Consider the following 72,089-nt stretch of genomic DNA (forward strand, 5'->3'; position numbering starts at 1 on the left):
GTAGATTAAAGATCAATTCATTATGATTTAGGGATTGAGAGTTTTGAAAGTGTAGGAGTTAGAGTTGTATATAAAAGTTTGTGATTAAGATTTAAATTTGAAGTTTGTTAAATTTTAAAAATTTATATTGGAAGTTTATATTTAGTGGTATGTGTTTATGTTTGAAGTTAGGATTTAGGGTATAGAATTTGATGGAGATTTAAGGTTTGCATTTAAGATTTTGAATGGAGTTTTTAAAAAATTAGATTTAAATTTTGGATTTAAAATCTGAAAAAATTAATTTAGAGATTTTATTTAGTATTTAGAATATCATTTAAGTTTGAATTTTAAGGTTTATGGTATTAGATTTAGGGTACTAGATGGGTCCGGTTTGAATTAGTATATTTATATCGAATTGTATTTTTATATAAAGTTTAAAAGTTTAAAATTTAGATTTTAGGATTATATTTAGGATTTAGGGGTTAAAATATATTTAGGGATTAGGGGTTAAAAAAAAATTTAGATTCCAAAATGATTCAAACACACAAAATCAAATACATAAAACACATGAACTCATTGCAAAATATAACAGATGAACTAGGTGATGAAATCTGGTATTGTTATCCTTGTTGCCTGCCATAGTAAAGTCAGCCCATGACCAAGAAGCTCTTTTTCAGGACAGTCTTCAAGGTCCAGCCCTTCCATCTATATACATTAACACCATTGCTATGTTACACACAACAACACAATCACAAGCTTGTTATTTGAGGTTGCAGAATAAAACTCCTTACCAGCCGAAACTCATCCATTGAAATGGGATTGTTATGCAGAGAAAGATTTTGCAGACTCTTGCAATCTTGCAGCAATCCATTTGGAATCTGAAAAAAAAAGTATATGTTAAGAGATTGACAATGGTAAGCGGCATCACACCTCTTGCAGAACACAAACTTGTTAGGATCTCCTGTTCTACAGCAGACCTAAGGAATATGACGACTCTGTGTAAGCTAGTCAAACATTCCTAGACATTGGCAGTGCATAGAAAAATTCAAATGCAACAGAAGGAAACGAACTCAACTGACCTCACAAACACGGCACGAGGGACAACTCCATGAACTCCAATGAAACAAATCTGCAATTTACAGCACTTATAGACTTCAAAAGCCTTACCAAGCCAGAGAAAGTAGGACACAGCAACGAATCAAATGAACGCACCTATATGTTGAGCCCAAGACTTTACACAATTCTTATTGTACTTCTTGCCACAGATTTTACAAGAAAGCATCCTCCTTTCTCTCTCACTTTCTTGGCTTTCTCCCAAGAAGCACATTTTGCACATTACATTCACGCCGGACTGAGCCAACTCCTCACTGTGGGAACCGAAATTAGCACTATCGATTTACGTTTAAATTAGGAAACTAGGAAAACCCTAATTTCCCGGAGGTCTCGGATCTCTGCGAGAGCCAACGGCAAGTGACCAAATATATGCGGAAATCATAAAAAGATAACAAACGAGTTTAGAAAACACAGTAGATCATATTTCGAGTCCGCGTGTGAGCGTTGCGATCATTACAAGAGATCATAAAAGCTTTGGCCGCAAAGGCTGTCAGCGAGTTACCTAGTTCTAGCGGCCTAAAAGCTCAAGCCTAGTTGACTCGCAGCTTGACAACTAAAGACGAAGAAAATACAGAAAAGGTTTTTGATTGATTTCGGACTGAACCTTATGAAAGGCTGCATACGTACCCCTTTCGAGGATCAAGTCGAACGTAGTTCAAAAGTGAACCAAGAGATCGAACTGCTTGTGCACGTTCGTCTGGTAATCGGGTGACAGTCATGGAAACCGAGTATGTCGAGAATAATGCCTCAGAGTTTCTAAGTGCCAAGAGTTCTGAGTCTAAAAAGTTGTTCCTCATGCCTCTCGCCTAGGACTCCTTATATACTCGCTCCTAGGTCGGTTTACGCTTTTACCCTTCTGCCCTTAAGCCGTCATAGCCTAAAAATGGAGATATTCCATTTTTCCCGATCTTCATAATTATCTTCATAATTTCGTATTTATCTGCGAAAACTTGACATTTATCTTTCCTTGCGAACCAAGCGTAAACCGTCCCACGGTTTAGGGGCTGCTGGTTAAGAAATCGTAAGGTGGGCGTCGAGTCATGCCTTAGGTCCCTTTGGGCCATCTTTCGACTTGAAGCATTTATCAAGACTTCTTTCGATAAAAATGAACTTTCCGCGGTTTTTATCGTAAAGTTTGATTGATGACTTCGAATGGCGGAAAACATGAAATGGGTTCGCTACGGTCTTCGGGAGACAGCATCAAAGGGTAGACGAGAATGCATGGATTCGTGTCGTATCGACGTTTCGGAAGAGCTAGGTCGCTACGTAGCGACCGAATGGAACGCACGCTCGTTCGCTACGTAGCGACCGAGCGGGAGTGGGACGGACGCTCGGTCGCTACGTAGCGACCGGGCGGGACAGACGCTCGGTCGTTACGTAGCGACCGAGCTTGGCTCGAGCTCGGCCACTACGTAGCGACCGTGCGACCTTTTTCGGGCTTTTCTTCGATATCTCGTGTTTCTTCCGCAGGGCTCTTCGTAAGAATAAATCTTTTCAGAAGATTTATTTTTCGTAAAAACGTTCATGCCGATTTTTACGGACTTTCAGACATTGATTCTGTCGTGACCGATTTTGACCCCAACAGTTAGCCCCCCAGCTTGTTAGAACCATGAGCTTCTAGCGTGAGGTTCTAGCGAGTGACTTGGCAAGTTAGGCAAGTTAGGTGAGTTAGGTGGAATTTATGGTCGAAAAGGTCCGTGGTAAGTGGTCTTCTGGCTCTTCTAAAAGTAGAACGCGATAAGATTGGGGCTGCGCCTTATGACGGCTGCCTACGTACCCTTGTTGAAGGGATCAAGCCTTTCGAAGTTCGTCTTGGAGTTAAGGTTTGTATGACTAGTTTTCCAGCGAGACCTTTACGGTCTGGTTTTTATGTAGAGGTTATCAGGCGTGTTGCTGCCGATGGCATTTTATATGGGTGTAGACGGAAGACTACGAGTTGTCATCTCGTAATCTAACTCTGTGTGAACTGCTATATCTGTGATCTGTTTCGAGAGTTTTCCGCAGTGTGTAAACTTGCGGGATTTCTGAAGACGCTCGGATATTGGCAAAGAGACAAATTTTGGGATCTCGTATCAAGGTTTTTGATACTATGCCTAGAGATGTTAGAGACCAGTGCGCTGGGTTTAGGGCAAGACCTAGGTTTACTCCTGGTTTTAGAGGGTGCGATGACTAATTCGACTTACGTATCCCGTTTCAGTTTCATCCTTATTCCATACCGATTTAAAGTCCGCGAAAGGTTCTCGGCTTATACGACTTGTATGGTTGGAACCGAGCATCTCTCCAAGGACAATTTTAAAGCCTCCTGGAAGTGCTGACCAAAAATTTTGGGTTTCTTTTATAGCGCTATTATCCTTGTGTCGGATGTACGAGAGTCATCTCTACGAGATGGCTAAGTCTGTTTAGGACGTTAAGAGTTTGTTGTGATCAGCAACAAACTTAATGGTTAAAAATACCGTTTCGAGTCTTCGCGAAGGATATGTTTTGAGAAGATGTTAGTGCGTATGACTGTCTGGTCTTCCAAGAAAGTGTTTATATCGAGGAAGGAAATTTCGTCGAAGAACGAATCTTCAGGCGTCTGCGACGTCTCGCGATGCTGAAGATTTGTTATTCTTTCGTATGCCGCATTTCGTGCTTGAAATGTTCGCGGGCTTGAAGATGTTTCGCGATGTTGCAAGGGATTAGTCTTAGCCCTGCGTTTGGGAAACATTCTGGTTTGACTACGGATGTTCGCAACCAGAATTGTTGTTCCTGTTTGGATTTGATTTGCGATCGAGGAGTTAGGACCAAGGGGTCGCGTAAATTTGTCCCCGGAAAGAGGCATCCTCCTATACCGTGCTTTGTGTGGTGTTGGCCTTCCGAGATTTCTTTCGTGTCTATTTGAGGATGTTCCGTATAGCTATAGGAGCTCTGTTACGAGTTTTCCTTACATGCCGCATTTTACGAGTAAAACACAGCGGGCTTAAAGTGAATCGTAGTATATGGAACTTGGTCGATTTTTGACAAGTGGAACCTTTCCGTTAACTGTTTGGTTGTTAGGACTGAGTTTTGTTATGACGAATTTACCGTATGATTCCCGTTTTTGGGTGGTACGATAATTGTTTGTGTAATCGTTACTTGGCGTTTCAAGACAAATTCCGGATTACCGTTTAGCCGTCAAGTTATTGGAGCGGTGGTCGCTCAATTGTTTTGGCTTTGCATGAAGGCTGTGCTCAGCTTTATAGCCAAGGACGTTGTTGCCAAAGGATTAGACCATGACACTTTCGTGCTGTCAATAAGGTCAAGTCGGTTAGAATCGTCCTTAAAGGGGATGCTGTAACCTAGTTCGGCTTCGAAGGAAAGGCGTAATTGGGCGAGTGACGAATGGCGTTTATCGAGATTGATAGGCCGAGTATGCCCATGGTGGTAGAAAACGTTTTTCCACTTTAGGGTTAATTTATACGATGAAAGTTTCGTATAATGTTTCCTTTATTCGTATGGAAGTTGTTTCCTTTGTTTCCGAGGGAGATAAAGCCTAAGAAGCTCGATACAGAGCCCGTGCGGAGTCAGTTGCGGGGTGATTTCCTGCTCGGACGTGACCAAGCGGAATGAGAGCGGATGCCAGTGAGTCGCGGGGCTAAAGAATGAGACCTTTCAGATCGTGGTGCGAGGAAGTAAAGTTTATATTGGTCGTCCAATGTCGGATCATACAGCTTGGTTTTTTGCTATAAGGAAAGTACTTTTTCGTAAAACCTATTACGTTTATTTTTGAAAGTTACTTCGTATGACATGATCTGATTATACGAAGGATTTTTTGCGTAAGTAACGAGCGACCGGTTTTTACGAATTTATTAAATTGACGCGACATATGGAGATGTCAAAATAACGATGTTTCCGCAGATTTTTGAGAAACATTTTCGCTTTTGTTTTTATTCTTCGGTGAAAGTTTCTCTGAGTCACTCATGGAGTTTTACCAAAGGTTATTTCACCGAGATCTAGTCGCGAAACGTTTTTGCAGGTTACTTGAATGAATCAGTTAAACAGTGATAGATTTAGTCGACGAGCGGGGAGGACGTGTTCTCTTTGTCGTATTTTTTGTTACTTTTGTTCTTGATTTTGCTTTATCGCAAATTTTTTGATGTTTTTCCGTGAATCGGTTGGTTCAACGGAAAATGAGAGTGATGCTTTGATGCCTGAAGATTTCTCGTATAATGATTCTTATACGAAACTCGTTTTATCAAATCGGAAAAGATCTTTATGACTTCAGCAAATCATCGACTTTCATTCTGAAGTTTGACAGAGGTTTTCTAAACGAACGATTGCGATGATAGATGCTGTATAGTCTTTGAGAATTTTTCCAACATGGTTTGGATCAGTTCCTAGCGTTTAGACGAATCTCAGATTGTCCTTTGCTTTTAGGATGATCTTGACGAGACATCGCATTGTATGAATATTTTTCCGCATATTTCTACGAGAGTTTGCTTTGTCGAAAGTATTTTCTTGTCGAAAACGTTTTCTTGATCTTGACGAGACATCGCATTGTTTGAATATGTTTTTAAAGTATGGGAGTATACGAGTATAGTATACGCACCTACTCCGTCCCTTTTTTCTCGAGGAATAGAATGATCGACAGTCCGAGTCGGTTTGAAGACGACGCTTTGACTGTGATTTGGTTGTTTCCAGGTTAAAGACTTGGAATATGTCGGTTCCGAGAAAATTGCCAGAAACGAATCGGTTTTAAGACGACGTTCATGTCTCTAGTTTTTTCTCTCCTTAGGAAGCGAGCTTGATATGCGTGGCGATCGTTTCTCGATTTTCGGAGAGTTTAGATCGGTTTGCAAGATCTGGACGAACAATTATGGGACAATATATCGAGACAGGAAAAATCACCTAAGACTTAGTTCGCTAGACTATCCACCTAGGTTTTACGTTCCCTAAAGTTCTATGGCAGTCTCAAACGCTTTTTTATTTCTTAGTAATTTCCTACGAAAACTCCAAGTCTGATTTCAAAAATTTCAAGTCTCAAATACCTTAGTTCTCTCGAAGATGCAGTTTTGTCTCTTCTCAGTTTTGCTTGCTCATTTCCCCTTCCTCTTCTTGTGTATGTTCGCCTTTTTCGATATTGGTGTTTATCCTTTAAAACTTGACATTTATCTTCCGAACTTGACTGATACGAAGTCAATAAAAAGGTTCAACGTAATCGTATAGTTGAGGAGGCTAAGTTGTTAAGTTAACCGTTGCCGTATTATACGATTAATCTGAATCCACGCGAGAAAACTAGTCTATGCGGGCTTTTTTTATCGTAAAGTTTCAATGGTAACTCCAATCGAGACGAAACAAGAGACGTTTCGATCGAGATTTGAATGAGAACACAAAGATGGAGGTAAGGGCTAGTAGGAGCAAGCAAAGTAGTTTAGATGAGTCTTACTTGTTCTCGTCGTAAAATCTCAACGGAAACTCCGATTGAGACGAAACGAAAAGCGTATCGATCGGGATTCAAAAGAGAACACAAAGGAGGAGCTTTTTGAGGCCTGAAAGGTCGCTATGTAGCGAGCTGGAGGTCTGACAGGTCGCTGTGTAGCGGGTAGAAGTAAGCCAAGAAGAGTCCTACTTGCTTTCGACGTAAAATCTCAACGGAAACTCCGATTGAGACGAAACGAAAAGCGTTTCGATGAGGATTCAAAAGAGAACGCAAAGGAGGACTTTTCTGAGGCCTGACAGGTCGCAATGTAGCGACTGGAGGTCTGACAGGTCGCTACGTAGCGAGTGGAAGCAAGCCAAGAAGAGTCCTACTTGTTTTCGTCGTAAAATCTCAACGGAAACTCCGATTGAGACGAAACGAAAAGCGTTACGATGAGGATTCAAAAGAGAACGTAAAGGAGGACCCTTTTTAGGCCTGACAGGTCGCTATGTAGCGAGTGGAGGTCTGACAGGTCGCTACGTAGCGAGTGGAAGCAAGACAAGAAGAGTCCTACTTGTTTTCGTCGTAAAATCTCAACGGAAACTCCGATTGAGACAAAACGAAAAGCGTTACGATGAGGATTCAAAAGAGAACACAAAGGAGGACCCTTTTTAGGCCTGACAGACCGCTACGTAGTGACTGGAGAGTTGGATTGAGCTCGGTCGCTACGTAGCGACCGAGCTATGTGCGTGCTTAGCGACCGAGTTGTGTGCGTGCTCGGTCACTACGTAGCGACCGAGCTGTGTGCATGCTCGGTCGCTACGTAGTGACCGAGCTTTGCTGCAGCTCGGTCTCTACGTCGCGACCGAGCTGTGTGCGTGCTCGGTCGCTACGTAGCGACCGAGCTTGGCTTGAGCTTGGTCGCTACGTAGCAACCGAGCCGTGTGCTTCCTCGGTCGCTACGTAGCGACCGAGCTGTGTAATCGATTTGTTGCGCTTCCTCTTTCCGCGATTAACCTAGGGGTTTTCTGCGGTTTTTGGGAGAACAAGTTTTACCCTTCTTTTGTTCGGTAATGAGCCAAACTTACGGGGTTTGATAAGATTTATCGTTTCCCTTTATGTTTAAAAAGAGAAATCGCGAGCTCGTTTCATTGCACTTCCTGTGGCAAAAAGTCGCAGCAAGGTTTTCGATTTTCTCAAGAACTGTGGCGTTTGCATAGGCGTTGGCCATAGGCGCAGTGGCGGCTGGAGTTTTCTTACCAGCGTTGTTGTGAACTGCGATTTTCTCTTTCGTATTTCCAGACATTGTTTTGATCAAGCGTTTTGCGGCTATAAGTTAGAGTAATCCGTACCTCCCCTCCTTCTAGCGCCAAATTGTGGGGAACCGAAATTCGCACTGTCGATTTTTGTTTAAATTAGGAAACAAGGAAAACCCTAATTTCCCAGACGTCCCGGATCTCTGCGAGAGCCAACGGCAAGTGACCAAATATATTCGGAAATCATGAAAAGATAACAAATGAGTTTTTAGAGAAAATAGTAGATCTTATTTCGAGCCCGCGTGAGAGCGTTGCGATCATTACAAGAGATCATAAAAGCTTTGGCCGCAAAGGCTGTCAGCAAGTTACCTAGTTCTAGCGGCCTAAAAGCTCAAACCTAGTTGACTCGCAGCTCGATAACTAAAGACGAAGAAAATATAGAAAAGGTTTTTGATTGATTTCGGACTGAAACTTATGAAAGGCTGCCTACGTACCCCTTTCGAGGATCAAGCCGAACGTAGTTCAAGAGTGAACCAAGAGATCGAACTGCTTGTGCACGTTAGTCTGGTAATCGGGTGCCAGTCATGGAAACAGAGCATGTCGAGAATAATGCCTCAAAGTTTCTAAGTGCCGAGAGTTCCGAGTCTAAAAAGTTGTTCCTCATGCCTCTCGCCTAGGAGTCCTTATATACTCGCTCCTAGGTCGGTTTACGCTTTTCCCCTTCTGTCCTTAAGCCGTCATAGCCTAAAAATTGAGATATTCCATTTTTCCCGTTCTTCGTAATTATCTTCAAAATTTCGTATTTATCTGCGGAAACTTGACATTTATCTTTCCTTGCGAACCAAGCGTAGACCGTCCCACGGTTTACGGGTTGTTGGTTAAGAAATCGTAAGGTGGGCTTCGAGTCATGCCTTAGGTCCCTTTGGGCCGTCTTTCGACTTGAAGCGTTTATTACGACTTCTTTCGATAAAAATGAACTTTCCGCGGTTTTATCGTAAAGTTTGATTGATGACTTCGAATGGCGAAAAACATGAAATGGGTTCGCTACGATGTTCGGGAGACAGCATCGAAGGGTAGACGAGAATGCATGGATTTGTGTCGTATCGACGTTTCGGAAGAGCTAGGTCGCTACGTAACGACCGAACGGAACTCACGCTCGTTCGCTACGTAGCGACCGAGCGGGACGGATGCTCGGTTGCTACGTAGTGAACGAGCGTGAGTTCCGTTCGGTCGCTACGTAGCGACCTAGCTCTTCCGAAACGTCGATACGTCACAAATCCATGCATTCTCGTCTACCCTTCGATGATGTCTCCCGAAGACCGTAGCGAACCCATTTCATGTTTTTCGCCATTCGAAGTCATCAATCAAACTTTACGATAAAAACCGCGAAAAGTTCGTTTTTATCGAAAGAAGTCGTAATAAACGCTTCAAGTCGAAAGACGGCCCAAAGGGACCTAAGGCATGACTCGAAGCCCACCTTACGATTTCTTAACCAGCAGCCCGTAAACCGTGGGACGGTTTACGCTTGGTTCGCAAGGAAAGATAAATGTCAAGTTTCCGCAGATAAATACGAAATTTTGAAGATAATTACGAAGATCGAAAAAAATAGAATATCTCCATTTTTAGGCTATGACGGCTTAAGGGCAGAAGGGGAAAAGCGTAAACCGACCTAGGAGCGATTATATAAGGAGTCCTAGGCGAGAGGCATGAGGAACAACTTTTTAGACTCAGAACTCTCGGCACTTAGAAACTCTGAGGCATTATTCTCGACATGCTCTGTTTCCATGACTGGCACCCGATTACCAGACTAACGTGCACAAGCAGTTCGATCTCTTGGTTCACTCTTGAACTACGTAGCGACCTAGCTTGGCTCGAGCTCGGTCGCTACTTAGCGACTGAGCGGGAAGTGTGCTCGGTCGCTACGTAGCGACCGTGCGACCTTTTTCGGGCTTTTCTCCGATGTCTCGTGTTTCTTCTGTAGGGCTTTTCGTAAGAATAAATATTTTTTGAAGATTTATTTTTCGTAAAAACGTTCATACCGATTTTTACGGACTTTCAGACATTGATTCCGTCGTGACCGATTTTGACACCAACAGTCACTAACTTGATCGTTAGAGAGGAAAGCTGTACAAAGAAACAAACAAAACCGATTCTTTATATAATCAACAACGAACACTAGTCAACGCAATTGGTAAAGAAAGCTAACCTCATTGATACCAGATTCAAACCTCCGAGCGTAATCCTCAGCAGCCTCAATCGTAACGGCGGCTTGTATCTGAAGAGAAACACTTTTCTTCTGCGCTGAAGCCTCCTCCGCCGCTTCATCAATGCCGCCATCTCTAACCCAGAAACCGTACGAGGAGCAGGAGCGACCTTGGGAACCCTAATCTGAACCCTAATCAGAGAGAGATGGCGATGGTGGTGACGAGCTAGTGGTCGTGGTGGTGGTAATGAGCGACGGTGTCAAAAGGAGTGTGGTGGTGAAGCTTCAATCAACGGTGGCAAGAGATCAAATCTGAGAATTTGAGGAAGCCAAGCTGATTGAATCTGAGATTTTTTTGGTTTCTTCCTATGGAGAAGAAAGAAAAAAAGAAACAAATAAAAAGAAACAAATAAAAACTAAACTATTGTGTGTAAACTTAAAATATTTTTATTAAAATTAAAGATATTTACATTTACGATAGCATTTAATTTTTGATCAGCAATGTTATCGCGTCTACACTTAACAAATTAACGCGACTAAAAAACTTTATTTTCCCGTGATAACAAATATAGCATTTTAAATTGATAAACGCTATTAAAAAAACAAGTGTTGGTATACAATAGCAGAACTGTCATAAACGCTATAATATAATGCTATTAATATCCATATTTCCTGTAGTGTTCAGAATATTGGAATGAAAAAGGAAGAAACAATAGCTTAGTTGTTGGAATGAAGAAAACATTGCCAAAGGAAAAGAGTCATTGCATGATCCAAGCAAAACCATCCATGCCAACTTATCTACAGCGAGCCTTCTCCAAGGCAACCCATCCAGGGTAACATATCCACATGTACGTTGGAGACAAGGGAATTTGAATTTGAATCTTGGAGCCTAAATCTGTCACATCAAGCCACCTCTAGTTTAGTCATTGTTTGATCTTTCTTCCTTGTGTATTTAAATCACTTGTAAACCACAAATGAATCTAAGGAGAAAGACCTTCTCGCTTCATTTTACGCTTTTACTATCTCTCTCACAACAACAACATTCTCAATTATCTCTCTCTCTCTCTCTTTACTTTCTCGATCAAACTCTCTCTTTCTCTCATTGTTCTTGAGTGTTCTTCAGTTATTCATCATCTTTTCTTATATGGTATTTGAGCTTTAAGCTCATGAGCCTCATAAAAGCTTCTGCAAACTCATTCTCAGTTTATCTTCATCTGAGTCTGGTACAACCTTTTGTCCAGCGGTCCAAAGGTTTATTACAACCAGCTCTCAAAACAAGGTGTATACAAGTCTCTTAACCTCAAGAATCCTTCAGGAAGCTCAGCCAGTTAAGTCTACCATCATTTTCTTTGAAGATTCTTGATAAGACTCTTTTATCCAGTGGTCCATAGTTCTTCAAAATTGTCCAAACTCTTTTCTCTTGTCAAATATGGTGAAGAAACCACTTGAAAGCAAAGGTTTGTGGAGTAGTTTGCCTAGCAAAGCTCCAAAACTACTTTGTCCAAGTGGTTCTCTTTCTCTATCCAAGAAAAGAGCTTCCCAGAAGGTAGCACCTCTCAAACACGAAGAAAGGAGGAGTCTTTGGTATGATGGATACAAGAAGGAGGTCATGTACTTAAAGAGAAGGAGTTGGAGTTCAACTCAACATCTCAGATCCAACAAACTGTCATGATCCATGTGTATTGGAGGTTCAATGAACCAGCTCAGGTTCCTTGGTTGTAAGTTAAACTATGAGCTTGGGATAATGGTTCTGGTTGTGTTGAAGTGTGTATTAAAGTGTCCTAAGAGCTGATTGCTAGAGTTGTTGAACCTAGTGTCCATCTTAGGATGCTTAAGAGTCTTGTGTTATGAATTGAAGATATTTGTCATGCTGGAATGTGTATTAGGGTGATAGATGAGTTATCTACTCCTGTAATTGCATTCATGAGTTGCTTAAGGTGATTAGATGAGTTGTCTAGTCTCTGGTTTTGTCATTTGAGCATGTCATTGTTTAAATGATCATAAAAATAGCCTACATGTCTTGTAATTGAAGAGTTATCATACCTGAACATTTAGTGAATTTGTGTGCATGGATTTGAACTGAATGAGTTGTTAGATTATGTGGTGTAGCCATGAGTAGAGACATTGGAGAGCTGAGTGAGTCTGACGAGGGAGAGCCAGACTTGAGCAGAGAAGAGCCAGACCTGAGAAGAGAAGAGCCAGACTTGAGAAGAGAAGAACCAAATGAGCTAGCCAGCTTGTGGAGTGGACCAGTAACTAGATCAAGGCTGAGAGCACAAGAGGAGAGGCTCCAGGAGATAGCCAAAATCGTGGGTCTTGGATCAAGACAAGGAGATCAAGATAAACCAGTCTGTTGGTTTAATTTAATTACTTTGCAAGAGCTTTGGTTATTAGGCTTTCATTTAATTTAAACCAAAGACAATTAGGATTTTAAAATAAACCAATTTCAATTGGATTAGGATTAGAATTAGAATTAAACCATCTTGGTTTACTTCTAGGGTTTTCTTTCGATTTCTTTAAGACATGGGGGAGGCAGCTTTGCTTTCTCAACTTTCAATCTAAGAATTATTCAGTCAACTTTGTTGTCTTGTCTCTAGCTTTCTCTGTACAGCTCAAGAACATTGATCTCACTTAAAGGAAGGAATTCCTGTGAATCCCATCTTAGACAATCCAAGGTGATCTTGTGTCTTTGAGTAGCAAACCATCCTTGGCGCCAACCCACAGGCTCAGGGAGACGTTCATAGTTCAAAGGAGAGCTAGTAGCCTCTTAGAACACTCTCTATCCATCCACCTTCAAGTGATCCAGAGTTTAAGCCATACCCAGGCTGCTAGTGGTATCAGAGCCACTTGAAGGTTAGGGTTTGCGATTTGACTACTCAGATCATTCATTCCATCAAACACTTCTCTTATCTTTCTATCTGTTGTAAGCCAGCTGAGCCAACCCTGCAAATCAAAAAAAAAAAAAAAGAGATCTCTGATCCAAATCAAAAAAAAAAAAAAAAAGATGAAGAGTAATCCAGCTAGCTGAAGAGAAATCCAGCTCAGGGTGGTAAAGTCAGCTGGTGCCTAAATCTCTTAATACTTTCTTTCTGATTCATTGGGGTTTAGTTCTAGATCTTAAGTGTAGAACTTTGTTTTTCAACTGAACTTGTGGGAAGAGCTGAGACTTGGCGATTTGAAAACTTGAGTGAGAGAGAGATACTTTTGTTCTTGGCTTTGTGTTTTTCTCTAACTATTTCAGGAACAATGAGTGAAGAGAGACGAGATGGAAAGCAACCAGAGGGTTCAGAAGAACCGGCTGTCCAGTAAATCAACCTCAACCAAGTTCAATTTGAGGCTATGATGGCTGAGATAACCAGAAGAATGCAAAATACTTACAACCTTGCTAACCAAGCTAATGAAAACTTACCTGGTGTTAATGCAGGGCAAGAGAGGGACGCGGTTGCTGCTGGAGCTCAGAGAGCACGCATTGGACCTATAAGAGGGCCACGAGTTGAGATTGGGGGTCGTGGGGGTTTATGGAGAACATTATCAAGAAGATTCAGCTGATGAAAGTGATGATGGATCTCAGGCTAGTCAGCATGGTAGAAACTACAACCGCAGGCGACCAGCTACTGATAACCTAGGCAATCTCAAGCTTAGAATCCCTCCATTCCATGGGAAGAATGATCCTGATGCTTACTTAGAGTGGGAGAAGAAGATTGAACTGGTTTTCAATTGCCAGCAGCTCATTGAGGAGAGAAAAGTGAGACTAGCAGCTACTGAATTCTGTGGATATCCTATTAGCTGGTGGGATCAGATTGCTACTACCAGGAGACACAATGGAGAGCCTCAAGTAGCTTCCTGGTTTGAGATGAAAACTGTGATGAAGAAGAGATTTGTGCCTAATCACTATTGGAGAGATCTACACCAGAAGTTGAGAAGGCTTTCTCAAGGGTCTAAGAGTGTAGAGGACTATCACCAGGAGATGGAAACACTCATGTTAAAAGCTGACTTAGAAGAAGGTGTAGAAGCTATTATGGCTAAATTCCAAGGAGGTCTTAACAGAGATATACAAGATAGGTTGGAGCTACAAGAGTATGAGGACATGGATGAACTGCTACATAAGGCTATTTTGATTGAGTAGCAGAACAAGAGGAAGAGCTCTACCCGGTCTTCATACACTCCTGCTTCAAAACCAGCCTACTCCAAGGAAGATAAGCCAGGGGATAAGTCCAAAGACGGTTCTTCTTCAGTAGAGACCAAGAGAGATGACAAGGGTAACGGAGTAGCCACATCTACTAAGACCAGGAACATTAAGTGTTTCAAGTGTCATGGCTTTGGTCACTATGCTAATGAGTGCACCAACAAGAAGGTGATGACTAATCTTAACCAACGGGGAGGTGATATCTGAAGAGGAGGACGCAGGCCAAGAGTCAGATGAGGAAGGCGTGGAGTACCCTGTCCGTGGAGAGCTACTAGTCACCAGGAGACTTCTCAATGCTCAACCTAAAGCCAAAGAAGATGAGCAAAGGGAAAACTTGTTCCACACCAGATGCTTAGTTCAAGAAAAGGTTTGTAGCTTGATCATTGATGGAGGAAGCTGTACTAATGTAGCAAGTGCTGAGTTGGTGGAGAAGTTGGGTCTTCAAGTGTTCAAGCATCCTAAACCATAACTCTTGCAATGAATCAATGATGAGGGTGGATTAAAGATCACCATGAAAGTGAAGGTCTTGCTATCAGTGGGAAAGTACCAGGATGAGATCACTTGTGATGTAGCACCCCTTGAAGCTAGCCACATCCTTCTTGGACGTCCGTGGCAGTATGATAAGAGATCAGTACATGATGGCTTTACCAACAGATACACTTTTATCCATAAGGAGAAACAAGTTACCCTGGCGCCAATGACCCCTCAGGAGATACACCAGGATCAGATGCATCTCAAACTGAAGAGAGGAGAGTCCAAGGCCGCCAGCAAGTCCTTGCTTCTTGAAGAGACCAAACAGGTAAGTAAACTCAACCTCTTTGTTACTGCTAAAGATATCAAAACTGCTGTGATTGAACAATCAAATTTGATACTTGTGGTTTATAAGGAATTGTTGAGCTCTACTACTAACCCTGCTCCTGAGATTCCAGAGGAGATTGAGTGCCTTTTGCAGGAGTATAGAGATGTGTTCCCAGAGGAAAATCCAATAGGTCTGCCGCCTATTAGGGGAATAGAGCACCAGATTGAATTTGTACCAGGAGCTACTTTACCAAACCGTCCAGCATACAGGACCAACCCTGTGGAGACCAAGGAGCTTCAGAAACAAGTCAATGAGCTAATGGAGAAGGGACATATCAGGGAGAGTATGAGTCCTTGTGCTGTACCTGTCCTCTTGGTACCAAAAAAAGATGGAAGCTGGAGGATGTGTGTGGACTGCAGAGCCATCAACAACATAACAGTTAAGTACAGGCATCCTATTCCTCGCTTAGATGATATGTTAGATGAGTTACATGGTTCATGTGTCTTTTCTAAAATTGATTTAAAGAGTGGTTACCACCAGATTAGAATGAAAGAAGGAGATGAGTGGAAAACTACTTTTAAAACTAAGCTAGGATTGTATGAATGGCTTGTGATGCCTTTTGGGCTTACTAATGCACCTAGTACTTTCATGAGATTAATGAATCATGTCTTGAGAGCTTTGATAGGACGATTTGTAGTTGTTTACTTTGATGATATCCTGATTTACAGCAAGACTATGAAAAAACATGTTAACCACTTGAAACAAGTTCAAGATGTGCTTAGAAAAGAAAGTTTGTATGCTAATTATAAGAAGTGTTCTTTTGGCACAGATAACCTTGTCTTTTTAGGTTTTGTTGTGACTTCACAGGGCATACAGGTTGATGAGGAAAAAGTGAAAGCTATCAGGGAGTGGCCGACTCCTAAATCTATTGGAGAGGTCAGAAGTTTTCATGGACTTGCTGGCTTCTACAGGAGGTTTGTGAGAGATTTCAGTACGGTTGCAGCACCACTGACTGAAGTAATCAAAAAGAGTGTAGGTTTCACTTGGGGACCAACCCAAGAAGAGGCATTTCAAATGCTAAAAGAGAAGTTAACAAGTGCTCCTTTACTTGCACTTCCTGACTTTTCTAAAACTTTTGAAATTAAATGTGATGCATCTGGTATTGGAATTGGAGCTGTGTTGATGCAGGATAAGAAACCCATAGCTTACTTCAGTGAGAAACTAGGAGGCGCCACCTTGAACTATCCTACCTACGACAAGGAGCTGTATGCCTTGGTGAGAGCTCTACAAGTGTGGCAACATTACTTGTGGCCTAAGGAGTTTGTGATCCATACAGATCATGAATCCCTTAAACATCTCAAAGGGCAACAGAAGCTGAACAAGAGACATGCCAGGTGGGTGGAGTTTATCGAGACCTTTCCTTATGTCATCCACTACAAGAAAGGTAAGGAGAATGTAGTGGCTGATGCACTCTCCAGAAGGTATACTCTTTTATCTTCAATGGAAACTAAACTCTTAGGCTTTGAACATATCAAATCTTGCTATGCTAATGATCCTGAGTTTAAAGATGTGTTTAGAGAATCTGAGAAACATGCTAGTGGAAAATTCTACCAAGTAAAAGGATTTCTTTTCTATGATAACCGCCTGTGTGTTCCTAGTGGTTCTTTGAGAGAATTGTATGTTAGGGAAGCTCACGCAGGAGGGCTGATGGGACACTTTGGAGTCGCCAAAACACTCTCCACCTTGCAGGAGCACTTCTACTGGTCGGGTATGAAGAAAGAAGTGGAGCGTGTGTGCTCAAGGTGTGTCGTGTGCAAGCAAGCCAAGTCTAAGGTCCAACCAACAAGTTTGTATACACCTCTCCCTATTCCTACTGCACCATGGATTGATATCTCTATGGACTTTGTCTTAGGATTGCCTAGGACTGGGAAAGGAAGAGATAGTATCTTTGTGGTTGTTGATAGATTTTCTAAGATGGCTCACTTCCTACCTTGTCATAAAACTGATGATGCATCTTTGGTAGCTGATCTATTCTTTCGAGAAGTTGTTAGATTACATGGTATGCCTAGGACTATAGTTTCTGATAGAGATACTAAGCTCCTTAGCTATTTCTGGAAAACTCTGTGGGGAAAGTTGGGAACTAAGCTATTGTTTTCAACTACTTGTCATCCCCAAACGGATGGTCAAACTGAATCAGTCAATAGGACATTGTCTACTCTTTTGCGTGCCATCATTAAGAGTAACATTAGGACATGGGAGGATTGTTTACCACATGTAGAGTTTGCATATAACAGAGCAGTGCATTCAGCTACTAAACTCTCACCTTTTCAAGTTGTTTATGGTTTTAACCCATTGTCTCCTCTTGATTTATTTGCTTTACCTTTAAAAGAACAAACTAAACTTGATGGCAAACAAAAGGCCGAGTTTGTTTTGTCTTTGCATGAGCAGGTCAGGAAGAACATTGAGGAGAGAACCAAGATGTATGAGAGGCAGAAGAACAAGGGGCGCAAGGAGCTAGTACTTGAACCGGGTGATCTTGTGTGAATTCACATGAGAAAAGAGAGGTTTCCTATTGAGAGGAAATCAAAGTTGCTACCAAGGAAAGATGGACCTTTCAGAGTGCTGAAGAGAATCACCAACAATGCCTACCAGATCGATCTTGAAGGGAAATACACAATCGGTTCTACTTTCAATGTTTCTGACTTGGATCCTTTTATTGCAGATGATTTGGATTTGAGGTCATGAGTAGAGACATTGGAGAGCTGAGTGAGTCTGACGAGGGAGAGCCAGACTTGAGCAGAGAAGAGCCAGACCTGAGAAGAGAAGAGCCAGACTTGAGAAGAGAAGAACCAGACTTGAGAAGAGAAGAGCCAGACTTGAGAAGAGAAGAACCAGACTTGAGCAGAGAAGGACCAAATGAGCTAGCCAGCTTGTGGAGTCGACCAGTAACTAGATCGAGGCTGAGAGCACAAGAGGAGAGGCTCCAGGAGATAGCCAAAATCGTGGGTCTTGGATCAAGACAAGGAGATCAAGATAAACCAGCCTGTTGGTTTAATTTAATTACTTTGTAAGGGCTTTGGTTATTAAGCTTTCATTTAATTTAAACCAAAGACAATTAGGATTTTAAAATAAACCAATTTCAATTGGATTAGGATTAGAATTTGAATTAAACCATCTTGGTTTACTTCTAGGGTTTTCTGTCGATTTCTTTAAGACATGGGGGAGGCAGCTTTGCTTTCTCAACTTTCAATCTAAGAATTATTCATTCAACTTTGTTGTCTTGTCTCTATCTTTCTCTGTTCAGCTCAAGAACATTGATCTCACTTAAAGGAAGGAATTCCTGTGAATCCCATCTTAGACAATACAAGGTGATCTTGTGTCTTTGAGTAGCAAACCATCCTTGGCGCCAACCCACAGGCTCAGGGAGACGTTCATAGTTCAAAGGAGAGCTAGTAGCCTCTTAGAACACCTTCTATCCATCCACCTTCAAGTGATCCAGAATTTAAGCCATACCCAGGCTGCACCATTATGTCCATTGCTTTAGCAAAGTTATAAAATATACTAAAATTTTGTTAGAATATTTTTTAAATAATAAAGTAACTATTAATTCTGTACTATTTAATTTGTATAGAATTAAATAGCACTTTAATCGAACTATTCATATTTATTTATATATTTTAATTTCGTAAATTTTTGTACTTCTACCACAGTTTTAAAATTGTAACTAATTTTATTTATTTTGTTTAAAAAAATAATTATTAATTGTGTATTGTCATATAATATATATAAAGTTGGTTCATTTATTTATATTCGGTCAAGACAAGCAATAAAATTCTTTTAATAAATTTTAAAAAATATTTTCTAAGGTAAATAAATTTAACTTTCTGGGGTAAAATTATGTAATATTTATTATTTTTATAGTAAGTAGAAATTTATTATTAGTATTTAGTAAATTTTAAACAAATATAATAAATCAATATAGTTTAAATCAAAAATTAAAAACTAAAAATATTGCTATCCAAATTTTTTTTGAAAACCTAAAACTACACTTAAAAAAAATTAAAATAAATAATCATAGAAATTATTTTTTCTCTTTAGTTTTAGAAAAAAAATATAAAATTTACAGATAATAAATAGCCATAGAAATATATGAATAAAAATTTATTTTGAATTTAACCAAAGTTTAATTTTGTATTTACACTTTTGTTTTATAATAATTTTATTTAAAAAAATTTATGTGTGTTTTGATAACAGTATTTTATATTTTATTATTTTCAGAATAAATATTTTACTATGAACAATATTTTCATTCTATTGGTTTTAAAAGCAAAACCATAAAAACTAAAAATCAGAATCTAAAATAACCATTCATGTTTTTTTTTAACCAAAATCTACTTTAAAAACAAAAATCAAAAACTAAAATCTAAAACCAGAAACTAAACATGAGGCTGCTTATGTTGCTGATAAAAAAAAACCAAAAACTAAAATCCAAAAACAAGAATCTAAAATCGAAAAAACTAGGAAAACAATCATCAGCTAAATAAAAGTTATTTTGTGGATTTTGATGTTAAATATTCGTTTTGTGAGTTTTAAGCGGACCATACTTAAGTGATGACTGTTTTAGTAGTTTGTAGTTTTAGTTTTTAATTTTTGGCTTTTAGTTTTTATATTTTAGATTTTGGTTTTTTGATTTTCAGATTTTTTTTTTTTTGATTTTCAGCTTTTGGTTTTTGTTTTTAGATTTTGGTTTTTGGTTTTGATGTATCTTTTAACACTACAAGAAAACGTGCCAATAACAACGAAGATTTACGACGAAAATATTTCGTCGTAAATTTACATGGTGTTTACAACGCAGTTACGAGGAGACCAACTTTCGTCGTAAACGCCATGTAAATTTACGACGAAATATGTTCGTCGTAAAATCCATGTAAGTTTACGACGAAAGTACGTGGAATGAGAAATACGTCGTAATCATTACATCGACATTACAACGAAACATGTTACCGTTATATTTAGGTGAAAACGTGTATTCAATGTACTTTAACTTATCTAATTTCGTCGTAAAGTCGTTGTAAATATTATGTTAAAACCATGTAAAATATTCCTTGTAAAATCGTTGTTATATTTTAACTACCCAACTCGAAAATTTCTCTATATATATGTCATTTCCCACAACTCTCTTCCTCACAACACACAAACGGAAAAAAAAAATCCAAAATAAAAAAATCAGAAAAAAAAGATTTCAAAAAGAAATCTAAGAAAAAAATGGCCGGTGGCGGTAGTATTCACGAGTTACGGAGTTGGATGTATTTGCACAAAGATTCCGACGGGAAGGTGACGAACGCATTTCTGAGCAGGCTAGAGACATTCATGCACCAGGCGGGCTGTACACCGATCACGCAGGAAAGCGGTAAGATGTTCTGCCCCTGTCGGAAATGCAAGAATTCAAAATTTGCACGTAGTGAAACTGTATGGAAGCATTTAGTAAACAGAAGATTTACACCACAGTACTACATTTGGTATCAACATGGAGAGGGTTGAGGATGCTCATCATAGTGAAGAACCGAATCATTTGCATAATGAATATAATTATCATCAAGATCAGGAGCAGATGGTAGATCATGATAGGGTTCAAAATATGATTAGTGATGCATTTTTAAAAACAACTACAATAATAGCTGATGGAACTGGAAATGTAGAAGAACCTAATTTGGATGCAAAAAGGTTTTATGAAATGCTAGATGCTGCAAATCAACCAATCTACACTGGTTGTAGAGAAAGTCTCTCTAAATTGTCTCTAGCAACTAGGATGATGAATATTAAAACGGATCATAATTTACATGAGAATTGCATGGATGCATGGACGGAGTTGTTTAAAGAGTATTTGCCTGAAGACAACGTGTCTGCTGAATCTAATTATGAGATTCAGAAATTGGTTTATAGTCTTGAGTTGCCTTCGGAGATGATTGATGTTTGCATCGACAACTGCATGATCTACTGGAAAAAAGATGACAAGTTAGAAGAGTGTCGATTCTGCAAAAAACCACGATTCAAACCGCAAGGCCGTGGGAGGAATAGGGTACCGTACCAAAGGATGTGGTACCTACCAATTACAAACAGATTGAAAAGATTATATCAATCTGAGAGGACTGCTGCGTCGATGAGGTGGCATGCGGAACATGTCCAGAGAGATGGTGAGGTTGCACATCCATCAGACGCAAGAGCGTGGAAACATTTCAACAAGATACACGCAGATTTTGCTACAAATATTCGGAATGTCTATCTTGGGTTATGCACCGATGGATTTAGTCCATTGGGAATGTCTGGTAGACAATATTCTTTGTGGCCAGTCATTCTTACGCCGTACAATTTACCGCCGGATATGTGCATGGAACAAGAACTTCTATTTTTGACCATATTAATCCCTGGGCCGAAGCATCCAAAACGGTTTCTTGATGTTTTTCTTCAACCGTTGATAGAAGAGCTAAAGCAATTGTGGTCAGAAGGGGTGAGGACGTACGATTGTTCCTTGTAAAACAATTTTACGATGCGAGCAGTTCTGCTGTGGACGATAAGTGATTTCCCTGCTTATGGGATGTTGTCTGGCTGGACAACACATAGAAGATTATCTTGTCCATATTGTCTTGGATCGACGGATGCTTTTCAACTGAAGAATGGTAGGAAGAATTAATTGTTGGTTTGATTGTCATCGTCGCTTTCTTCCACTTGCCCATCCGTACAGAAGAAATAAGACATTGTTTCGGCACAAAAAAATTGTCAGAGACGGTCTTCGTCCATATCTCACCGGCCAGCAGATCGAAGCACACATTGATTATTACGGAGCTCAGGAAACAGTTAAGGTTGGAGGAAATTGGCATGTTCTTGGAAATATGCCTGATGGGTATGGTGTCTCTCACAATTGGCATAAGAAGAGTACATTTTGGGAGCTACCCTATTGGAAAGATCTTCTCTTACGCCACAATCTGGATGTCATGCATATTGAGAAGAACTTTTTTTAGAACATCATGAATACATTACTTAACGTCCCTGGGAAGACAAAAGATAACAAAAAGTCAAGGATGGACTTACCTGATATTTGCTCAAGAAGTGAGTTACATATCAAGAGCAATGGAAACGTTCCTGTTCCCATCTTCCGGTTGTCATCAGAAGCCAAAACAACCTTGTTTGACTGGGTTGCATCAGAAGTTAAGTTTTCTGATGGTTATGTTTCAAATCTGTCAAGATGTGTTGAACGAGGTCAAAAGTTCTCCGGAATGAAGAATCATGATTGTCATGTGTTTATGCAACGACTACTTCCATTTACTTTTGCCGAGCTCCTTCCAGCAAATGTCCATGAAGCACTTGCAGGTAATTACAATTTTTTAATATATATACATATGTTATGAAATGTTATTAATTTGATTACTTTTGCAATATACAGCCATCGGCGCATTTTTCAAAGATCTTAGCACACGTACGTTCAAGGAAGATGTCATCGAACAACTTCATCATAACATTCCGATCATATTGTGCAATCTGGAGAAAATATTTCCTCCTTCATTTTTTGACGTCATGGAGCATTTAGTTGTCCACCTACCGTATGAAGCATTGCTTCGTGGACCTGTTCACAACGGATGGATGTATCTGAGCGACAGATGAAACATTTGAAGGGGAAAGCAAGAAATCTTGCAAAGGTGGAAGGTTCAATAGTTGCGAGGAGTTTGACAGCCGAAACATCTAACTTCACATCATACTACTTTTCTCCAACTGTTCGTACGAGAAAAGGAGTTCCTAGAAGATATGATGATGGTGGAGTACCAACATTTTCTGCGAAATTGATGGTGTTCCTGACATTTTCTGCGAAATTGCACGGTTTGGTGGTAAAACGAAAGAAGTATGGTGGTCATGTGAAGAGGATAAACATAGTGCCCACACTTATATTCTGCTCAACTGCGAGGATGCAGTGACCCATTACTTTGAAAGGTAAATATTTTTGTGAATGTTAATTATATGAATTGAAGTTAATTATGTATGACTTGATTATTTGTTTAATTTGCAGCATGTTTGTATCTCAAGTTTTAAGAAGCAATACCAGGAATATCTACAACTGATGTGGACACACGTAAAGATAAGCACTTTGTCAAGTGGTTAAAATCACATGTACGTAATATATCTCATACATTGATTAATTAAGTAAGTGTTTTGATACTTCAATATTAATTAAGAATATCTACTTTTTGCAGGTTGATTATGACGATCCTTATTATCCCGTATGGTTTCACGAATTGGTTCAAGGTCCAGTTGCAAAGGTCACCACATCACCTATGTATTTCACACGAGGATTTACCTTTCACACATATGAGTATGAGAGACATCGGGCAACGAGTAACTACGGAATATTTTGTGAAAGGTGAAACAGACTTTTACGGGATCTTGCAGGAGATTATTGAAGTGGAATTTCCGGGGTTATTGAAGCTAAAATGCGTCCTCTTCAAATGTGAATGGTTCGATCCTGTTGTGAACCGAGGGATTCGGTATAAAAAATTTGGTGTTGTGGATGTCAATTTTGGGAGAAGATACAACAAATTTGAACCTTTCATTTTAGCTTCACAAGCCGAGCAAGTTAGCTTCCTTCCTTATCCTCGGCTTCGAACTTCCGGGATAAACTGGTTAGCTCCTATCAAAATTACACCTCGTGGACGCATTGTCGCTGGAAAAGAACCGCCCTTGCAAGAAGAAGACGCTATCAATGAAGTTGAGGTACCAGAACAACCAACTGATGAAATCCTTTTGATAGACCCGCAAAACTTTCTATATGAAGATATTTCCGAAGATGCGATAGATGAAGCACGTGAAGACGAGTTCGAGAGAAGCGACGATGATGATTGTAATGATAGTGATGAGAACGAAAAATATTTAGAGTGATGTAATATTGATGAGAACGAAAACGATTTAGAGTGATGTAATATATGTAACAAATGTTGTATTTCTCTATTGCAACGTATGTTTAAAGAAATATTGTTTTTTTACCATCTTAATGTATGTGTAACAAATTTTGTTTTATATAATATGTATTTCTTTAGTTTTTAAAAAATTATTTGGAGTTTTAGGGTTTTAGAATTTAAGTTGGAGAAAGAGCAAGAAGTAGTAGAGAAGAAGATATGATGTTAGATGATATGTGATTTTGAGGTTTAGGGATTTCATTCTCGGTGTTTAGGGTTAAGCGTTGTTAAATCGTCGTAAATGGTTAATTCTATTCCACGTAATTTCGTCGTAAATGGAAAAACGCGGGCCTGGTAACTTCGTCGTAAATGGACGTTTCGACGTAATTTCGTCGTAAACCGAAAAACGCGTACCTGGTAACTTCGTCGTAAACGGAAAAACGCGGGCCTGGTAACTTCGTCGTAATATTACGTCGCGTTTACGACGAAACATTTTCTATATATTGAGACGCCGAGAACGAGGCTGCCTCGTTCATTCCTCCCAAACTCCTCTCCTCTCCCTCTAAGGTACACTCTCTTTCCTTTTTTTTTTTTAAGTTAGTTTAGGTGATTAATTAGTTAGGTAATTAGTTTAGGTGATTAGTTAGGTAATTAGTTTAGGTGATTAGTTAGATGACGGAATACTATAGTTTAGGTGATTAGTTAGGTAACGGAATAATTTTTTTTATTATGTCGTCATAATTGATTAAATTTATTTAAATTTTTTTTTAGATGGCTCCTAGAAAGAAACCAGCAGCACCTACGTATACCCAGTTGTTTGGCGATGGTTCCGGTACATCTTCTTCCGGTCCATCGTCTTCCGATGCAGTTCCAGACTCTCAGACTTCTCAGAGAGTTTTTTCGAGTCCTCCTCTTCCACCGCAGATGCCTCCACCTCCTCCTCCAGCGGCTGCACCTCAGCCTGTCCCAGAAGGTGTAGTTCATCCGGATTTGCGTGTGCCTTCATATGCTCCATTCGCGAGATATACGGTGGAGGATTTGCTTGCCCAGCCTGGACGGGAGGGTTTGGATGTTCTAGACCCCGATAGACCCTGAGGAACTTATTGGTAAGTTATTAATTTTTATTACATTAAAATTTAAATTATTTTTATTTTCTAACGGTTAAATTGCTTTTTTTTAGGTTTGGGGCTAACAACCGTGTTAGCCGGAGCGTTTCAGCGACGATTAAGGGTTACTACGACGGGGCATATCCGAACTGGAGCAAGACACCAAATCACGTTAAGATCACATGGTTTAAATGTTTTGCGGTAAGATTTTTAAATTTAATTAAATTTTCACTTTTAAATATATATATATATTTTTAATATTTATTATTAATTGTAATTTTTTCAAAAATTTTCTGTATTAGCAAATGTGGCATTGGTCTATGGGAATCACCGAGAGGGTGAAGGCGGAATTCGTTGCAAAGGCAAAGATCCGCCTCTGCAACACAGTCTCCGATTGGAAGGAAAAGTGGGAGATCTACGGGTATGAGGGAAAGCTCACTGAGCTCACGACGGATGTGTGGGATGTCCTCATCGCCTATTGGGAGCACCCCTCTTCGATCAAAAAGGCCAATTCGTGCTCGGCTTCTCGAAGGACGAATGATAAAGATGGTCATTTGCCCATGCTTCACAGAACCGGACAAAAACCTCATGCAGGAGTACGTCTAGAAGCTGTAAGTTTTGTTTTAAATATATATTTAAAAATATTCAATTAATATAATTTTTAATATTTAATTTAATTTTTTTTTTGGTAGTTCGAGAAGACGGGAGTCTTACCATCTCTGTCTGACCTATTCAAGATGACTCACGCCACATCCGACGGAGTTTTTGTGGATCCTGCATCTGAGAAACTCTTCCAAGCAGTGGCTGGTCGGATTGAAGAACGGGAGACGCAACTAACCCAGGAGTCTGCCGATGGATTACCAGTCACATTGTCCACCGAAGAGGCCGACAGAATCTTCGAAGAGGTACAACTTAAAATTTTTGTTTACATTATTTTAAATATTTTAACATAATTAACTATATTAATATATGTTTTGATTTTATAGGTGGCTCCTAAAAAGAAGGGATGGATAGTCGGTATATGCTCTGTTAACGAAGTTACAAGGCAACTTCGTCATACACTTCGAGACGGGATGAAGAGAATGCTCAGATGAAGCCTCGAATGGATAGCCAGCAGGTTCGTTTAGACTCTCTTGAGGATTTGCTAGACGTGATGGCCGTGGAAAACCCGGTTATGCAGAGAATGTTGAGTGAGAGACGAGCCGCTCTTGGATTGCCAGTACGAGATCCCCAAGAGTCCGATCCAACCCGTCAACAGCCGAGCAACCCCACCAACTACTTCGAGGATATGTAGTTTTTTTATATTTTTGTTTGTATTATGAATTTAAATATTATTGTATGACTTTTAAATGCCTTTTTAAAATATGTTTTTAAGTTTCATATTTCGTTTTAAAATTTAAATTATTTTAAATTCTGAATATTAAATATATTTAAAATTTATTATATACTAATCAATAATAATATAATAAGAATAGATGTAAACTCCTCGTAAACATTACATGGAGTTTACATCGAATGTTTGCGAGTGATTAACATCGAAAGATTTACGAGAGTTTTACATCGAAATGTTTACGAGTGATTTACAACGAAAGTATTTACGTGTGCTTTACATCGAAATCATTACGTGGGCTTTACCACGAAATCTTACGTGTCGTTTACGACGAATTCTTTCCCTGCGCTTTACGAGGAATATATTTCGTCGTAAACGTAACGAGTCGTTTACGACGAAACCTCTGTTACGACGGACGTTTAACAACGAAACATCTCTCGAGGTTAATTCATCGTAACACCCCGTTTACGACGAATTGACAACGAATACTGCCATAGTAAAAAATATGTTTTCTTGTAGTGTAAGTTTTTCATAAAATAATTAATATATTACTTTAAAATAATACAAAATAGCAATAAATATTTAGAATTTACCATTAAAATTTATCAAAATATTTTGGTTATTATTTAAAAATAAATACAGTAACATGTTTCTAGTTATTATATTTTTATTAAAAAACTTGTATTATAGTAAAGTATAAATAATAAAATAGATATAAATTACACAAAATTAAAAATATTTAAAAATTTGTAACTATTTAGAAAATTTTCTTATAAAAATTACTTTAAAAAACTTGAATGGTAGTATTTTTCTTATATAAACTATTAGTTTTATGTTAAATCTTAATTGGATGAAAAAATTGTTTTTCAAAAAAACAAAACTAATAATTATTAAAAGATGTAAGAATTTATATATTTTTACAGTTAAAATGTTTCAAAATTTAATATATTTTTGAAAAATAACATCTTTTTACTAAAAATATAACTAAATAACGAAAAAAAATTATAAATAATACAAAATATTTATAAACTAAGAATACACTTACTTTATGTTTCAAAAAAAAAAGAATACATTTAGTTTAGAACATATACATTTAATCAATGTTGATAAATGTGATATTAATATTACCAAAAAGCTAAGAAAAAATATATAAGAAACTACGCGCTCCTCTACAAAACTAGAAAAACATGGATTTTGGTTTTTCACATAAAAGTTGATATAGCATGTAAAAACTGGTTTCCCTAGTTTATAGAAAAACTCTTTTACTAAAATCTTGATTGGCTATAGAAAGAGTTTTTGTTTCCCTTAGTTTTGGTTTATTTTTGTAATGATTTTCGTAATTCTTTAGTATTTTGTGAATCTGTCACCGTATCACTTTCAGGCATTAACGACACACCTTCTAACCAGAAACAGCCTCCATATTCCAATTAGAGTCACCAATAATTCCCGAAGTTACACATAGTCATGGACTTGTTAATCCACAGTGTTCCTATAAAGAGAATCAAATGAAGCGTTGACTCAAGTGACAAAACCACATTACACTTCTGTGGTATAAAACTCTCAAGTCTCAACGCCTCTATTCATCTATCCTCAAAGCTTGTTAAGTCGTTCGCGGTCATGAAAGAGTAACACTTAGTTTGGTATGTTCTGCACAAAGAAATAAATAGGCAACTGGTCAGCAGAGATGACAGATGACAGATGACAGATCATCCAATATTTCCGAACCATTGATGTCTACCAAGTCTACTTAACATCTAAGCATATATTCTTGATGTATTAGTAGTTGTATACTATAAAATACAAGTCTGATGAAAATGGTAACCAGTCAACTCCTCTTTAAATTGAATTCACAAAAGAATAAACGTCATTAACAAGAGAAGTTTCTGAACTCTTGACCAATGCACACACTCTCCTCCATTAAACATTTAGGTCTTAGGTAAAATGGTAAAGCTACAATGTTCTTAACCACACATAGGCTAGTGAAATAGTCATGCACTATTAAAAAGCGCATTGCGAATGCTTACCTATTGCATCTTCTTAATCTTGCTGGTGGGCTTAGCAATGAGCTTCTGTAGTAATCTTTCGTCAATCTTCCTGAATTGTGTTTGAATCATCCGATGTGTGACAGATAGCTTCTCATCAATGTGATCCTGGTACCTCTCGTACAGAATGGGAATCAACATACCGAGAACAATACCTGTCGAATTAAATCACGCAGAGAAAGTCAGAAGTTTAAGTGCAAAAAGACAACTCTTCCCTCTCTACAGAAGTGTTGAACAATGTGAAAGGCTAACAAGACTACTCACCAAGATAGAGTATTGTGAAGAAGTTTAAGAAACTGCCAACAAGTGATATAGTCCACAACACAACACTAACCTGCCACAGCAATCACAAATTAGAAGAAGAAAAAAAGCAAAACGAAAGGACGAGACCACTTGGGGATAGTAATCTGACCCGAAAGAGTTGTTTGGCGTTTCTGTTAACGTAGATATCACGAGCAATAGAGAGGAGAGTATTGATCAAGAGCCGTAAAGGATCAGCAACCATAAGAAGAGATGCTTCAGTGATTTCAAGATTAGGAAGCTCAGGCATAGGCCTAATCCAGAAGAAGACATAAACTTTCAAGATTCAGAGAGTAATGCAAAACATATTGAAAAAGGAATTAAGATTAGATTAGATTAACCTATTGAAGAGAATGGCGGATTTGGCCCAGAGGAAGAGTATAACGACGACAAGTAGCTGAATGTTAGCCACAAAGGGAAAGAAACTGTATCCACATTTCTCGAAGAGGATCCAAAACAACGTCGCTGATCCCAGCAGAAGAATCCCTCCGCGTTTGTTCTTCCACATAACCAAATCGGCGACTGCGAAAAATCAATTGAGCGGTGAGATCGAATACAATGATTAGGATTGAAGCGGAGAGAGAACCTGAGGCATTGCCGATAGATTGAAGAAGATGAGATTTTTTATCCATGGAACGAGGAGAAATTGCAGCGATCTCACCAATACCAGAAACTGAGCGACCCTCCTTTTTTTCCAAAACTCTGTGTACAACTATTTGTTCTTCGCACATCCTTTTAATGTCATGCTTTTTAAAATATATTTAAATAATACTTTAACTTGGTGAAACTTTTGCAAATCTATACTAATAAAAGAGACCTTTTGAGGCTCCGCAGAGCGTCCACATCAGCAAAAAAAATTTCTCCCGAAAGATGACATGTGGCATAAAATATAGTTTTACATTTTAATATTACTAATTTTCGAAAATTATAAATAATATGTAAACATACAGCATAAAAAATAGAAAAACTACATTAAACATATGTAAAATTATCATTTTTCACTTTAAAAAAAAAGACGGCTTATCTCCATAATGTAACATTACCGTTTTAAAAAAAAAAAAAAACATTATATATAATTTCGAAAATAATAAATATATGTAAACATATAACATAAAAATAGAAATACTACATTAAACATATGTAAGATTACCATTTTACATTTACATTAAACATATGTAAGATTACCATTTTACATTTTTAATTTTAAAAAATAATATGTAAACATACAAAATAAAAAATAGAAAAACTACATTAAACATATGTAAAATTACCATTTTTCACTAAAAAAAGACGGCTTATCTCCATAATGTAACATTACTATTTTGTAAAAAAAAAACATTATATATAATTTCGAAAATAATAAATAATATGTAAACATATAACATAAAAATAGAAATATTACATTAAAAATAAGCAAGATTACCATTTTACATTTAAAAATAACAATAATATGTAAACATACAACATAAAAAAATGAAAAAACTACATTAAACATATGTAAGATTACTATTTTTCACTAAAAAAAACGGTTTATCTCCATAATGTAACATTACAATTTTATAAAAAAAGAAAAAAAAACAAAAATATAACTATTTGATTATTTGTCCAAGTTCTTCAATTAAACATTGTCGTTTTACATTAAAAATGGAAAAAAACATTAAGATTTAAACATCTATCTTAAAATATAAAATATAGATATTAACTAAATATAAAGTATAAGAAAGAGAAATACTCAATATATAGAAAAATATATTAATCTATACTAATAAAAAGGACCTTTTGAGGCTCCGCAGAGCGTCCACATCAGCGAAAAAAACTTCTCCCGAAAGATGACACGTGGCATAAAATATAGTTTTACATTTTAATATTACTAATTTTCGAAAATTATAAATAATATGTAAACATACATCATAAAAAATAGAAAAACTACATTAAACATATGTAAAATTATCATTTTTCACTTAAAAAAAGACGACTTATCTCCATAATGTAACATTACCGTTTTATAAAAAAAAACAAAAAACATTATGTATAATTTCGAAAATAATAAATATATGTAAACATACAACATAAAAATAGAAATACTACATTAAACATAAGTAAGATTACCAATTTACATTTTTAATTTTAAAAAATAATATGTAAACATACAACATAAAAAATGGAAAAACTACATTAAACATATGTAAGATTACCATTTTTCACTAAAAAAAACACAGCTTATCTCCATAATGTAACATTACTATTTTGTAAAAAAAAATATATATATAAAAATATTACACTAAACATAAATTATAATATTAGAATAAGTAAATATAAAATATAAGAAAAATAAATTATAAGTAAATATACAATATAAAAATACAACCTTTTGAGACTCCATAGAGCGTCTACATCAGCAAAAAAACTTCTCTCGAAAGATGACATGTGGCATTATTATTTAAAAATAGAAAATAAATAATAAGTAAATTTGCAATATAAGAAAAAACATATAATAAGTAAATAAACAATATAAGAAATAGAAACATTGCATTAAACAATAATAACTAAATATACAATATAAGGAAAAATAAATAATAAGTAAATATACAATATAATAAATAAAAATATTACATTAAACATCTATCATAATATAATCATTTGATATAAAAACAAAAAAAAATTAGAATAAGTAAATATACAATTGAGAAATGAAAAACTAAATTAAACATCTATAAAATAATAACTAAATACAAAATATAAGAAATCGAAATATTATACTAAACATTATCGTATTAAACATTATCTTATTAATAGAATAAGTAAATATAAAAGATAAGAAAAATAAATAATAAGTAAATATAGTATATAAGAAATAAAAATATTACATTAAATATATATCATAATATTATCATTGATATAAATATAAAAAATAAGAAAAGATAAACATTAAGTAAATACACAATATAAAAAATGGAAAAACTAAATTAAACATATATCTGAAAAATGTAAAGTTAAATAAATAAAAGTAAATTTACATTATAAAAATATTACACTAAACATAAATTATAATATTAGAATAAGTAAATATAAAATATAAGAAAAATAAATTATAAGTAAATATACAATATAAAAATACAAAAAATATATTAAACTTTTATCTGAAAATATATAATAATGTAAATAATAAGTAAATATATAATATAAGAAATAGAAATATTACACTAAACATCTATACTAATAAAATGGATCTTTTGAGGCTCCATAGAGCGTCCACATCAGCAAAGAAAACTTCTCCCGAAAGATGACACGTGGCATTATTATTTAAAAAATAGAAAATAAATAATAAGTAAATTTGCAATATAAGAAAAAATATATAATAAGTAAATAAACAATATAAGAAATAGAAACATTGTATTAAACAATAATAAGTAAATATACAATATAAGAAAAAATAAATAATAAGTAAATATAAAATATAATAAATAGAAATATTACATTAAACATCTATCATAATATAATCATTTGATATAAAAACAAAAAAATTAGAATAAGTAAATATACAATTGAGAAATGAAAAACTAAATTAAACATCTATAAAATAATAACTAAATACAAAATATAAGAAATCGAAATATTATACTAAACATTATCGTATTAAACATTATCTTATTAATAGAATAAGTAAATATAAAAGATAAGAAAAATAAATAATAAGTAAATATAGTATATAAGAAATAAAAATATTACATTAAATATATATCGTAATATTATCATTGATATAAATATAAAAAATAAGAAAAGATAAACATTAAGTAAATACACAATATAAAAAATGGAAAAACTAAATTAAACATATATCTCAAAAATGTAAACTTAAATAAATAAAATTAAATTTACATTATAAAAATATTACACTAAACATAAATTATAATATTAGAATAATTAAATATAAAATATAAGAAAAATAAATTATAAGTAAATATACAATATAAAAATACAAAAATACATTAAACCTTTATCTGAAAATATATAATAATCTAAATAATAAGTAAATATATAATATAAGAAATAGAAATATTACATTAAACATCTATCGTAATATTATGATTTGATATAAAACAAAACAATTAGATAAATAAATATACAATATAAGAAATAAAAAAACTACATTAAAAGTCTATCTGAAAATGTATAGTTTAACATTTTATTATTTTCAAATATTTTTGTAAGTAAATATACAATATAAGAAAAATAAGCATAGAATATAAGATAATATTTTTTATCACATTAAACATCTATCATAATATTATCATTTGATATAAAAACAAGAAAATTAGAATAAGTAAATTTATAGTATAAGAAAAAAAAAAGGTGAAATACAATTAAGAAATGAAAAGACTAAATTAAACATATCTCTGAAAAAATGTATAGTAAAATAAATAATAAGTAAATATACTATATAAGAAATACAAGTATTATATTAAACATCTACCGTAATATTAGAATAAGTAAATATACAATATAAAGAAAAATACAAAATAAGTAAATATACAATATTAGAACTGGAAAAACTAAATTAAACATCTATCTGAAAAATGTATAGTAAAATAAATAATTAGTAAATATAGACTATAAGACATAAAAATATGGATCATCTTTTTTGGAGAGTTAATCCAAAAATGGAGGATCACCAATTTGCGTGGATATTATGGTATATTTAGAAAGGTCGAAACAACAAAGTTTTTAGCAATTTGGATGTTGATCCAAGAGATACCCTTAAACTACCGGAATTAGAATCAACACTTTAGGCGGAGGCACATGTAACAAATAATTAGAGGGTTGCAAATCAATTACATGAAAGAATTGTACCAACAATACCAGGAAAATGGTGTTTCATAGATTGCTCATGGAAAGATAAGGAACAATTCTTAGGACAAGGCTGGTACATCACTTTAGCGGGTTTTGATGGATTGCTAGGGGCACGGAATGTCCGGGCAAGTCTTTCACTTCTTCATTCGGAGGTAGAAGCGCTAATATGGGCAATGGAATGCATGAGGAATTTACGGTAATTTCAGGTCACATTTGCGACAATTGTTCTCAATTGATAAAGATGGTTTCGGAACCAGAAGAATGACCAGCGTTTGACAATTATCAGGAAGACATTAAACTGCTGAAAAGAAGCTTTCTAAACTCAGAGATCGTTCATGTACCTCAGACAGAAAATCAAAAGGCGGATAGCTTAGCACGCAGTGCTAGGAAACAACCGTCTTTCGTCGTTCACATGGACAGAGTTACCGGTTTGGTTTACAAAGTCAGCATGAGTTTGTAGATGATTGATGTAAAAAAAAGACATAAAAATATTAGTATAAAAATAAATAATAAGAAATATTATTATGATATTTTATTTTTATTCTAATATTATAATAGATTTATAATTTAATATTATGTAATATTTTAATATTATTGTTAGTAATATTAATCATATAGAAATGTTATATACTATAATAAGTAAATATAAAATATAAGAAAAAATAAATAATAAGTAAATATAGTATATAAGAAATAAAAGATTATATTAAATATATCGTAATATTATGATTGATATAAAAGCAGAAAATTTATAATAAATAACTATACAAAATAAGAGAAAATAAACATTAAGTAAATATACAATATAAAAAAAACAAAATTAAACATTTATCTGAATTAAACATTTATTAAAGAGTTAAAATACATCTAGACTTAGGGTTTAGAGTTACGGGGTGGAGTTTTGTGGATATGATTTCAAAGTTTGAAAAATAAAAAAGAAATATTTAAATTTTCAAAATAAAATGGGTTATTTGGTCATTTCCTTATTGATGACTATTTTGTGACAAAAACTTAAAAACGACTATTTGAAAGAGTTGCCCTACAAATTAAGAAAATTTAAATAATAAGTAAATATATAATATAAAAAATGGAAAACTATATAAAACATCTATATGAAAAATGTATAGTCTTCTGTTTTTTCCTAAAGAAATTACTATTCACACAAACATACAATTTAGAATTTTGTTGTTGTTCAGAATACAACGTTCAAATGAATAACTATATAGTTAACATTTAAAAATCAAAATAGTCCCGCGCGTAGCGCGGATTAACTCCTAGTTGGTTTAAAAGCAAGGTTTCTTTTCCTCTAAAACCATTCTCAACTTTCTATCTTTTACCATTGTTATTTTTATTTACATTGAAAGAAAAAATCAAGAGAAATGGCCTTAGATAGCCATACGCCAACTTTTTCTTCCCAATCTAGACTTCAAGGTCCAATGTTTCATTTAAGATGATCAATTAACTTTTTATCTTTTTCATTAATTTCCCAATTAATTAAAACAAAAAAAATTGAATCCAAGATTATTCAATCATCGTCGTCGTCTTCACCTCCTTCATCTCACCGTCATCAGCTCTGGCGTCACTCTCCTTCGTCGTCCCCTAGATCCGCCGTCATCGTCTGTCAGCTCTGCCATCGTTGTTCCTTAGCTTTGCGAAAATCTCTCTCAGCTCCGTCAAAGTCAGTTATGACGGTCTCTCTTAGCTCCATCGTCGACGATCTCCCTCAGCTCCGTCGTTGTCGATCTGCCATCGATGATCTCCCTCAGCTTTGACGTCGACAATCTCTCTCAGTTTTGTTGTATCTTATTATGGTCATCATCAAGGTATATCATATCCATAGTCTTCTACGGTTGATTATTTGAAAAAAAAAAATCTTTTCAAACCATTTTGGAAGGTTTTCAATTAGATTGGTTATGTTGTTTACGAAGTAACATAACGATGATTGACATAATGTTTAGCTATGGAGAAATAAATATTGATCCTGAAATTGATGTTGTGATTCATCATGAGGACTGATTAGCTATGGAGGAAGGGCCTCATGTTTTGAATAAGAATATTGTGCACAAAGTGTTTGACATAATGTTTCTAAGAAGACACAAAGTGCATGGGAAGAAGAAACATATGTTGGCTCCTAAATCATAGAAATTAAGTAACAAAGAGCTACTTTACTGAATTTGCTTCCCAAAAGTCAGGTTATCAATTCTGATATGAAACCCATTTGTAGATGTCACATGGAATTTTTAGTTGTTACACGTAAGAAGAAGAAATATGCAAAAGGCTTACACTAATATACAAAACATTTTAGTTGCAATGTTTCAGAGGAGGATGATTTTGGATACACACATATATTGGAGAATGGTACAATGAGAAGCTGAAATTGCAGAGATAGAAGATGCTTTTATGTGCCTTTTGCTAACCGCTAATGTCAGTTTTTGTTTAAAGGATCTAGAAAATCAATGTCAGAGTTTGTTATTTGGTTCAACAATGTTAAGTTGGATCAATTATCTTACCAACAACTTCAAATGTGGATTTTTACATGGGCACAAGCTTGATCCTTTATGTATTGGGAATCTTGGTGTTCTTGGACGTTTTCCAAACAAAGAAGAGAGAAACATCAAGGGACAAATTTGATCTTCAGAAACACTTGCTACAACAAGTTTTCATATATAAAATATATAATAAATGTGGACACCATATATGAAACATACGATAGTCAAAGCAAGTAATTTTTACAAAGTTTATCTTGAAATTGAAAGAGAGTTGGTTATCTTGTGTTTGGATAGCAATATGTAAATCATTTCAGACCTTTTAGTGTTGTTTTTTAATGAATTTATATTTTCTTATACTATTCATGATAGTGTTCCTAATTATGTACTAAACCTTCCAAAACAATTTGAAATTTGTAGGATCTTCCTAATATAAATATGATATATATGACTTTTTGTTTTGCCGGTTTTGGAAGACTTTGTTTAAATTTAGGATAGCCATCCTGAACACAGATTGCGTTACTCGCTTTTTTGAAATGTTTTGGAAGATTTTTGTTCTAATTTAGGATAGTCATCCTGAACAAAGATTGTCTTATAATTCCCTTGTGTTCTTTTTAATTTTTTTGTAAGACTTTGTTCAAATTTATGATAGTCATCCCGAACAAGGATTGTCTTAAGAATTCCTTGTATGCTTTTTGAATTGTTTTGGAGGGCTTTGTTCAAATTTAGGATAACCTTCCAGAAAAAGAATTGCCTTAAGATTTCCTTACACGTTTTTTTGAATTGTTTTGGAAGATTTAGTTCAAATGTCTCTGATTCACAGCTGGTTGATCTTTTTGAGATTTGGTTTTGATCTTGTTAACGGGTTTTCAACAGATGGTTAAGATTAATTGTATTTGTGGAGAATGGAATTCAAAGAAAGTTTTTTGCTTTGCCGCTTTTGGAAGACTTTGTTCAAATTTATTATAGCCATTCTGAACAGAGATTGTTTTACTCGCTTTTTTGAAATGTTTTTGAAGACTTTTTTCTAATTTAGAATAGCCATCTTGAACAAGGATTGTCTTAAGATTGCCTTGTATTTTTTTGAATTGTTTTGTACGACTTTTCTTAAATTTAGGATAGCCATCCAGAACAAGGATTGCCTTAAGATTACCTTGTATGCTTTTGAATTGTTTTGGAGGGCTTTATTCAAATGTCTCTGATTCACAGTTGGTTGATCTTTTTGAGATTTGGTTTTGATCTTTTTAACAACTTTTCAACATATTGTTGAGATTATTTGTGTTTGTGGAGAATGGAGTTCAAAGCAAAATTTTTGATTTGCCGGTTTTCGAAGACTTTGTTCAAATTTAGGATAGCCATCCTGAATAGAGATTTCCTTACTCGCTTTTTTGAAATGTTTTTGAAGACTTTGTTCTAGTTTAGGATAGTCATCCTGAACAAGGATTGTATTAAGATTAAATTTTATTCTTTTTGAATTGTTTTGTAAGACTTTGTTCAAATTTAAGATAGTCATCCCGAACAAGAACAAAGTCTTCAGAACTAGTGCTCCAGGTGTTCCAGGTGTTCAAATTTAGGATAGCCATCTAGAACTAGTGCTCAAGGTGTTCAAATTTATTGTCTAGTGCTCCAGGTGTTCAAATTTAGGATAGCCATCCGGAACTAGTGGCAATTATGAAATAAAGATGCAAAATACATCCAAAGAAAACCTGACTTTGGTTACAAGCATGTGTTTAATCACATCAATTTAGAGTATTGTTCTAAATGCATAGTGAGAAGGCAAAGAGATTTAATATTCTTACTAAGCCAAAGACTCCAACAAAACAAGCTCAAATGTAAATTAAACAACTAAACAAGTTCAAAATGAGGACTTTCTCATAGTACTAGACAATTACTATGAAAAGTTTAGAAGTGTATATATTAAAAATCAGATATGTCGTTCTTGCATGATGTTGTGAGTAAGGTTTCACATGAGTCATGGGACAATGATACTATACCATGTGCTCTCTTTTCCTGAAACCACAAACATAATAATAACCATAGGGATGTAAACAACATAGCTATAAATCCTATGGAGTTGCAATACCCTATATACAAAATAAGTGCATGTACCTATCTAGTGCTCCAGGTGTGGCAATTGTGATCTCGTCTTTGAGATAAAGCACAGTGGTAATGCCTAATGAAGCATCCGGAAAACACCAAGCCGTTAGGGGAGAAGATAGGATAAGTATAAAGGAAAAGTCATGAATTCGCAAAAGTAAAACTTTGCTCCGTTTTATTTGTTTTGAAAGAGGAGATATATGAGCTTCTTTACCATACTGGTATAGCTATGTAAAGGCCAGAACAACAATCAATACGGGTTGAAGGAAAAAAAATAAGCAAAAGTCTTCTGGAATACTTTTCTAAATGAAATGTTCTCTAACATTTTCAGACAGTTACACAAATTGTTTTGATCATGTTTATAAACTCACGAAGAATCTTACGCAAACAACAAAGAACTCCAAACTCAGTATGTTGTATTTCATCCACTACAGGTAACCATTTAGAGTAAGAACCAGACACAAACAAGAAAAATAACTTAAATTAAGAAACCTAGGCAGATAAAGTTACACAAACTCGACACTAAACAAAGCCGTAAGCCTGACTAAAAACAAAGTACATAAACAAGAGTCACATGTGTTACCTTTGGTGAATTCAAGTTGGTTTCGGTCTCTTCAAAAAGAGACGTGTAGTAGGCTGGGTCGTAGATAGAACCACCCAAGATTTCTTCAGCACCTGAACATTGCATGTCTATAGCAGGATTTGTGGATTCACAAATCTGTTCTGTAAATCAGAATCCGTGTGGGGTAGTGAAGTGTTGACAATAGAAGCTCCAAGCCTATAAATCTGAAACCAGAAGTGAAGAAGAGATCTTGACAAAAACCCAATCATCTCCATAGCCATGGTAAGCTTCACTGAGAATAAAAAAAAGGTTCCCATTGTTTCAGCTGAAATTCTCCTGCAACATCACCGAAGCGAAACTCCCAAATTTTGAATCAAAAATTCTTAATTACAAATAACAATTGAAAACATTCAAACTTACAATGTAGATTCGCCGTGATTTTAACACTGTCGTCGCCGCCGGTGTTCATCGTCGGTGTCGTCGCCGGTGTTCATCGTCGGTGTCGTCGCCGGTGTCGTCGCCGGTGTTCGTCTCCGGTTTCGTCGACGAGAATGTCGAGAGCGAAACAAAAGTTTTTTTTTTATTATATTTATATTGATATGTAAGGGTATTAAAGTCTTCTAGCCTATTAATGAATTTATTTTTGTGATTTTCAGCTTGAGGTGCTACTTTTGGGATGAAAAATTAAAAGAGTCTATTTAGGAGAATTGCCCAAAATCAATAGGCTAAGAAGTAATGCAAAAATCATCATATTTTTGACTGCGAATAAAGCTATAGCTTTTGAGACAACCCCAGCCGGCTTTGCAACTGATCAAGACTACCCAAAATAGACGAAGGAAAAGCTTTGGGAAAAGAATCACCAACCAGAACTCAAAGAGAATTTTGGAGAACTCTAATCGAGCAAAAATCAGCCTGGATCATGGTGAATTGAGAGATGGACAAAGCATTCACTTTCTCGGTAATATTGGCTTATGAAGGCCACCTGATGGCCAAATGAAATTTTTGTTTGTTCTGGTAAATCAATGCATTCTTCCATCAAGAGTAAGTCAAGAACACATGCAAACATGTCCTAGCAAGTTTATGTCTAAGTTTTTAATCAAGAGGCCCCAAGAAAAGGTATATTTTTCCCGAGAAAAAAATCTCAACAAAATTACTTTGATGATTCATTTGTTCTTACGAACAACTTGATTATCAGGGAGTGTGAACTCTGGTCAATCGACAACCTCTCATGTTGTCTTGGTGTTTCATATCCATAAACAAGAGTGAGTGAATCAAGAGCTTTCCGCAACTCTTGTGTGACAAATGCTAAATCATTCTCTCTTGACTCTAGGCACTATAAAAAACCCTGATAATATTAGTTTAGTGTAACACTAGTTTGTTCGTGTTTGTTATTTCTGAAGAAGAGAAACGTTTTGGTCTTGACAAAATAAAAGAGTTTTGAGCTTCAAATTATGTTTTTGATAACATTATACATTCTTTAAAAGAAACTTGAACCAGGTATACTCTTTGAACAAAAAATGTTTTCTTAGTGATAAAAACAAGTCTAGCTTGTTCTTGAGTCTTGATCTGTTTCTACAACACAACATAAGTATTGATACTCATGAAAAGAAATTAGAAAAAAAAATTGAGTCAAAAAAATTTTGTTTTAGGAAACTTTGTGAAGCCACCAAAAAAAACAAAAACCACAACCGAATATGGACTTAACCGAAAACCAAGAAAAAATACAACCTTTTGAGACTCCATAGAGCGTCTACATCAGCAAAAAAACTTCTCTCGAAAGATGACATGTGGCATTATTATTTAAAAATAGAAAATAAATAATAAGTAAATTTGCAATATAAGAAAAAATATATAATAAGTAAATAAACAATATAAGAAATAGAAACATTGCATTAAACAATAATAACTAAATATACAATATAAGGAAAAATAAATAATAAGTAAATATACAATATAATAAATAAAAATATTACATTAAACATCTATCATAATATAATCATTTGATATAAAAACAAAAAAAAATTAGAATAAGTAAATATACAATTGAGAAATGAAAAACTAAATTAAACATCTATAAAATAATAACTAAATACAAAATATAAGAAATCGAAATATTATACTAAACATTATCGTATTAAACATTATCTTATTAATAGAATAAGTAAATATAAAAGATAAGAAAAATAAATAATAAGTAAATATAGTATATAAGAAATAAAAATATTACATTAAATATATATCATAATATTATCATTGATATAAATATAAAAAATAAGAAAAGATAAACATTAAGTAAATACACAATATAAAAAATGGAAAAACTAAATTAAACATATATCTGAAAAATGTAAAGTTAAATAAATAAAAGTAAATTTACATTATAAAAATATTACACTAAACATAAATTATAATATTAGAATAAGTAAATATAAAATATAAGAAAAATAAATTATAAGTAAATATACAATATAAAAATACAAAAAATATATTAAACTTTTATCTGAAAATATATAATAATGTAAATAATAAGTAAATATATAATATACGAAATAGAAATATTACATTAAACATCTATACTAATAAAATGGATCTTTTGAGGCTCCATAGAGCGTCCACATCAGCAAAGAAAACTTCTCCCGAAAGATGACACGTGGCATTATTATTTAAAAAATAGAAAATAAATAATAAGTAAATTTTCAATATAAGAAAAAATATATAATAAGTAAATAAACAATATAAGAAATAGAAACATTGTATTAAACAATAATAAGTAAATATACAATATAAGAAAAAATAAATAATAAGTAAATATAAAATATAATAAATAGAAATATTACATTAAACATCTATCATAATATAATCATTTGATATAAAAACAAAAAAATTAGAATAAGTAAATATACAATTGAGAAATGAAAAACTAAATTAAACATCTATAAAATAATAAGTAAATACAAAATATAAGAAATCGAAATATTATACTAAACATTATCGTATTAAACATTATCTTATTAATAGAATAAGTAAATATAAAAGATAAGAAAAATAAATAATAAGTAAATATAGTATATAAGAAATAAAAATATTACATTAAATATATATCGTAATATTATCATTGATATAAATATAAAAAATAAGAAAAGATAAACATTAAGTAAATACACAATATAAAAAATGGAAAAACTAAATTAAACATATATCTGAAAAATGTAAACTTAAATAAATAAAATTAAATTTACATTATAAAAATATTACACTAAACATAAATTATAATATTAGAATAAGTAAATATAAAATATAAGAAAAATAAATTATAAGTAAATATACAATATAAAAATACAAAAATACATTAAACCTTTATCTGAAAATATATAATAATCTAAATAATAAGTAAATATATAATATAAGAAATAGAAATATTACATTAAACATCTATCGTAATATTATGATTTGATATAAAACAAAACAATTAGATAAATAAATATACAATATAAGAAATAAAAAAACTACATTAAAAGTCTATCTGAAAATGTATAGTTTAACATTTTATTATTTTCAAATATTTTTGTAAGTAAATATACAATATAAGAAAAATAAGCATAGAATATAAGATAATATTTTTTATCACATTAAACATCTATCATAATATTATCATTTGATATAAAAACAAGAAAATTAGAATAAGTAAATTTATAGTATAAGAAAAAAAAAAGGTGAAATACAATTAAGAAATGAAAAGACTAAATTAAACATATCTCTGAAAAAATGTATAGTAAAATAAATAATAAGTAAATATACTATATAAGAAATACAAGTATTATATTAAACATCTACCGTAATATTAGAATAAGTAAATATACAGTATAAAGAAAAATACAAAATAAGTAAATATACAATATTAGAACTGGAAAAACTAAATTAAACATCTATCTGAAAAATGTATAGTAAAATAAATAATTAGTAAATATAGACTATAAGACATAAAAATATGGATCATCTTTTTTGGAGAGTTAATCCAAAAATGGAGGATCACCAATTTGCGTGGATATTATGGTATATTTAGAAAGGTCGAAACAACAAAGTTTTTAGCAATTTGGATGTTGATCCAAGAGATACCCTTAAACTACCGGAATTAGAATCAACACTTTAGGCGGAGGCACATGTAACAAATAATTAGAGGGTTGCAAATCAATTACATGAAAGAATTGTACCAACAATACCAGGAAAATGGTGTTTCATAGATTGCTCATGGAATGATAAGGAACAATTCTTAGGACAAGGCTGGTACATCACTTTAGCGGGTTTTGATGGATTGCTAGGGGCACGGAATGTCCGGGCAAGTCTTTCACTTCTTCATTCGGAGGTAGAAGCGCTAATATGGGCAATGGAATGCATGAGGAATTTACGGTAATTTCAGGTCACATTTGCGACAGATTGTTCTCAATTGATAAAGATGGTTTCGGAACCAGAAGAATGACCAGCGTTTGACAATTATCAGGAAGACATTAAACTGCTGAAAAGAAGCTTCCTAAACTCAGAGATCGTTCATGTACCTCAGACAGAAAATCAAAAGGCGGATAGCTTAGCACGCAGTGCTAGGAAACAACCGTCTTTCGTCGTTCACATGGACAGAGTTACCGGTTTGGTTTACAAAGTCAGCATGAGTTTGTAGATGATTGATGTAAAAAAAAGACATAAAAATATTAGTATAAAAATAAATAATAAGAAATATTATTATGATATTTTATTTTTATTCTAATATTATAATAGATTTATAATTTAATATTATGTAATATTTTAATATTATTGTTAGTAATATTAATCATATAGAAATGTTATATACTATAATAAGTAAATATAAAATATAAGAAAAAATAAATAATAAGTAAATATAGTATATAAGAAATAAAAGATTATATTAAATATATCGTAATATTATGATTGATATAAAAGCAGAAAATTTATAATAAATAACTATACAAAATAAGAGAAGATAAACATTAAGTAAATATACAATATAAAAAAAACAAAATTAAACATTTATCTGAATTAAACATTTATTAAAGAGTTAAAATACATCTAGACTTAGGGTTTAGAGTTACGGGGTGGAGTTTTGTGGATATGATTTCAAAGTTTGAAAAATAAAAAAGAAATATTTAAATTTTCAAAATAAAATGGGTTATTTGGTCATTTCCTTATTGATGACTATTTTGTGACAAAAACTTAAAAACGACTATTTGAAAGAGTTGCCCTACAAATTAAGAAAATTTAAATAATAAGTAAATATATAATATAAAAAATGGAAAACTATATAAAACATCTATAAGAAAAATGTATAGTCTTCTGTTTTTTTCTAAAGAAATTACTATTCACACAAACATACAATTTAGAATTTTGTTGTTGTTCAGAATACAACGTTCAAATGAATAACTATATAGTTAACATTTAAAAATCAAAATAGTCCCGCGCGTAGCGCGGATTAACTCCTAGTTGGTTTAAAAGCAAGGTTTCTTTTCCTCTAAAACCATTCTCAACTTTCTATCTTTTACCATTGTTATTTTTATTTACATTGAAAGAAAAAATCAAGAGAAATGGCCTTAGATAGCCATACGCCAACTTTTTCTTCCCAATCTAGACTTCAAGGTCCAATGTTTCATTTAAGATGATCAATTAACTTTTTATCTTTTTCATTAATTTCCCAATTAATTAAAACAAAAAAAATTGAATCCAAGATTATTCAATCATCGTCGTCGTCTTCACCTCCTTCATCTCACCGTCATCAGCTCTGGCGTCACTCTCCTTCGTCGTCCCCTAGATCCGCCGTCATCGTCTGTCAGCTCTGCCATCGTTGTTCCTTAGCTTTGCGAAAATCTCTCTCAGCTCCGTCAAAGTCAGTTATGACGGTCTCTCTTAGCTCCATCGTCGACGATCTCCCTCAGCTCCGTCGTTGTCGATCTGCCATCGATGATCTCCCTCAGCTTTGACGTCGACAATCTCTCTCAGTTTTGTTGTATCTTATTATGGTCATCATCAAGGTATATCATATCCATAGTCTTCTACGGTTGATTATTTGAAAAAAAAAAATCTTTTCAAACCATTTTGGAAGGTTTTCAATTAGATTGGTTATGTTGTTTACGAAGTAACATAACGATGATTGACATAATGTTTAGCTATGGAGAAATAAATATTGATCCTGAAATTGATGTTGTGATTCATCATGAGGACTGATTAGCTATGGAGGAAGGGCCTCATGTTTTGAATAAGAATATTGTGCACAAAGTGTTTGACATAATGTTTCTAAGAAGACACAAAGTGCATGGGAAGAAGAAACATATGTTGGCTCCTAAATCATAGAAATTAAGTAACAAAGAGCTACTTTACTGAATTTGCTTCCCAAAAGTCAGGTTATCAATTCTGATATGAAACCCATTTGTAGATGTCACATGGAATTTTTAGTTGTTACACGTAAGAAGAAGAAATATGCAAAAGGCTTACACTAATATACAAAACATTTTAGTTGCAATGTTTCAGAGGAGGATGATTTTGGATACACACATATATTGGAGAATGGTACAATGAGAAGCTGAAATTGCAGAGATAGAAGATGCTTTTATGTGCCTTTTGCTAACCGCTAATGTCAGTTTTTGTTTAAAGGATCTAGAAAATCAATGTCAGAGTTTGTTATTTGGTTCAACAATGTTAAGTTGGATCAATTATCTTACCAACAACTTCAAATGTGGATTTTTACATGGGCACAAGCTTGATCCTTTATGTATTGGGAATCTTGGTGTTCTTGGACGTTTTCCAAACAAAGAAGAGAGAAACATCAAGGGACAAATTTGATCTTCAGAAACACTTGCTACAACAAGTTTTCATATATAAAATATATAATAAATGTGGACACCATATATGAAACATACGATAGTCAAAGCAAGTAATTTTTACAAAGTTTATCTTGAAATTGAAAGAGAGTTGGTTATCTTGTGTTTGGATAGCAATATGTAAATCATTTCAGACCTTTTAGTGTTGTTTTTTAATGAATTTATATTTTCTTATACTATTCATGATAGTGTTCCTAATTATGTACTAAACCTTCCAAAACAATTTGAAATTTGTAGGATCTTCCTAATATAAATATGATATATATGACTTTTTGTTTTGCCGGTTTTGGAAGACTTTGTTTAAATTTAGGATAGCCATCCTGAACACAGATTGCGTTACTCGCTTTTTTGAAATGTTTTGGAAGATTTTTGTTCTAATTTAGGATAGTCATCCTGAACAAAGATTGTCTTATAATTCCCTTGTGTTCTTTTTAATTTTTTTGTAAGACTTTGTTCAAATTTATGATAGTCATCCCGAACAAGGATTGTCTTAAGAATTCCTTGTATGCTTTTTGAATTGTTTTGGAGGGCTTTGTTCAAATTTAGGATAACCTTCCAGAAAAAGAATTGCCTTAAGATTTCCTTACACGTTTTTTTGAATTGTTTTGGAAGATTTAGTTCAAATGTCTCTGATTCACAGCTGGTTGATCTTTTTGAGATTTGGTTTTGATCTTGTTAACGGGTTTTCAACAGATGGTTAAGATTAATTGTATTTGTGGAGAATGGAATTCAAAGAAAGTTTTTTGCTTTGCCGCTTTTGGAAGACTTTGTTCAAATTTATTATAGCCATTCTGAACAGAGATTGTTTTACTCGCTTTTTTGAAATGTTTTTGAAGACTTTTTTCTAATTTAGAATAGCCATCTTGAACAAGGATTGTCTTAAGATTGCCTTGTATTTTTTTTGAATTGTTTTGTACGACTTTTCTTAAATTTAGGATAGCCATCCAGAACAAGGATTGCCTTAAGATTACCTTGTATGCTTTTGAATTGTTTTGGAGGGCTTTATTCAAATGTCTCTGATTCACAGTTGGTTGATCTTTTTGAGATTTGGTTTTGATCTTTTTAACAACTTTTCAACATATTGTTGAGATTATTTGTGTTTGTGGAGAATGGAGTTCAAAGCAAAATTTTTGATTTGCCGGTTTTCGAAGACTTTGTTCAAATTTAGGATAGCCATCCTGAATAGAGATTTCCTTACTCGCTTTTTTGAAATGTTTTTGAAGACTTTGTTCTAGTTTAGGATAGTCATCCTGAACAAGGATTGTATTAAGATTAAATTTTATTCTTTTTGAATTGTTTTGTAAGACTTTGTTCAAATTTAAGATAGTCATCCCGAACAAGAACAAAGTCTTCAGAACTAGTGCTCCAGGTGTTCCAGGTGTTCAAATTTAGGATAGCCATCTAGAACTAGTGCTCAAGGTGTTCAAATTTATTGTCTAGTGCTCCAGGTGTTCAAATTTAGGATAGCCATCCGGAACTAGTGGCAATTATGAAATAAAGATGCAAAATACATCCAAAGAAAACCTAACTTTGGTTACAAGCATGTGTTTAATCACATCAATTTAGAGTATTGTTCTAAATGCATAGTGAGAAGGCAAAGAGATTTAATATTCTTACTAAGCCAAAGACTCCAACAAAACAAGCTCAAATGTAAATTAAACAACTAAACAAGTTCAAAATGAGGACTTTCTCATAGTACTAGACAATTACTATGAAAAGTTTAGAAGTGTATATATTAAAAATCAGATATGTCGTTCTTGCATGATGTTGTGAGTAAGGTTTCACATGAGTCATGGGACAATGATACTATACCATGTGCTCTCTTTTCCTGAAACCACAAACATAATAATAACCATAGGGATGTAAACAACATAGCTATAAATCCTATGGAGTTGCAATACCCTATATACAAAATAAGTGCATGTACCTATCTAGTGCTCCAGGTGTGGCAATTGTGATCTCGTCTTTGAGATAAAGCACAGTGGTAATGCCTAATGAAGCATCCGGAAAACACCAAGCCGTTAGGGGAGAAGATAGGATAAGTATAAAGGGAAAAGTCATGAATTCGCAAAAGTAAAACTTTGCTCCGTTTTATTTGTTTTGAAAGAGGAGATATATGAGCTTCTTTACCATACTGGTATAGCTATGTAAAGGCCAGAACAACAATCAATACGGGTTGAAGGAAAAAAAATAAGCAAAAGTCTTCTGGAATACTTTTCTAAATGAAATGTTCTCTAACATTTTCAGACAGTTACACAAATTGTTTTGATCATGTTTATAAACTCACGAAGAATCTTACGCAAACAACAAAGAACTCCAAACTCAGTATGTTGTATTTCATCCACTACAGGTAAACCATTTAGAGTAAGAACCAGACACAAACAAGAAAAATAACTTAAATTAAGAAACCTAGGCAGATAAAGTTACACAAACTCGACACTAAACAAAGCCGTAAGCCTGACTAAAAACAAAGTACATAAACAAGAGTCACATGTGTTACCTTTGGTGAATTCAAGTTGGTTTCGGTCTCTTCAAAAAGAGACGTGTAGTAGGCTGGGTCGTAGATAGAACCACCCAAGATTTCTTCAGCACCTGAACATTGCATGTCTATAGCAGGATTTGTGGATTCACAAATCTGTTCTGTAAATCAGAATCCGTGTGGGGTAGTGAAGTGTTGACAATAGAAGCTCCAAGCCTATAAATCTGAAACCAGAAGTGAAGAAGAGATCTTGACAAAAACCCAATCATCTCCATAGCCATGGTAAGCTTCACTGAGAATAAAAAAAAGGTTCCCATTGTTTCAGCTGAAATTCTCCTGCAACATCACCGAAGCGAAACTCCCAAATTTTGAATCAAAAATTCTTAATTACAAATAACAATTGAAAACATTCAAACTTACAATGTAGATTCGCCGTGATTTTAACACTGTCGTCGCCGCCGGTGTTCATCGTCGGTGTCGTCGCCGGTGTTCATCGTCGGTGTCGTCGCCGGTGTCGTCGCCGGTGTTCGTCTCCGGTTTCGTCGACGAGAATGTCGAGAGCGAAACAAAAGTTTTTTTTTTATTATATTTATATTGATATGTAAGGGTATTAAAGTCTTCTAGCCTATTAATGAATTTATTTTTGTGATTTTCAGCTTGAGGTGCTACTTTTGGGATGAAAAATTAAAAGAGTCTATTTAGGAGAATTGCCCAAAATCAATAGGCTAAGAAGTAATGCAAAAATCATCATATTTTTGACTGCGAATAAAGCTATAGCTTTTGAGACAACCCCAGCCGGCTTTGCAACTGATCAAGACTACCCAAAATAGACGAAGGAAAAGCTTTGGGAAAAGAATCACCAACCAGAACTCAAAGAGAATTTTGGAGAACTCTAATCGAGCAAAAATCAGCCTGGATCATGGTGAATTGAGAGATGGACAAAGCATTCACTTTCTCGGTAATATTGGCTTATGAAGGCCACCTGATGGCCAAATGAAATTTTTGTTTGTTCTGGTAAATCAATGCATTCTTCCATCAAGAGTAAGTCAAGAACACATGCAAACATGTCCTAGCAAGTTTATGTCTAAGTTTTTAATCAAGAGGCCCAAGAAAAGGTATATTTTTCCCGAGAAAAAAATCTCAACAAAATTACTTTGATGATTCATTTGTTCTTACGAACAACTTGATTATCAGGGAGTGTGAACTCTGGTCAATCGACAACCTCTCATGTTGTCTTGGTGTTTCATATCCATAAACAAGAGTGAGTGAATCAAGAGCTTTCCGCAACTCTTGTGTGACAAATGCTAAATCATTCTCTCTTGACTCTAGGCACTATAAAAAACCCTGATAATATTAGTTTAGTGTAACACTAGTTTGTTCGTGTTTGTTATTTCTGAAGAAGAGAAACGTTTTGGTCTTGACAAAATAAAAGAGTTTTGAGCTTCAAATTATGTTTTTGATAACATTATACATTCTTTAAAAGAAACTTGAACCAGGTATACTCTTTGAACAAAAAATGTTTTCTTAGTGATAAAAACAAGTCTAGCTTGTTCTTGAGTCTTGATCTGTTTCTACAACACAACATAAGTATTGATACTCATGAAAAGAAATTAGAAAAAAAAATTGAGTCAAAAAAAATTTTGTTTTAGGAAACTTTGTGAAGCCACCAAAAAAAACAAAAACCACAACCGAATATGGACTTAACCGAAAACCAAGAAAAAATAAATAAATTGGAACTGAATTGAAAACTGAATGCTGATGTCTAAACATTTTAAAGAACAAACAAACATATTAACAAATTTGTCAACAGAAAATAATCTCGCGCTTTGAAAGCACAAGTAAAAATCTAGAACTAAATATAAGTGATATTTTATATTAAATATCATTAGTGGGAGCAAGAATTTTCAGAAACATTTGAAACATTTCGTTTCTTAGTAGAAGAACTGTGCAAATGTATATAAACTATATATCAAGCAACAAAAAAAGAAAAATGATTCAATAGATGACTTCACGAATAATAAAATTTATATTGTTTTTTCATAAGATTTTATATTATAATATCTTAATTATTATAGTTTATGAATGATAAAATATTTATTATTTATTATTACAATATTAAAATTGTCTATGCGATTAGGCGTCGCCTAGGCAGCTGTACTTTTCTGAGAACTGATAAAACCACTCATACGATATAATTGAAGATATAATTGTTTTTAAAATAACGTACGATATATTATTAGTTAGTTAAAGCATTTATAAATTTTTATAAATTATTTTTTCCTGTTCGCATATAACTCGCACTTTAATTAATTGTGTTGAAGAACATAAGTTAACTTCTTTGGCCCAATTTAAATAAAAATTCATTTTACATAATTATAAGGGATTATAAATGTAACTAAATTTAAAATTATGAAAAACCAACATGTATTTTTATTTCTAAAATTAGATTTTAAAGAAAAATCCACAATTAAAAAAAAAGTGAGTCAAAATATGATTAGCTATTAAAAGACCCATCAATTCCATTAACTTTTTTTTGCTGCGTACATACACAAACAAGTCAAGACCTGCTACGATTCTTTTCTTATAGATTCATCTAATGCTGAAAATGAAAGGAAAAAAAAGAAACGCATCTTGCAACGAAAGTTTTGGGATACATGTAACAACGAAAGGTTATGGACGCTTCTCTTGAAACCTTGATTTGTTAAATATCGGACGTGGACGAGCCTCGACAACAGACTCTTCTTCATTACCTTCGTCCTCAGATGATACTTCTTCTCTAGGTTGCTCTCCTTGTTCTTCAGTGTTTGGTTTTCTCTTCTTCTCTTGCTTTCTCTGCTTCTTCTTTTGACGTTTCAAACGCTTCTTTGATGTTTTTTCCTCTGCAGCTTTCACTTTCTCTTCTCTTCTTATAGTAAATTCCGCCATTTTCAAACGCTTGTTATAGTCAATATCCATCCTTGTGAGTCGGTCTTGCTCTCTTCGCCTCATTTGCCGGTACTGTATAACAGAGAGTGATGCATCGTTATGGTAAAACTCTAGAGATATCTACCAAATAAGCAAAGGAAGTATACAAGTTCTTTCTATATACAGAAAACATTTTGACAAGTGCAGCTTGATGCCATTAAAAGCCAAAACTAAAACTTGCAGGGCTAAACATCAAAAAGAACTAAGGCTATAATCAAATAATAAGCACTGACTAATCACTACAACTCACATTACCTTCTCGCACAGAATTACTCAAAATTCAAGCTCTATCACCTTTTAACCAGACATGGAAACATGGTGATCAGTTGAAAACTAAAAAAAACAAAACACATGTCCACTAAGAACATTCAGATCCCTATCTTACTAATGACACATAACTTCTTTTTAATGATCGAACATTCAGATCCCTATCTTACTAATGAAACCACATCCATCTATGCCTAAGAGCGAAAGACTTGGCTTTTGTTAGCAAATAATTTTCAGTGAAGAAGTTTCAAGTTCTCTTGTTTGAAATTTATGATTCCGGAAACCGAAACCCCAAAATGGGTATTAGGTAACCAGCACCAGTGACTAAAATCCCTTGATTCAGCACTATCAAACTTGTAACTAAACACTAAGCCTCCTTCGCAAATAAACAGCCTGCGATTCTGAATTCTCAGTTTTGGATCTGAGGTGAGACTTGGAAACCACATATAACTATTCTCAAGAGCAAAAGGCTTAGCTTTTGTTCACAGATAAAATGCAATTTTTTTCTGTGAGATTCACTTCCTATTCTATGCAACTGGAAGTTGAAAGCGCAAATCCACAAAGTAAACACAGGTCCACTAAGAAAATTCAGATCCCTGGCACTAAAATTCAATCACTAAAGACTAAACTCTATGAAATTTTCGATTCGCAAGAGTTAAAGACAGCCAGCGGAGACTAAGACGCAGTAATCAAAAGGATGGTATCAATTACCTGGTGGAAATCACCGGATCCAGAACCAGCGGAACTACCAGAGGTGTTGCTAACGCGGACCGGGACGTTCTCCAGGATTCTTCTAAGCTTTATCTCTAGATCTTCTTCGTCTTCGAGCATCACCGGAGGTTTATACTCCACGATAGATGTAGATCCTCCGCTATCAGCTTTCTTTGCCTCCATTAATGCCGACGCCGTCGTGGCGGCAACCACCAATCTCGTATCGCCTTCTTGCTTAGGTTTCCCGGTCGACATTGTTGTGTGCTCCTGAAAACCCTAACCCGATGCCAATTGGGGATATCTCTCCCCTAGACAAGACGATATATTTGCTTTAGGTGTCTATCAGTCAAGCTTTTGAGGCTTGGGCTTGGGCTTGAGCTGGGTTTATATATTTTGGAGACTATTGACTTCTACATGTTTTGAAAACTAAATTATAACCGGGCCGTTATAGCCTGCAATTAATTATTTCAAAAATAAATTTATGATTTTTTTTTTGGTCATCAACATATACAGACTTCTAAGACTCTGCAAACCAAACCGGTAACTCTGCATCCATGTGAACGATAAAAGACGACTACTTCCTGGCATTGCGTGCAACACAATCCGCCGGTGTATTATGTGTTATGGGTACATGAATGATGTTCGAGTTGTTAAAACTTTTCTTCAGGATCTTGATATCTTCCAAATAACTTGAAAAAGTTGATCATTCTTCTGGTTCTGAAACCATCTTCACCAATTGAGAACAATTCATTGCAAGTGTGACCTGAAACTGACGTAGATTCCACATACATTCCATTGTCCAAATAAGCGCTTCCACTTCCGCGTGAAGGGGTGACAGACTCGCCCTTATGTTCCTTGCGCCCATCAAACCATCAAAACCTTCTAAAGTGATATACCATCCTTGTCCTGAAAAAATCTTCTCATCTTTCCATGACTCATCTGTAAAGCACCATATACCTAGAATGATCGGTAGATTTGTGGCCTCGACCTCTATATTTTGGGAAACCCTTTGTGCCAATGAAACATGTGCTTCAGTCCACAATAGAAACTCCATTTCTACCAATTTTAAAGTGTCCCTAGGATCAATATCTATATTACTAAAAACTTTATTATTTCTTCCCTTCCAAATATACCATAATATCCAAGCAAATTGATGATCCTCCATTTGGTGGAACAACTCTCCAAAACAAATGATCCATATTCTCGAAAAATGATGGATTAGGGAAAACAGCTGGATTCGATGAGATGTTTGAGAGTGCCCAAACTTGTATCGCGGTGGACATTCAAAAAACACATGGTTTATTGATTCCTCCCGTTCTCCACACCTTGCACAGAAAATATCCCCTTGCATCCCCCTTTCTTGCAAGTTTTTCTTAACTGCAATGCATCCTAATACTATTTTCCATAAGAAATGCTTCATTTTCGGTGGACATCTTATTTTCCAGCAAAACACCTTCAAAATATCAACCGAAAGACCAAAAACTGGTAATGGTTTATCCTTGTCAGGGTAGACACGTTCTACTTGGTACGCAGATTTCACCGTGTATTTTTCATTATTTATGAAATGCCATCCGTCTTTGTCAACCAGTTGTATCCCACTCAAAAGGATACTTTCTATGACTCAAAATAAATTTATAATTTTTTAATTTTAATCAACAACTGGTTTATAAATTCAACTTTAATTATGATTTTTCACTGCCAACTAGATTTTGATCCTCGATTCGAAAATGCATGATTAAAATTTAGTCAATATTTATTTAAAAGAAATTACAATTATTGTTCCTAATTTATGTATTTTTAAAATGATTTTAAAATTTGTGTAGATGGTTTACTTTAACAAGTTGTATAGATTTTTTTTTGGTCATCAACATATACATATTCAGACTAACTCTGCAAAAAAAGCTGGTAACTTTCATCCATGTGAATGATGAAAGACAATTGTTTTCTGACACTGCGTGCTAGACTCTCCGCCCTTAAATTTTCCGTATGAGGTACATGAATGATCTATGAGTTTAGAAAACTTTCTTTCAAACTCTTGATATCTTCCAAATAACTTGCAAACACTGGCAATTCGTCTGGTTTCGAAACCATCGTCACCGATTGAGAACAATTCGTTGCAAACGTGACTTGAAACTGACGTAAATTCCTCGTACACTCCATTGTCCATATTAATGCTTCCACCTCCGAGTGAAGAGGTGAGATTCTTATGCGACGGTTCCTTGCTCCCATCAACCCATCAAGTTGTATAGATAGACTGAAGTTTGCGGAATTGAAGAGAATTTTAACTTATGATATGGGATTTTTGAATCTAAATATTTTAAAGTTAGATGAAAGCTAATTGATTTAAAATTTCATTTTCAATATTTTGTTGTTATATAATTTTTTCATCTCAACCTTCACACAAAGTAGTAAATGAATTTGACCTGTATTTTTAAAGCGCGTGGTTATTTAGTTGACATAATTTTACTTGACATATTTTATATTTTTGTAAGTGATTTCTAACTTTAAATATTTTTATGTAATTTATATTTAAGTATGAGTACATGATTAAATTAAATATGTTTTCTTAATTATGTTTAATTTTGGGTTTTAAAGAGAATGATGACTATGCTATATAAAATTTAATTCAAAATATGTACAAATTAAATTATAAATATTTTCTTATATTTTTTTAATTTTTGAACAATATATTTTTAGTTTGGTTACATTTGTAGAAAATTAATTTTTCAGTTTCATTACATTTGTAGGCTTGATCAGGGACTAGAATCAGTAAACGGTCGTGTTATTGGGTGTAGCGAGAATTTGCGAGTTGAAAAATTAATCATACTTATACTGGACCTCAACGCTTTTATTTATAGAAGTTACAAACTTTCTTATATTTTAGCTTCTTCCTCTGCTATTGACTAGTGGAAATCTTGACAAAGAAGAGTGTCCTCACAACCTCCAGCTTGTTACATAGGTGGTCGTGAATGCTTTCCATCTTGTAAAGTTTGACGTTGTCTCCATTTCGGTAAAGAATGTAATCCGGGATTGTGTTTACACCTTATCGTACACCTTTTTCTCTTCGCTGGTCAGTGGACCATTGAAGTTGATGGGCGGAGGATGAGGTGGGTAGTTTGAGAGAAGGAAAGGCCAACACCTTGATTGTCTCTATCAGAAGTTTGTTTGGATGTTGTGAGGAACATGATGAACTATTAATGGTTTTCAGATTCTTAAATAATTTATATGGGTTGTCAGTCGTTTTGAGGAGAATGTCAAAATGCATTAAAGGTCTTTTAGGGTGTTGACCAACCTTCTTTGGTTTTGGTGTCTTTTTGCATGGGGAGTATAGAACTTGAATTTTCTCGGAAAGGTGTATTCCTGAGTTGGTATGATGCAAAGATTTTACTGGGGGAAGGTGGCTGTGTTCGATCTTTAGCTGCCCACGTACCCTCGCCGAGGGATCAAGACTAACATAGCTATATTGTTTGATGTATGATTATGATGTCGTGATTTTAATGGTCGTGTTATTGGGTGTAGCGAGAATTTGTGAATTGAAAAAATAATCATACTTTTATTTGACCTTGATATCACTCAAATTACCCTAAGTGATTTGTACTCTCTCAAATAAGAGGTCGAGTTGTAGTACTTAGGGATCAAATCCACATGGAGCTAGGACACACAATAGATCTAAACAGTTTTTGATTAAGCTAGGCAAGTATTTGTAATATAAATTGTAGTGGTGAGTAAGGCAGTTGCTCGGTTGGTTGATTGAGGTTTTGAACAGTTATGAAAGGCATTTAGGATTCTATTCAAACAATCAGGATATTCTAGAACTCAAACTAAGAATTAATCGATCAGCTTCCCTTTTTTTAGATTATCTATTGTCTAGATCTAAGACCTCAACTGTCGTTTGTTGGTCTTGAGAAAGTTTCGATCGATGCTATCAATGGATAGTCGATCGATACACCTTTCGGCTTGTCGATCGATGCAACTGTGGAGTTGTCGATCGACGTCCCTTCTAGCAAGCTTTAGCGAGCGGGTTAGAACGTGTTCGCTAGGTTTAACTTAATCAGATGTCGCTTATTTCTAGCAATCCTAGCACAATATGAATTAGATCAGACAAAGGACCATGCTTCCGCTTGCGCCCAATTATCTAAGAACACAGTCATAGTTAGCTACTCTAGAACACAAGCATTAAAGGCAATTCAATTGATGGATATCCAAACAACTTAGCAGTTTTATATTTTGGGCTAATCTCTCGTGACTATTTGAACCCTAAATCTATTAGGTAGATCTATTCAAGCATGATAGTTGTCACAGAAAACCATAGAAAGAATAGATGAAATAGCAATAGATATAAAAACAAAAAGGAGTTCCACGAGGACTCTGAAGAAGTTCCTACCTTCTCTCCTAACATAAACTAAGAACAATGAAGTAAAGAAAGCGTAGCCGTCAACAATGGCTTAGAAAATACATAAATAGGATTTTCGGTCATCCATGGGTATTCTGGTAATTTTTGGTTGTCTCTTGGCTTAAGTCGGTCTTGAAATATACTCGGCCCGCGTTCTGGCATCACCGTCGATTGACACCTAGGGTGTACCGTCAATCGACGTTCTTTCACCTTCTCGACAGCTCTCTCTTGCGAGACAGACTGACCACTTCAGTAAAACATGCATAACTTCTGATCTAACCGTTGGATTGAACTCAAACTGATGGCATTGGAAAGCTAGCTCAAAGCTACATCTTTGGTTAAAAGATCAGCTCAATCGCACCATATCTAAAAATCTGACACGTCTGTGCAGTTCAGCACTCAAAATACCCCAAAATCACCAAAGTTCACCAAAACGTACCTGAACCTGAAAACACTCTAAAACATACTCTAAACCCATATAATATAGTCTAAAACACTCATATACCATGGCTAAAAGTTGATAAATCCATGGTATATCAGACCTCAACTCTTTTATTTATAGAAGTTACAAACTTTCTTATACTTTAGCTTCTTCCTATGCTATTGAATAGTGGAAGTCTAGACAGAGAAGAGCGTCCTAACAATCTCCAGCTTGTAACGTAGGTAGTCGTGAATGCTGTCCATCTTTTAAGGTTTTAGGCTGTCTCCATTGCGGTAAAGGATGTAATCTGATATTGTGTTACACAGGGTGGTAACTTATCGTACACCTTTTTCTCTTCGCTGGTCAGTGGACCATTGAAGTTGATGTGCGGAGGAGGAGGTGGTAGTGTGAGAGAAAGAAAGGCCACCAGCTTGGTTGTCTTTGCCAGAAGTTTGTTTAGATGTGGTGAGGAACCGGATGAACTAATAGTGGTTTTCAGATTCTGAGAGAGGGTTTTCATTCTTAAATAACTTATATGGTCAGTCGTTTCGAGGAGAATGTCAAAATGCATTAAAGGCCTTTTAGGGTGTTTGACCGATCTTCTCTGGTTTTGGTGTCTTTTTGCATGGGAAGTAGAAATTGAATTTTCTCGGAAATGTGCATTCCTGAGTTTGTATGATCAAAGGTTGTACTGGGGAAAGGTTGATGTGTTTGATCTTCAGCTGCCCACGAACCCTTGCCGAGGGATCAAGCCTAGCATAGCTATATTGTTTTTATGTCTGATTATGACGTCGTGATTTTAATGGTCGTATTATTGGGTGAAGCGAGAATTTGCGAGTTGAAAAATTAATCATAATTTTATTGGACCTCAACTCTTTTATTTATAGAAGTTACAAATTTTCTTATACTTTAGCTTCTTCCTCTGATATTGACTAGTGGAAGGCTAGACAGAGAAGAGCGTCCTCACAACCTCCAGCTTGTAACGTAGGTAGTCGTGAATGTTGTCCATCTTGTAAGGTTTGAGGTTGTCTCCATTTCGGTAAAGGATGTAATCCGAGATTGTGTTTACATAAGGGGGTAATTTATCGTACACCTTTTTCTCTCCGCTGGTCAGTGGACCATTGAAGTTGATGGGCGGAGGAGGAGGTGGTAGTGTGAGAGAAGGAAAGGCCAGAAACTTGGTTGTCTCTATCAGAAGTTCGTTTGGATATGGTGAGGAACCGGATGGACTAATAGTGGTTTTCAGATTCTAAGAGAGGTTTTTCATTATTAAATAATTTATATGGGTTGTCAGTATTTTCGAAGAGAATGTCGAAATGCATTAAAAGCCTTTTAGGATGTTTGACCGACCTTCTTTGGTTTTGGTGTTTTTTTGCATGGGGAGTAGAACTTGAATTTTCTCGGAATGGTGCATTCCTGAGTTTGTATGACGCAAAGGTTTTACTGGGGGAAGGTGGCTGTGTTCGATCTTCAGCTGCCCACGTACCCTCGCCGAAGGATGAAGCCTAACATAGTTATATTGTTTTTATGTTTGATTATGACGTCGTGATTTATTTTTGGTGATGGCGCTATAGTGCATGTGTTTTATTTTCTAAGTAGGTTGAGATGTTGGGCTTAGTGCCAGCCTGACCTGCGGTATATTAGGTCGAATATACAAATGAAGATTTGATGTCTTTGAATCTGGTCATATAGCACGTCCTCGAGCTCTTTTGTCTTCCACAGATGGTCTTGATACCTTTTGGAGTCTGAAATTTTAGGCATTTATGTTAGGTTGATGGCATAACCTTCATGCTATAAAGCCATGGCCTGCCGTGTATGGCACTGAAAGGGGCTGGCCAATCTTTGACGATTAATTCGATGATTTGTCGAACACCTCCCACGGTTACAAAAAATTTGATAGATCCGAGGGAATATGTCATTTCACCAGCAAAGCCGATAATGGTGTTAATTCCTCTTTTAGTAGGCACTTGGTATAGACCATTATTTTGAAGGCGTCGTAGAAAATGTTGTCGTCCGAGCTTCCAGTATCGACTATCACTCGTTGTTGGGGTCAAAGACAGTTACGACGAAGTTAACATTCAAATGTCCGAAGAAGTAAATGAGAATATTTCTACGACAAGTATTCTTTCGAAAAAGATTTGTTTTTACGAAGAGCCTTGCGGAGAAAACACGCTCGCAAAGCATCAGGGAAAGACCAGAATAAGGTCGCTACGCAGCGACCGGGCTTGGGCCAAGCTCGGTCGCTACGTAGCGACCGAGCACGCGTCCTGCTCGGTCGCTACGTAGCGATCGAGCCCGAGCCAAGCTCGGTCGCTACGTAGCGACCGAGCGCGCGTCCCGCTCTGTCGCTATGTAGCGACCGAGCTCGAGCCAAGCTCGTTCGCTACGTAGCGACCGAGCACGTGCACGTTTCGATCGTTACGAAGCGATCGAGCTTTCCCGAAACATCGATAAGACACGAATCCATGCATTCTCGTCTACTCTTTGATACTATCTCCCGAAGACCGCAGCAAACCCATTTCATGTTTCTCGTCATTTGAAGTCATCAATCAAACTTTACGATAAAAACCGCGGAAAGTTCGTTCTTTATCGAACGAAGCCGTAATAAACGTTTCGAGTCAAAAGACGGCCCAAAGAGACCTAAGACGCGACTCGAAGCCCACTTACGATTTCTGAACCAAAAGCCCATGAACCGTAGGACTGTTTATGCTTGGTTCGCAAGGAAAGATAAATGTTAAGTTTCCGCGGATAAATACGAAGTTTTGGAAGATAACTACGAAGATCGGGAAAAATAGAATATCTCCATTTTTAAGCTATGATGGCTTAAGGGCAGAAGGGGAAAAGCGTAAACCGACCTAGGAGCGAGTATATAAGGAGTCCTAGGCGAGAGGCATATGAGAGAACTTTGACACAAGAAACTTAGCACTTAGAGCGATTTTAGGCAATTTTCCGTTTTTGTTATTCGAGCTGCGACTCAATTAGGTTTTTGCCGTCTTCGGGTTTTAAAACTAGGAATCTCGCAGATTCAACGAAGGGTATTTGGTCCTTCACAATGTCTTCCAAAACACCGCCGAGCGAAACGCGGGAAAACTTGGAGGAAACTGGGAAGAACCCTACAAGATCGAAAAAGTCGTTCGACCAGGTTCCTAGGAAATAACCAACATGCAAGGTGTAAAAATTCCGAGAACCTGGAACGCAATGCATCTCAAAAAATACTATCACGAAACAAACCACCTCACGACTACCGAACTACGAGACAGTTTAATCTCCATAAAGAGTACGTAGGCAGTTTGTCGAAAGACGAATTCAGCTGTCCCCCCTCGCTAAAGGGGGGGGGGGGAAGAGGGTACGTATACTCGTATACTCTCAATTTCGAAAGTTCTGGCCACTTTCTCGATATTTCTGGAACTTTTTAACCAAGCAAATCATCTTCATCCGCAAAATTATTTATGAGTCCTAAAAAAAAAAAAACTCGAAAATAAACCAGTCGTTAGGGAAAAAATCAACCTTTGGCATTGCGAGACGTCGCAAAAAACGCTTTAAGAGTTGTTTCCCGCCCGACAAAACAAAACCCTCGTCACGAAAAACAACATACACGTTAAACGTCTCAACCAAACACATATTTTTCGCAAAGACCCAAACGACAATATCTACCACCAAGTTCGTTGCTGATCACATCGAATTCTTAAACGTCCTAAACAGACATAGCCATCTCACGAAGATGACTCTCGTACATCCGACACAAGGATAATAGCGCTATAAAAAAAATCCAAAATTTTGGTATAGCACTTCCAGTTGGCTTAAAAATTGTCTCTGGAGAGATGCTCGATTCGTATTAGACAAGTCGTATAAGCCGAGAACCTATCGCGGACTTTAAATCGGTACGAATCAGGTTAAAATCGCAACAGATAAATCGATAGCCTGCTAGTCACCGCATAAATCTTAAAATCGATAGTAAACCTAGGTCTTGCCCTAAACCCAGCGCACTGGTCTCTAACACCTCAAGGCATGATATCAAAAAGATACGAGATCCTAAACCATGCCTCTATGCTTATATTCAACATCTTCAGATATCCCGCGAAATCTAGATCTCGCGGAAAAACTCTCGAAACAGATCGCGAACAAAGCATTTCACATCGAAGAAGGATATGAGACGACAACTCATCATCTTCCTTCCACACCGTACGCTAACTCATGAAAACGCAAATTGATCATCCTTTCATAAAAAGAAAGCTGCAAAACAGCAGGGATTCAAAGCCACAAACGGTCAGTCCCGAAGCATGAAATGAAGCCATTTAAGGCCAAAACATCAACACAAAAAAAAATCTCTCACAAGAGATCGAAACCATGGTAATCTTTTGGACTCAAGCCTCCTCGTCGCCCATCACTTCGTCCAAGCGCGGGGCTGCGTCGCCTCTGTTTTCCCCGACCACAGGATTTTTCCCCTCTGGGTCTTCTGAACACGTCAGAAGGAAGCACGCGGATTTTAGGTCAGCCAGGATGAGATCAAAATCCCCATCCACGGCCGCTGAATCTCCCTTGCAACCAGACAACCTGGTCTCTTCGGCTTCTAAGGAAGGAGGAATCTCGCTCTGAAGTGCCCGAATTACGGCCATCCCGCCCTCGACAGTCGCCAAGGCCAAATCCCTGCTGCGGATGCACTCGAGGGAGCCAAGAAAGGCAGAGGTCTTCGCCAAATGAGCCTGGAACTCAGCGCGGAGAGCATCTTTGGCCTCTTCGATCCCGCAGCTCGTCGATCCAACGTCACTCTCGATCTGACGCTGAAATCGACACACCTCCGAAGACTTGGCCTTCCTGGCCTTCTTCTCTTTAAGCAGAGAGCTCGCCGTCTTCCCAAGGTCCCTCTCGAGCTCCCCGATCTCGACCTCTAGCTTGGACACCTTTTTGGAATGAGAATCCTTGACAGCCGTCAGCATGGCTTCAGTTTCAGACCATCTGCTTTGCATCTCCGTCAACTCCCCAGCAAGACGACTGGAGTCAGAACCGCACTCGCTGATCATCCCGCTGATCAGCGACATGAACTGCGAGACGAGAGAACAGTTAGAGATACAAAATGAAGCAAAGCTAAAAAAAAATGGAAGTATCCGACGAGCTAATCGTAAAAGTCCAAAATGAGCGACAAACCCTTCCGCGGAGCCCCGACGCCAGATTCGAGCCTCCTTGCTGCGAAGATTCCCCGTCACCGCCCTTGGTAAACTTCCTCTTCCGGCCCTTAGGCTGAGCGACCGGAGCAGCGCTGGGAGCACGCAGCGCTAGGACGATCTCTTTCCTAGCCGGTGGAGGAGGCATAGACTCGGCGGCCCTCTCTTTGTCCTCGACAAGAATCGGAGTAGTAGACGATCCGGCAGGATGAACCAAAGCATCCGGAACACACGGAACGCTCGTATCAACGAGAGTTCCGCAGTCCTGCGTTCTGCGGAACCTGAACCTCAGCTCCATGATCCGGAGCAACGGCCAGAGCAGAAGAGGATGGGAACTCGGTACCAGCTTGGACTGGCTCCTTTTCGGCTTTGCGGCGAGCTTATTTCTCTCGAAAGGAAAGATGGCCGGCGATGCAAGCTGGCACATCAACGGAGGAAGCCGGAGCCGGAGCTTGGGAGGTGGCCTCGCCCATTTCAACGTCGGAACTTCTCTTGTTACCTTGGGAAGAAGACATCTTGAAAGCTAAAGTTTAGGAGAGAAGCTAGAGAAGATTTAAAGGAAGGAAAGTGTGAAAGAAATGAATGATAGGAGCTCACTACTTATAGAAGAATGAGCTTAGGATTTCGATTTTTATAAACATATATTTTCTCGATGACTTTCCTCCGCGGAATTCAGAATGCAAACTTCGTCCAATACACCTATCTTTGCCTAAATCGGCAAACCGCATGCTAGAATCTCGTCCCGATCCACGATTCTAACGAGCTGGGGGGCTAACTGTTGGGGTCAAAAACGGTTACGACGAAGTTAACATTCAAATGTCCGAACATGTAAATGAGAATATTTCTACGACAAGTATACTTTCGAAAAAGATTTGTTTTTACGAAGAGCCTTACGGCGAAAACACGCTCGCAAAGCATCGGAGAAAGACCAGAATAAGGTCGCTATGCAGCGACCGGGCTCGAGCCAAGCTCAGTCGCTACGTAGCGACCGAGCACGCATCCCCCTCGGTCGCTATGTAGCGACCGAGTCCGAGACATGCTCAGTCGCTATGTAGCGACCGAGCTCGAGCCAAGCTCGGTCGCTACATAGCGATCGAGCCCGAGCCAAGCTCGGTCGCTACGTAGCGATCAAGCACGTGCATGTTTTGATCGTTACGAAGCGATCGAGCTTTCCCGAAACATCGATACGACACGAATCCATGCATTCTCGTCTACTCTTTGATACTATCTCCCGAAGACCGTAGCAAACCCATTTCATGTTTCTCGTCATTTGAACTCATCAATCGAACTTTACGATAAAAACCGCGGAAAGTTCGTTTTTTATCGAAAGAAGCCGTAATAAACGTTTCGAGTCAAAAGACGGCCCAAAGAGATCTAAGACGCGACTCGAAGCCCACTTACGATTTCTTAACCAAAAGCCCATGAACCGTAGGATGGTTTATGCTTGGTTCGCAAGGAAAGATAATGTCAAGTTTCCGCGGATAAATACGAAGTTTTGGAAGATAATTATGAAGATCGGGAAAAATGGAATATCTCCATTTTTAAGCTATGACGGCTTAAGGGCAGAAGGGGAAAAGCGTAAACTGACTTTGGAGCGAGTATATAAGGAGTCCTAGGCGAGAGGCACAGGAGAGAACTTTGACACAACAAACTTAGCACTTAGAACGATTTTAGGCAATTTTTCGTTTTTGTTATTCGAGCTGCGACTCAATTAGGTTTTTGCCATCTTAGGGTTTTAGAACTAGGAATCTCGCCGACAGCTCTCGTAGTCCAGGCACTTATCTTGTTGTAAACGCTCAAACGCAGATTCGGAATAAGAACTATCTTGCTCTCTTTTTCGATTTCTTATTTTATTACTGTTCTCGTTTCGTGTTCTGATTGCTTAGTGTGTGGTATTAGCAGATATTCGGGACCTCTGGAAAATTAGGATTTTCCTAGTTTCCTAATTTAAATGGAAATCGACAGTGCAAATTTCGGTTCCCCCACTCGTGAGAAATTTTGTCCCCCAACGTCAATACGTATGATCAAGGCAACATTGTGAGGCTTGTCGTGGTCAACAGTTGTCGTGGTCAACAGTCTCGTGTTCGTGAAAGGTTATCTCGTGGTCAGATCCAGTGATTGGTGCTCGTTTTCCTACGTTGTTTTCAGCCCTTCCTTGTTATGTTTTTATCTAACTGAAGGAAATTAAAAATTTTAAAACCCATGTAAATGAATTCGATTTTTTTCTTTGGAGGAAGTGGGTAGTATTCTGGGCTCCCAAACAGATAGAGGTTGTGATAGGCCATGGATTTTACCCACTTTTAGCCATGGTTTATAAGTGTTTTAATAACTAATTACTATATTCTAGAGTCTATTTAGGATATTTATAGGTTCAGGAGTGATTTGGAAGAAAATGATGATTTTGGAGATAAAAAGAGAAAGCATCCGAGCTGACCCTCGAGCAAAACTAGCGGTCTACATTTAGAAGGAATAATCGATCGATGCACACCATGTGACATTGATCGACAGCGAAGCACGCAGAAGCCCGTTTGATTCCAGCCGACTTAGAGCCCAAGACTTCACTAATTTACAAGATTACCCCTGGCGAGTTTTAACCTAATATTTATAGCTTGCGAACATGTTAGAGACAAGGTGTGCTTTCTTGTTTTATTATGTTCACAGCAGAGATTTTCTAGGATTTTAGTAGAGTTGGAGAGAAGATCCAAAGTGATTTGTGATTGGAGCTCCATTATTATCTATCTATCTATGCAGTTTTTATACCTAATTGTTGTTATGAATTACTTAGCTATGTCTGAGTAGTTCTATTGTTAGGTTTATGGTTTAAATAGGTTATGAGGGAGTAGCCCCAACTATAGATTGCTAGTTGTGATATTCATCATTAGGATTGTCATTAATGCATGTTTCTAGTGTAGCTAGCTAGAACTTGACCTAGGAGTTGTAGACGCATGTTATCACTTGCATCTCACCCCGAATCCGTCCTAATTGAGCTATGATTGCTAGAGTAAGGCGAAAGCTGATCTAGGAAGCCTAGTGAGCATTATTCAACCCGTGCGTAAAGCTTGACTAACGCTCGTCAATCGATATTCCTTAGAATAATCGATCGATGGTGCGAAAGGTGTATCGATCGATATTCCTCTAGAATCATCGATCGACACTTCGTCTGGTCAATAGACAAACCTAGAAAGAGAACGCCGATCGGTTTGTTATTAAGAGATTGAGCTTTATAATATCATGCATACAACTATTAAGCATCTTTATGATTATAATCTTGATTACCTAAATAGAAACCCTAAGTTTAGCTACTTTATTTAATTGTGAAAACCCAATCAAATCAATCGAGCAACTACCTTGCTCACAACCTTCTTATTTACATTTGAACATAATCAACATAGCTTAATCACTCTAATTAGATTTATTAGGTTTCCTAACTCCTTGTGGATTCGATCCCTAAGTACTAAAATCGAACCTCTTATTTGAGAGAATAATTCACTCCTTAGGGTAATTTGAGTGAGATCAAATTTGGTGCCGTTGCCGGGGAGGTTTGATCGCCTATAGATTTAGTCTAGGTTACTTCTTTAAACTACTTTCCGACATAAATTTTTTCTTCTCTTTTCAGGTGCATGCCCGGCAGTACCAGAAGCAACAAGGAAACACAACTGCTATTCTCATCAGATCCTGCAAGCTTGGAACGTTCGATCCGCAAGGGAAGACGCTCCTCATCGATCGACAACTACACTAGTTCATCGATCGACACTCGCCAACCACCGTCGACCCAGGCACCAATTTCGTCGACCGACCCTCGCTCACCACCGTCGACCGAAGCTACTCTTCCGTCGATCGATATCTCCCATCCGACATCGATCGATACTTCATCCCGAACATCGATCGATACTGAGCCGCGAGACATGGTTGCGACTTTAGTTCTTGTGCGAGATTAGAATGGAGACCTGCATGACCAGGAGGGTCATATGTGTAATACAGCAGAGAGTGTAATCCCTGAGCCTGATATTGATGCTACATGAACTGCTCAACCTGTAGATGAGGCTGCTCGACCTAGAACGTTGGCTGATTACAACTGTCCGGATCAGTTCTATGCCAACAAATCAGCTATTCGTCCTCCAGCTATCCAGAGGGGAGATTTCGATTTGAAGCCGCAGTACTACACACTCGTGGGATAGACACCCTACTGTGGGTTATCTCACGAACATCCTATGGACCATCTGGAGTGGTTCGAGGATCTTATTATCTTCTATCAAAGTCAATGGAGTCCCTTAGGACTACCTATTATGCAAGCTTTTCAAGTACTCACTTGCTGGAGATGCTTCGCATTGGCTTAAGCAGTTACCACCAGGATCTCTTAAATCTTGGGCCGACATCAAGAACGCATTCCTGCGTAACTTCTTTGATGAGGCCCGCGCTGAAGACTTGAGGAGCAAGATTGCTACATTCACGCATGAGCCTACATAGTCATTCAGAAGCTCTTGGATCATATTCAAGTCTTACCAGAGAGATTGTCCACACCATGGATTCAATAAAGTGCAGCTGCTCAGCACTTTCTTTAGAGGCATCGCAGTGCAATATCAAATGGCTCTTGATGCATCCAGCGAAGGGAACTTCAATACTAGAAATCCAGAAGAGGCTGTAAGACTTATTGAGAACTTGGCATCCATCAATAGCACCAAGAACACTGATTTTGAGAGAAGGAAATCTGCAGGCATCCTTGGGAAGGATCAGATGGATGAGGTGAAAGCAAAGATGGTCACAAGCTTCTTAGGAAACATGCTTATTTAGTAGAGGATGCAGATGCTGTAGACGCATAGGACAGAGCAGAAGTAGAGGAGGATGTGAACTTCATCGGTGGAACTGGATTTCAGAGGTCTGGAAACCAGGGTGGAAACTTCTATGGCAATGGACAGAGGAGTAATTTCACAGTACCAGAAACCCTACAACCAAAATTACAGCGGCAACAACAACAGGAGTTATGTAAATTCATCTTACCAGAAACCACCACCACAGACTCAAGAGAGCAAGATCGAAGCATTGCTTGATCGGGTGCTTGAAGGACAGCAGAACCTGACGGTGGATTTCAATGGGAAGATTGATTCTGTCTACAACAATCTGAACACAAAGTTTGAGACTTTGAGCACTCATCTGAAGAAGTTGGAGATGCAGGTAGTTCAGACATGAGAAGCTGTTAAGAAGCAAGAAGCTTTAGTAAGGGGATATAAGATGATGCAATGAAGCACCACGTGAATGCCATCATTGACACCTACAGAGTTGGTTGCATCGTGCAATGCCGTGAGGATCATGACCCACGAGGAGTTCGCAGCAAGACACCCACATCCACCCAACCCTTTATGTATTAACATCGATCGACAAACTGAGCCAGCCGTCGATCGACAACGAGAGACCACCGCCGATTGACAACCTCCAGTAACCATCTATCGACGAGCACCTCTCACATTTCGAGTGAAGATGCCAAAGATTGACAGCGCACGAATCAATGCGCTCAGACCACAACCAAAACCTTCAGCTAACCCACCAGAGACCACCAATACACATTCAGAAGACGCACCAGAGCCTATGGAAGTTGATAAGGCTCTTATAAGGAGAACCTTGAGGAAACGAAAGGAAAAGGTTGCTAAGCTTCTGAAAAGGGGAACTAATGTGAAGGAGATGAAAAGTTTTCTTAAGAGAGTCCTTAGTATTCCACTGGAGAAACCTTTCGAGGAAGCCTACTTCACCCACAGATTGTGGATGTTCTTTAGAGAGACCAAGGAGACTGAAGAGGACATTAGGAGAATGTTCCATCAGGTCAGAGAAAAGATGAAGAATAGGATCACACTGAAGAAGAAGAGTGATCCTGAGAAGTTTGCAATATCATGTCTGGTCAAAGGTATTGAGTTCCCACATGCATTGTGTGACACAGGAGCATCAGTCAGCATTTTACCTAGAGTTATGGCAGACCAGCTAGGCCTGAAGGTAGAACCTTCCAATGAATCGTTCACTTTTTTGGATTGTTCTCCCCCCAAAGGATCATATCAACTCTTTTACGGGCTGGTGGATGTGAACTCGGTGAATCCTCTTCGGTTTCTCAATTTCTTTTGATGCATGCGTTTTTCGTTTTAAAGTTGTTTTTCGTCGTTACCCAAATTCCTCTTTTTGGAATCATTTTAATTTTGTTCGTATTTGTCATTTTATTTCTTAGTACAGCTCGACATTCTTCTGTGGAATGACATTTTCGGTTGTGGAAGGAGAAAAATTTGCTAGGGTGATGAGTGGATGACTTGTTCTTTCTCGGGCTGTTTACTGCAAAAGAATGTTGTCCTTTGGTAGTGGGTTCCTTTGGATGAGGCAGTTTCTTGTTTGGGGATCGTAGAGTATCCCAAGATATTTAAGGGATTCGATGCCCTCTACGGCAGGCTTGTCTTTTTGGCCACGACTGATTTGCTTTGTTCTTTATCAGTGAGCAAGTTATCAGTCTCATTGGTAGTTTCAGATCCGGGAAGATCGACAGCATCGACTTGTGGTTCGGTGAGAGAGGGATTCATTGTCTGCTTTCGAACATTAGATCGGGTTCTTAGAAAGGATGCATTTTTGTAATCTTCCCCACATACGCTGCCAAAATGTGGATCCTAAACCCACACTAAGTATTTATGGTGTTGTAATCGATTAGGAAGAAAGAAATTTTGCACCTTTGTGACACCCCCTGTAATAATCCTCACGAGCCAATAAATATTTGGTCGAGAAAAATCTAGCTCGACCAGTTTTAAGTTGGTTCGACCAGGATTAATAAAAATAAAAAATCAACCCGGTAGAGTAATTTCTTGACGGGACTGTTTTGTGGTCGAAAGACCTTCCCTTGATAGTTTTGGTCGAGTCTTAAATATTTGGTCGAATCTTTATTAAACTGGATGAGATTTTCCGAGGGCAAGACGAGAGCCAAAGACAAGGAATATTGGTTGAAAAAATTATTTAAAACTATCGACCAACTTCCAAAATAATTTTTGAACTGAGTTATGTCATCCACTACAAGAAAACAGCGATATTCTGACGGACATTCCGACGGAAAATGAAATCCTCGGAATATATCGAGGAATTTCCGAGGAAATTCCGAGGAAACACAAAATTGGGTTTCCTCGGAATTTCCTCGGAATATACCGACGGAATTCCGAGGAAACTACAGTCCGTCGGAATATTCCGAGGAAATTCCGAGGAAAACTCTGTTCCTCGGAAAAAACCGATGAATTCCGAGGAAATATTATAGCCGTTGGAGAGCCGTTGGGGGATTTTACAAAATTCCGAGGAAATTCCGACGAACTAGTTTTGTCCGTCGGAATTCCGTCGGAATTTCCTCGGTATGTCGGCAGGATTTAAACTATAAATACAAGCACTCCTCTTCCTCTTCATTCACTTCATATCTTCATCCTCCCTCTTACTCTATTTACACACGAATTTGATTCATAAAAAATATGTCTTCTTCAAATTATTTTCGTTCTTGGATCGATCGACCTCATTTGGATCCGAACACGAGATTGCTTACGGAAGAATACCAACGAGGTATAACTGAATTCATGGGGTTAGTTCACCGACAACCGGAAGCAAAAACAGGTATGTTAAGATGTCCTTGCTCTAATTGTAAAAATAGAAAGGTTATTAAAGAGTGGGATGTTTGGACTCATCTATATTTGAGTGGGTTTACACGAAGTTACAAAATTTGGTATCATCATGGGGAAACTGATTATGAACATGGTAGTACTAGTGAACCTCAGCCAGCGGTTAGATTAGAAGAACCAATTAGAACGGATGTAGATTATGGTGTAGGTACTGAGCAGATGGTAAATGATCATTTTAGAGGGGAAGATTTACCCAATGCAGAAGCTAGGAGATTTTATGATATGTTGGATGCTGGAAAGCAACCATTGTACGAAGGTTGCAGAGATGGTCATTCAGCTTTATCATCTGCTACAAGATTGATGGGCATTAAAACAGATTATAATTTGGCTGAAGACTGTGTGGATGCGATTGCTGATTTTGTAAAAGGTATTCTACCCGAGGATAATGTAGCTCCTGGTTCATACTACGAGGTTCAGAAACTCGTAGCTGGTCTTGGTTTATCGTATCAGGTAATAGATGTATGCAGCGACAACTGCATGATTTATTGGAGGGTGGATGAACAGCGGGTTACATGCAAATTTTGTGGAAAGCCTCGTTATAAAGATACAATTGGAAGAGTTCCAGTGCCATATAAAAGGATGTGGTATTTACCTTTGACGGAAAGGTTGCAGAGGTTGTATCTGTCTGAACGCACAGCGCAACCAATGAGATGGCATGCGGAGCACTCAACAGATGGTGAGATCAGACATCCTTCAGATGCAAAAGCGTGGAAGCATTTCCAATCAAAGTATCCCGACTTTGCGTATGAGAGAAGAAATGTCTACCTTGGATTATGTACTGATGGTTTCAGTCCGTTTGGCAAGAGTGGAAGACAGTATTCTCTATGGCCCGTCATTCTTACACCATACAACCTCCCCCCAAACTTGTGCTTGCGACGAGAGTTTTTGTTTCTCTCGATTCTCGTTCCCGGACCAGAGCATCCTAAGAGATCACTTGATGTGTTTCTTCAGCCACTAATATATGAGTTGCAACAACTATGGGCTCAAGGTGCTGAAACATACGATGTTTCGTGTAAAGAAAACTTTCAAATGCGGGCAGTACTAATGTGGACAATAAGTGATTTTCCAGCATATGGTATGTTGTCTGGATGGACAACGCATGGAAGGCTATCATGTCCATATTGTCAAGATAACACTGATGCTTTCCAACTAAAGCACGGAAGGAAAACGTGTTGGTTTGACTGTCACAGGAGATTCCTACCACCTGATCATCCATATCGTAGGAGTAGGAATTTGTTTACGAAGAACAAGAGGGTGTTTGACAGTCCACCTCCGGAAATTTGTGGGAAAGATTTGAAGATACAACTAAGAGATTTTGGTGCAGAAAGGACGCCAGAAGTCGGTGGACATGAGCGTTTTCCGGTAGATGCTGTTGGAGAACTACATAACTGGCACAAAAAAAGTATTTTCTGGGATCTGCCATACTGGGAGGATCATCTGCTAAGGCATAATTTAGATGTCATGCATATTGAGAAGAACTTTTTTGACAATCTCATGAACACGATCCTTAATGTTCAAGGTAAAACAAAGGATAATTTGAAGTCAAGACTGGATTTAGTCGATATATGTGCTCGTTCAGAACTTCATGTTGATGAGAATGGTAGGGCTCCTTTTCCCATATACCGACTTGATGCAGCGGGAAAAGATGCGTTCTTTGATTGGATTTCAAACGATGTGGAATTTCCAGACGGTTACGCATCAAATTTGCGTAACTGTATCGACAGAAAGGAAGGAAAGTTTACTGGCTTGAAAAGCCACGATTGCCATGTAATGATGCAGCGCCTCCTTCCGTTCGCCTTCAAGGAAATATTACCACGAAATGTTCATGAAGCAATTGCAGGGATAAGTGGTTTCTTCCGCGATTTATGCACGAGATCAGTGACTCTTGAAGGTATTGAAAATTTGAAGACTAACATAGCCGTGATTCAGTGCAACCTTGAGAAGATATTTCCTCCCTCATTTTTTGATGTTATGGAGCATCTTGTTATTCACCTGGCAAGAGAATTGGAACTTGGTGGTCCTGTGCAGTATAGATGGATGTATCTGTATGAGCGGTATATGTTCCATTTGAAGAAGATGGTGAAAAATTTAAGTAGGGTGGAAGGTTCTATAGTCGCACAGATGATCAATGAAGAAACTTCAAACTTTGCCGAGTACTACTTTCCAGCAGAAGTTCAGACCAAAAACAGAAGACCTGCTCGGCATGATGATAGAGGCGAACGGGCAACATATCATGTTACGGTTCCAGACATTTTCACAGACGTTGGACGACTTAGCGGAAAACCAAAGGACCGTCGACTTACTGAGCAGGAGCGCAGTCATTTGCAAACATATTTGCTCACCAACTGCGAAGACGTTCTTCAATATGAGAGGTAAATAAATGAGCTTACAAATTTTTATTTTAACAAGTTGAAATTTAAATCTTAATTAATTACATTATTGTCATCATATACAGGATTTTCATGGCAGAAAAGCGGTTCGAGTATAGATACGCCACAGAGGACGA

General features: G+C 36.4%; 2 protein-coding genes and 2 long non-coding RNA genes across 5 annotated transcripts in view; all 4 read right to left on the reverse strand.

Annotated features, from left to right (window-relative positions):
* The window catches only part of LOC106408794, a 3,014-nt gene extending 1,689 nt beyond the window's left edge, over nt 1-1,325 (reverse strand). The window contains exons 1-4 of one of the 2 annotated variants that reach the window (XR_007325741.1): nt 1,192-1,325; nt 1,059-1,108; nt 771-857; nt 1-684 (exon numbers count right to left, since the gene is read on the reverse strand). The exon at nt 1-684 is cut by the window's left edge and continues 874 nt beyond it. This is a non-coding gene — a long non-coding RNA (uncharacterized LOC106408794). Of the gene's footprint in view, nt 685-770; nt 858-1,058 lie in introns of both variants that reach the window. The other variant, XR_002654873.2, reaches the window with a different exon arrangement.
* Nucleotides 1,326-27,093: 25,768 nt separating this feature from the next.
* On the reverse strand, nt 27,094-29,488 carry LOC106410044 (reticulon-like protein B10). The gene is made up of 6 exons (XM_013850552.3): nt 29,220-29,488; nt 28,975-29,155; nt 28,746-28,887; nt 28,598-28,667; nt 28,316-28,488; nt 27,094-27,938 (listed from the first exon to the last, which is right to left on the reverse strand). Exons 1-5 carry the CDS (start codon nt 29,362-29,364, stop codon nt 28,316-28,318), a joined length of 711 nt encoding a protein of 236 aa, XP_013706006.2. The 5' UTR covers nt 29,365-29,488; the 3' UTR covers nt 27,094-27,938.
* A 4,835-nt stretch (nt 29,489-34,323) lies between these two features.
* LOC125589574 lies at nt 34,324-40,458 on the reverse strand. Its single transcript, XR_007325744.1, has 3 exons — nt 38,651-40,458; nt 38,080-38,143; nt 34,324-37,980 (listed from the first exon to the last, which is right to left on the reverse strand). It is a non-coding gene; the product is annotated as an uncharacterized LOC125589574 (long non-coding RNA).
* Nucleotides 40,459-50,483: 10,025 nt separating this feature from the next.
* LOC106407091 (PRKR-interacting protein 1) lies at nt 50,484-52,276 on the reverse strand. Its single transcript, XM_013847884.3, has 2 exons — nt 51,932-52,276; nt 50,484-50,986 (listed from the first exon to the last, which is right to left on the reverse strand). Exons 1-2 carry the CDS (start codon nt 52,184-52,186, stop codon nt 50,660-50,662), a joined length of 582 nt encoding a protein of 193 aa, XP_013703338.1. The 5' UTR covers nt 52,187-52,276; the 3' UTR covers nt 50,484-50,659.
* Between the last annotated feature and the right edge of the window lie 19,813 nt (nt 52,277-72,089).

The sequence above is a fragment of the Brassica napus genome, chromosome C7 (genome assembly GCF_020379485.1).
Source record: "Brassica napus cultivar Da-Ae chromosome C7, Da-Ae, whole genome shotgun sequence".
Classification (NCBI taxonomy): Eukaryota; Viridiplantae; Streptophyta; class Magnoliopsida; order Brassicales; family Brassicaceae; genus Brassica; species Brassica napus.

Excerpts from the sequence above, each read along its gene's own strand:
- LOC106410044 (XM_013850552.3), bottom strand. The coding sequence starts at position 29,364 with ATGTGCGAAGAACAAATAGTTGTACACAGAGTTTTGGAAAAAAAGGAG. Across the intron at positions 28,668-28,745 it reads ACGCCAAACAACTCTTTCGG|GTTAGTGTTGTGTTGTGGAC; the intron begins GTCAGATTACTA and ends TTGCTGTGGCAG. Across the intron at positions 28,489-28,597 it reads CTTCACAATACTCTATCTTG|GTATTGTTCTCGGTATGTTG; the intron begins GTGAGTAGTCTT and ends TTAATTCGACAG.
- LOC106407091 (XM_013847884.3), bottom strand. The coding sequence starts at position 52,186 with ATGTCGACCGGGAAACCTAAGCAAGAAGGCGATACGAGATTGGTGGTT. Across the intron at positions 50,987-51,931 it reads GATCCGGTGATTTCCACCAG|TACCGGCAAATGAGGCGAAG; the intron begins GTAATTGATACC and ends TCTGTTATACAG.